This window comes from Odocoileus virginianus, chromosome 24, assembly GCF_023699985.2.
Source record: "Odocoileus virginianus isolate 20LAN1187 ecotype Illinois chromosome 24, Ovbor_1.2, whole genome shotgun sequence".
NCBI classification, from domain to species: Eukaryota; Metazoa; Chordata; class Mammalia; order Artiodactyla; family Cervidae; genus Odocoileus; species Odocoileus virginianus.
In genome coordinates, this window is record NC_069697.1 from 25,189,148 (window position 1) to 25,259,741 (window position 70,594).

A 70,594-nucleotide genomic window follows, 5' to 3' on the forward strand; every position below is an offset into this window, starting at 1 on the left:
ACTCTGTTTCTTTTCCTCAAAGGCAGCCATAGTCCTTGGCTCATGGCCCCCACTCCCTTCTTCAGAGTTGGCAATAGTAGTCAAGTTCTCGCTTGACATCACTCTGACCTCTTCCCTCTTCTGCCTCCTTCCTTCACATTTAAGGGCCTTTGGGATTACCTTGGACCAACCTAGATAATTTAGGATAGTTGTTGTCATTGTTTAGTCCCTAAATCGTGTACGACTCTTTGTGACCCCATGAAATCCAGAATGCCAGGCTTCCCTGTCCTTCTCTGTCTTCTGCAGTTTGCTCAAACTCATGGCCATTGAGTCAGTGATGCCATTCAACCATCTCATCCTCCGTCACCCCCTTCTCCTCCTGCAGTCAATTTTTCCAGCATAAAGTCTTTTCCAATGAGTCAGCTCTTCACATCAAGTGGCCAAATATTGGAGCTTCAGCTTCACCATCAGTCCTCCCAGTGAATATTCAGGGTTGATTTCCTTTAGGATTGACTGGTTTGATCTCCTTGCTCTCCAAGGGACTCTCAAGAGTCTTCTCCGGCACCACAGCTCAAAAGCATCTATTCTTTGGCACCAATTTTAAGGTCAGATGATCAACAACCTTAATTCCTTCTGCACCTTAATTTACCTTTTCCGTGTAGGTCACCATATTCACAGGTTCTGGGGATTAGGGCATGGACAGCTTTGGGCACCTTTGTTCTGCCCGCCATAAATGATGGGAGGGATGATGAAGAAAAGGGACCCAGAGGAATGCGGAGGTGAGTTTAAGGCCAACAAGAAGCTACTTTATATTCCTAAGCAAAAGAAGGCCATGCTCCAGTGAGGGACTGGGGCTAACCTCTGTTTAAAGGGTTATCCTGAGTTCATTTTCCAGACTCAGAACAATGGAGTCACGTTCTGGCTGATGGCTTGCAGACCATAATGTGTTATTGTTCTCTGCTGATGGCAGTATGCCAACCTGAAGGAGGCCATGACTGGCGCCAGAGTGAGGGGGCCCAGCCCTCGGGGATGCCCAGGTCAGCTGGCAGCTGGAGGCTTCCCAAGTGGCTGGATAGGTCATGACATTCCGGCTGTGAGGCATGGAGAGCTGCTGAGTGTCTCTCTGCTCTGAATGGTGAGGTTGCTCCTTCTGGGCAGGGCTGAAGGGTGAGGGGGCCAACAGGTAGGACAAGTCCTTAGGGCGCTCTCAGGAACCGGCTGGGACTCTTGGACTGCTGAGGAGGGAAGCGGAGCATAGTGGAGGCAGGGATAGGTCATCATGAAAGAAGCTTTTGTTCATTCCTTGGCACACACCACGCCTGGGGAGGTGATGGATCAGTGGAGAACACGGAGGCCTATAGGTCCAGACAGTTGAGAAGTTCCATCTTGTTGGGGCATTGTAGTGTTGACGGCTCTAATGGTTCCTCCAGAATTTTCTTATGGGTAGGGCTTGAAGCTTAGAAACTATGATCTAGTTAGAGAGAGGCAATGGTATGGCAGACCCGTCTCAGAGCTGGTTTGCCTGGGAGCACATGGTTTTTTATTTAGGTGGTATGTTTTTTTCTGGGGGGCCCTGTCTGGGAGTCTTGGCTATGGAGCTTCAGGGCTGGGAGAGATGAGAAAGATGAGAAAGGAAAGGAAAAGATGAAGGTTGAATCAAGACACCAGTCCACACATGAGGTTGTCAGACATGTCTGGACCCTCTGGAAGAGACTCCGCTAGAGGCCTGTGAGCCTTTGTCTAGTGTTCGGTGCTAGGGAAGTAGGCAGAGGAGCAGCAGTAGGCGAGAAGTGTGGCAGTAGGCCAAGCTTCATCCCTAGGAGCATTGTATAGTGTGATCCCAACTCACTGGAACCTTGCCGCAGGGTCCCAGCTGCTTTACCCAAGGTTCTGACAACCCAGAGAGGGGAAGGGTCTCCCCAGGGATTCACTCCCCTATCATCCTTATCACCACTCAAGGCTAGAGCTTCTCCCTTGGGGTTGCTGGAAGGTGCTGAGAAAACTGACTGCCAAGTCATCTAGCAACCTTCTAAGGCCCTCTGTGTTTGCTGTCCTCACAGGCTGGCTGGGGACCAGAGTCTCAGCTAAAGCCCTCCTCTTCAGGGTCAAGTCAGGGTCATGGGCCAACAACCTGAGTATCCACAGTGGTGAGGACACACACTTGTTTAGGTTCCTATCTAGGCTCTGTCAGTTACCATTTACTTAACTCCTGTGAGCCTCAGTTTCCTTATCTGAAAAATAGGGACAATGAATAATAGTCCCATCTCCTGGGGTGAATGAGGATTAGGTAAATTGATATCTCCAGAACCATGCTAGGCACACTGTCAGCGCTCTGTAAGTGTGGCTGTTGTTGTCTTTTATCATGCCACAGAGTACATCCCGGGCACTGATCCAACCTATATATCGAGCTGCTTTAGGATCATGGAGTTTCAGAGAGACACCCCCTCCAGCAATCATCAGATATGTCTTTCCCATTTGGAAGAGACTGTCTGAGAAAGCATCTGGGTCTTTGCCTCATGTTTTATGGGAAGTCAGAACATAGAGAGAGAGAGAGACAGAGCCAGCACTCATCATAGCTATCCCTCTTAGCATGAGAGAAGGGGAGTGGGTAGCTCAGAAGTGACGGTATGGATGGATGCCCCTGGCTGGGGAACAGAGTTGAGACTGAACAGCCATGGGTAACTAGGGGTGGGTGATTGGAGTGGGGAGCCCTTGAATATGTTTCAGAGGATACGATTTGTCTAGAGGCAGCGGAGAGCACAGTGGGGCTCTGAACACTGGCACACAGGAGTGACGTGTGAATTCTCACTCAGCAGAAGGAGGGGGCGGGGAGAGGGACAGGAGAGAAAGGACATCCCATCAACCATTCCTCCTCTTCTCATCTGTGGTCAGAACCACAGCCTGTGGGACCTGGCAGCCTGGCACAGGCAAGGGCCCTGGGGAAGGGCTCCCGTGCTGACTTCGGCTGAGGCTGGTCTCGCCCTGGAAAGGCAGGTCAATGTCAGAAGCTGTCAGGGCTCTGGATGAGACTGAGGTGGAAAGCAGTAAAACTGCATCACCCATAAGCAGTCATTGGTTGGCACCCTCTGATACACACACACCTCCTTCTGCACGGGCCAGGGAAAGTGCCTCTGAAGGGGGTCAAGACATGCAGCTTTGAGTGAGGCGTGCGTGGGCTCTTTCTGGGGTGCTGGTGAGGCAGTGCTGGCTTGAGCACATTCTGGCTTGGCCCTGGCTCTGACAGTAGCAGCATGATGGGTTCTAGATTAGGATCCCCCTGCCCGGCACTCAGCTTTCTCGTCTAGGAATGGATCACTGGTAGAAATCTGGGTGTGGCTGGGCAGGGGGGTATTGAGGTAGGAATCAGAGACAGAAGATGCCCACAGGCAAGTCTGGCCAAGGCTTCCCTGAGACAGTTTGCGGGAAGTGAGTTTTCCTGAAGCCAAGTCAGGCAGGTTTCCCTAACCCTGCCTTGGCATGGACACTCCTGTCACCAGGCAAATGGTATGGGTTAACCATCCTGGGCCTGGCAGGACTCAGGCTTGTCCTTAGAGCCTGTGTGTCCTTCATGGGCCTGTCGTGTCCATGGCTGTACCCCTTCTGTAGGCTAGTGCATGGCGTCCCCACGATTGCTCTAAACACATGTGCTGGATGAAGAAACCATCAAATGATTGGTGCACATGTTCCTGCGCTCTTTTCTCAAGTATCTTGACATGGTGTCTCTCTTGGCAAAACTAACCCGTTTTCACGAGACCTGGACAGTGCCTGTTGGTCCGTGGACAGTGAGCAAGGCCAGCAGTTTGTGTGCATAGGGAATGTGAAGGAGCTGAGGATGCGTGCAGAGGGTGCAACTGGGCTGAGAAGGCGTCCATTTGCCCCCGGGACTGTCCAATCTCTAGGTGTGTTTCTGAAACCAGCCCTGGGAGGGATGACATCTCCAGCCTCTGCACTGTTGTCTCTTTTTCTTCCCCCAAATCATATCATCACCATCTGTACTCATGCCCCAGTGATGGGAGCTCAACACCTTGGAGATGGAAACAAAGACTCGGTCCCTGGACCTGGGCCTCCATCCTTAGGATGAGGAAGCTGTCCACCAAGCAGCTCTCATCACCACCATCTTTCCATCCCTGGGTGACAAGTTGATAGTATGCTGGGGGTAGAAAGAAGCAGGGGGGAAAAGCCATGGGAGAGGTTAAGGGTGTGAAAAAGTTTCCCGGCATGCCTCTGACCCCGTAAGGATAGAAGCCTGGTGTGAATGAATCATGTCCCCGTCTCTCCATTGTAGAGAAAGTCTGCAGACTCCCAGAGGATCGGGTATACCCACACCCACGTGTAAAGAAAAAAGCAAAGGCCAAAAAAATGGTAAAAGCCCTTCTTTGCAATTTTAGATTCACTGATGCAGAGTTTGTAGGACAGTGTCCAACGTACAGGAATTTTTATGAGGGTTTATTAAAAGAAAAATAAAACCTCCCTCCATGAGAAAGCAAAACCCAGAGGTTTTTCCTGCTTATCCCTTTTCTAGTCCCTCTGACTAATTAAAGTATTTGTTGATTTCCAGCCCATAGTTTCAACCAATCAAGGGGGATTTTCAAAGACTTTGGTATGCCATTGGCAAAACACCCTTCCAGTGAAGGAAGAACATTCCACAGACCTGCAGGGACCTGTTGGAGGGAGTCTGAGAGCTCTGTTGTGTGGCTCTCACCCCACAAGAGCCAATCTCTCACTCAGTCTGAAAGGTGGGGGCTGAGGCTGCTCCCCACAACCCCCTGCATGTGGGCCCCACCCTTCCTGCCAATCCCGGCCAGCTTCAAATTACAATTCCTCCTCCAGTGAGCGAAGACCCTTTTTCTGCTGCTTCTCCTAACACCAGTGAGGGAAGCCGAGGTGAGATGTTGGGCTTCCTGTCCCGGGTTCCAGCAATTCAAAGGCTGGATTAAGACCAAGGCCCAGCACAGGGTGGGGCCGTGGGCTTTTGTACCCGTGCTGGGACCCACAATTTGTATTCACGTCCAAAGGCCCCCTTGTCACCATGATCCAAATAATGGTAATAGGGTACCCCTCCACAGCTGCTTCAAAACCAAGAGAGACTGGTTCCTTTTCTAGTAGATTTTTGCATTTCTACCCGGGCCTCTTCTCAGATGTGGGCTCTGGAGAGTCCTAGAGAGGTAGGGTGGTACTTGAAGTATCACAAGGCAGCCGCCACCAGCGGTGGTCATGTGGGGAGGGATGGAGGATCCTCCTCATCCCACTGTCCACAGAGGGGCATCTCCTCTCTGCCCCTGCAGTTCTGAAAATCCTGAATCTGAGATCAAAGCTGGGACCCAGAGTTCCCGCCGACTTTGGGTGGAGGCAGGAGAATTCTTCCCTCAGTTCCTCCCCGAGGCTAGGGCTTTGTAGGGAGTTGCGAAGGCTGGCTCTGGGCTCCGTCCGCCCTTCCCCATCTTGCTGGATCTGGCTCCAAGCACTCTCGGATGAGGCTGCCAACCGTCATCCAATGAATAGATGACTCATGCCTCAACCATTGTTCCCCACTCTTTGTGCTGAACATGCATGGGATAGAAGATTCTCAAAAATGGGGACACTGCATCTTTCTTTCTCTCCTGGAGGGGGATGTGGGGGCTGGGGCTGAGGGCAGGAGGCGGGGGGTGAAGGGAAGTCCAAGGAATGAAGAGTCATGAACTCTGTCCTCAGAGGATGCCCAGGCTAAAGGAGATAAGAGATCTACTCTCTGGACAGGAAGCCAGGGACAGAAGTGTGTGGACAGGACCCTGAGACTCAGGATGGGGCTGGGGAGGGCCTTCCACAATGACCTAGGGAAGGGAGATGACCTTACATCTGTCAATTCAATTCAGAACTGTTTGCTGAGCTGTACTGGTGTACGCAGCTGGGCTGAGTGTGTGGCGATGCCAAGGCGAGCCAGATGTGCTCCCTAAACTGGGGGAGTCTATTGTCTGGGGAGACCTGCAGGCCATATGCAAAACCATTTCCCATTAAATTCATCCATCACATAGTCTTCTATGAAAGGCACCCAAAGAGTGGTGGGGGCCCCATGGAGGTAGCCCTGTGCTGGGATCATGGGATTTGCCTAGTCCTTGTTCCATTGTCACCTGGACCAATCCTATTCCCTGCCTGGTGTGTGAGATGTGTCCCTGTGGATGAAATGCTGCACATATTCTGTGTTCTCAGACCTCGTGAGGATGGACAGGGCAGTCACCCCTGTCCCCCTCTGACACGGAGACCAGCAGGGCCAGCCACTGCAGTTCCCTCAGTCTTGCACTCGTCTCTTGCTGGAAAATGATGCCTGGAGAAGCTAATTACTATGTCCTGCCAAGCCTTGATAACTCTCTCTGTAGGTACCTGCAGAGAGGCTCAGGGAGCTCTGTGTAATCTCCCTCTTCCTGCCAGGCTGAAATTCCAGGCTGGGGTGGGACTCTCCCGCACTGCAGTGATGCTGGTCCCTGGTTCCCCAGGGGAGCATCTCCACTCTGGCATTGTGGGGGCGGAGGGGAAGGGGTGGTGTGGGGGCGGCCTTGTCTGCTCGGGGGAGAATTCCCACAGAGAGAGGTGCTTTTTCCCCAGCGAGGCACCCAAACACGCCCGACCACATTGATTTGCCACCCACACCCCTTTGGTCCCTGGCATCTGAATCTGAACTTGGCACACTCCAGCCCTTCTCAGACTGGCCAGAATGCATTCCTGTTCCCCCAAGTCCGTCTCCTTCCTGAACGAGGAGGAATGGAGAGAAAAGAATGTCCCAGTGTCTTGGGAGGTTGGGGCTTCCTCAAGGGCAGCGGAGACTAGACTCAGGTCATGTGTGTGGGGTTGGGGTGGGGGGTGGGGTGAGTAGGAGGGACGATGCCCTGGTGGTGACTTCCCGGGGAGAGAGAGGACTCATGCTAGGAGTTCCCAGATAGCCGCTGCTGTTCTGTCGGGGAATGAGGGTTTACCCCTATGTCTCAGGGACCCCAAGATACTCATGTCTGTTCCCTGAGAGGCAAGTGCGAAATTGGCAAGCTCTGTAAAAGTCACCTTTGAGTGCCTCAGGAATTCTCTAGGGAGGGAGGCAACAAAACCTCATTCATTGCCCAGGACTTATAAGGGCAACTCTGGCCATTGATCTGTCTGTCTGTCTGTCTGGATTTACCTGGCCACTGCTGTTTTCTCATCACAGCCTCAGGTGAACAATCGCCTCTTGGCTGATCCCCAGCAGCTCCGAGTCATTTTCTCACAGCCGTGGCTGCCTTGTGGCTGCCTGCAGGCCCTGACTAGAGGTTCCTAAGCCATGGCGGGGTCCTTATTCCTTTACTCATGAGAACAGAGCCGCTCAGTCCAGCGGCTTCAAACCCATCCCTACCCTACCCCTGCCTCCAGCCCTAGCCTAGGGATCGCCCCTACCCCAACAACTCTTAATGACCCAAGCACTGCCTGAGATTCCTATTTCTGTTCTGACAAGGCAGATACAAGGCCCCACTCAGATCTGCAGCCAAAAAGAGTGGGTGTAATTTATGACAGAAATTTTTAAAACCCAGCCTTTTCCTCCATCTAATACCATAGCCCACCTGGACAAGCTTTGCAGAGAGGACTAACTGGGAGCCGGGCTGAGGGTGCTTCCTAAAACGACTGGCAGATAGTCAGGCCAGCTGCCTGGTTACCCAAACCTGTCCCTTCTAGTCTCTCTGGCAGGATGAACCATAGATTTAGAACTCCTTTTCCATCTCCCTGGCCCTGAAGGAGGGTTCAGGCTGGAGCTGAGAGAAAGCCCAGCAATTCCCGTTGCTTGGAACGGGGCGGTTCGCCGTTATAACAGGCTGGCCGACTCTCGACATGTTCCTGACGAGATTAGGAACTTCTGCAGGTATGTGTTTGTGGCAGCCTTCAGCCTGTATCAACAGATACGATGACTCATTTCTTCCCTAGTGGAATCACCAAGGGCTTGCTGGAACACACCTGGGGGGCCAGGGAGTGGGCAGAGCAGCTCCCCCTGAAGAGAGACGTGACTGCCAGGAGGAGTCACAGGATTCTGGGGGAGGGATTGATGGAAGGGGTCCTGGGTTTGCTAAGCCCCCTTTGGGGCCTGCCTGGGCCAAAGGGCAAGGAAAAAGTTCAATGCTGCAGAAAAGGCTGAATTAGGAGGCATTGTGGTGAGATGGGTCTGTCCCTGCAGAGAGCAAAGTGGGATAGACCGGGGGCTGAGGGTGTCCCACAGTCTCTGTTTCTGGAACTTGGTTCTTGGGGAGGCTTTCTGGCCCAAACCTTGCAGGAGAATCTGCCCAGCGGACTCTGGTGTGACTGTGCCTCCTCTAAGAAACGGAGTTTTGCAGGATGATGGAAGTCTTTTTCCCCTCTGGCACAGAGTTCAGGCCACAGCTGGTTTTCCAAGGGCTGAAGTCCCTGAAGCAAGCTCTCCCAAGAGGAGTAAGCAGAGCAGACCACTGCCAGTTGCATCCTATTCGTGGACAGTGTGCAATGTGCTGCGATGTTTGATGACATCCCTGGTCCTGGAAGGCTCCCTCAGGACCTTGGCCACATGCCCCCTCGCTTCCCAGCATCCTTCTTTGGGCTACTCACAGCCCTAGGCCCCGGCCGTAAAGAAAGATTTGCTGGCAGCATGGCCTATTCGCTGCCAAGACATCAGGGCTGCGAGGCAAGTTTATCCCTAGCTGAGCAGAGCCTGCCAGGAAGACAGCGTTTGCACCCCACACCGCTGCGCAGGTGTGCCGGTGAGCTCACAGCTGCCCCCCAGGCATGCCCAGCCCACTTAATCATTCACAGCTCGACAACTCTCCCGCCCAACCCAGGTCTAGAGGATAAAAGCAGGGCTTGCGGCTCCCAGGTAACAGAGCCGCCTTCTGTGTCCTGTCCTGCTCTGCTCTTTCTCTCCAGCACCTCCCGACCGCTAGTTCCCGCTACTCTTAACTTCACTAGGAACCAGCCATCATGTCTCGCCAGTCAACTGTGTCCTTCCGGAGCGGGGGCAGCCGCAGCTTCAGCACTGCCTCTGCCATCACCCCGTCCGTCTCCCGCACCAGTTTCACCTCCGTGTCCCGGTCTGGGGGTGGCGGCGGTGGCGGCTTTGGCAGGGTCAGCCTCGGGGGTGCTTACGGTGCCGGTGGCTTTGGCAGCCGGAGCCTCTACAACCTGGGGGGCTCCAAGAGGATTTCCATCAGTGCCAGCGGAGGTGGCTTCAGGAACCGATTTGGTGCTGGTGCTGGAGGCGGCTATGGCTTTGGAGGTGGAGCCGGGAGCGGATTTGGTTTTGGCGGTGGAGCTGGCGGTGGTGGCTTTGGGCTCGGTGGTGGAGCTGGCTTTGGAGGTGGCTTCGGTGGTGCTGGCTTCCCTGTGTGCCCCCCTGGAGGCATCCAAGAGGTGACCGTCAACCAGAGTCTCCTGACTCCCCTCAACCTGCAAATCGACCCCACCATCCAGCGGGTGAGGACTGAGGAGCGGGAGCAGATCAAGACCCTCAACAACAAGTTTGCCTCCTTCATCGACAAGGTGAGAACTGATTCTTGGTGGAAAACCACCATAAGTGTGGGATATGTGCTAAAGGAAGTGGAAAGAGGGGAGATTTCCTGACCTTGTACCAATATCTTCCCATGTTTTTCTCTTTGTTTCTGTGTCCTGGATTTGTGGCCCACTTTCTTAATTAGACTGGCAGCTTGGAAGAGAGGGCCTTAGTTCATCCCCTTCAGAGCTGACCCCCTGAAGGCTCTTTGCTGGCTGTTGGGAAGAGAGATGCATTCTGTGCTCCATGTAACGGGGCTGATTGCATAGAAAGGTGGATGAGTTCACTGGACAGTAGCCTGAGTGTCTTTATAGCTACCCCTGCCCTGGGCCACTCTTTGCCCAGCCACGGCCCTGAATTTGTGCCCTGAATAAGTGTCCTGTCTGTCCTAGAAGAGTGAGTTTAGATGCTTCACTCTGGACCTGTCCTCTTTGGCCCAGGTCCAAGTACTGCCCGTGGGAAGATTTAGGGGGACAACATGAGAAGGGAGGAAAACTGGAAAACTGATCATTGAAACATGAAATTCAGATGTCTCCATCTTCAAACTCTGCCCCTTTCCAGGTGCGGTTCCTGGAGCAGCAGAACAAGGTCCTGGACACCAAGTGGACCCTGCTGCAGGAACAGGGTACCAAGACTGTGAGGCAGAACCTGGAGCCTTTGTTCGAGCAGTACATCAACAACCTCAGGAGACAGCTGGATAGTATCCTTGGGGAGAGAGGCCGCCTGGACTCAGAGCTCAGGAACATGCAGGACTTGGTGGAGGACTTCAAGAACAAGTGAGTTGGGGTAGAATGGAGACAGGGCGAGTCTTTGCACCAGATATACTTTATAACCAGACCACTGCTTATGCCTTTCCCAAGGACTGAAAGCAGATACACTTCACGGACATCTAAAGTGCTGGGAAAAAATCAGGTCCATGTTTAGAAAGTTCTAGCTGCAAGCTCAGTCCCTCTGCAAGATACTTAGCCTCCATCCAGAGTAACAAGCTCAGGGCCCTTGGCATGACCTGGTGAAAAAAACAGTCACGTAATCCTTGCTTTGGGGGACCTTCCTCCCCAATACACTCAAAGTACACAACATGGACTTTTTGATGGATTCCCCTCAAAGCAGGAACTGATGATATAACCTAGGTTGGTCTAAGGACTAAACAATTTCTTTAGTCCTTATGAACCAGCAACTGGGCTGCTAGTTTTTTGTTTTTCAAAGGCTGTGAAAGCTGAAAAATAAAGCACTAAAGAAATGGACTAGATGTAGAATTTGAATGAAGTCATATAGTTTTTCTACAGGAATGTTCCTGAAATGACTGAATTACAGCTACAGATAGAATAGCTATCTGCTAGGCAATTACAGAGAAAGCAGCATCCTAATGGGTAGGGAGCTTGCCCAAATGTTCTTGCTCCTGGTGTCCCTCCCTCTCTGTCGATACGATGTGAGAGGCCTCTTCCAGTGGGAAGGTAGGCTCACAGTTGACTATGTGCAATATAGGCCCTAGGCCTCATCCTCTGATAAGCACTTCCCATTCCTTTTTACCACCAGGTATGAAGATGAAATCAACAAGCGTACTACTGCCGAGAATGAGTTTGTGATGCTGAAGAAGGTATGTGGGTAGCAGAGAAACTGTCGCCTGTGGTTATGCTCATTTAAGGTGTTGCTCATTTAAGTCAGGGTGGAAATGGGGTGCAGTGCCAACCATCCATGTTTCTCTAGGATGTGGACGCTGCCTACATGAACAAAGTGGAGCTAGAGGCCAAGGTCGATGCACTGATGGACGAGATCAACTTCATGAAGATGTTCTTTGATGCGGTAAGAAATGTCCCCTGTTCAGGAGCCAGAGAGAGATGGTCACTGGGACATCACCAGGGATTAGGGTCTCTAGGATTAAGTGACTTTCAGTGGTTCCTATGGCATGGGCACATATTTGTTTTTTCTACTCTTTCAGTACTATTCACACTTTATTACTTAATAAAGCTAATTCTCTCTCTCTCTTTTTTTTAAGTCAAATTTAAAGCAAAAGACCTCTACAATAATCAGTCTGCAGAGTGAGATTTAGAGTGAGTTATTAGAAGCCCAGGTATACTTTTCCTGGCCATCTCCCCTTTCTGGAATACCATCCTTTCTCTGTCAACTCCCAGCATGGCAAACCACACCATCAGGTTCTTTTCAGATCAGTTTTGACCTAAGAAGAGTCAAGTCTGAGAGGTTACATGGTAGGAGTTTCTTGATGTTCAGAGTTATTACATTTAAAATATAGATTTAGTAGTGATTTAAATTATTTATTAACTGACCTGAGTTTTTCATTAATAGGTAGGAGGTTATTATTTTTCTTCTCAAGTTGACATAGGACAATGAATAGAAGATTTGAATGGAATGATGTTAAATAAAATGGACTCACAGGATTGACTTCAAATCTCCCTGCAGGAGCTGTCCCAGATGCAGACACATGTCTCAGACACATCCGTGGTCCTGTCCATGGACAACAACCGCAGCCTGGACTTGGACAGCATCATTGCTGAGGTCAAGGCCCAGTATGAGGACATTGCCAACCGCAGCCGCACAGAAGCTGAGTCCTGGTACCAGACCAAGGTGGGTGCTGTGGCCAAGTGTCCTGAATGAGGGAAGGACACATGTCGAGGATTCCAGGCCTTGACCAAAGGCTAAGGATGGGGCTCCTGAGACCTGCTGAGGCCTATTGGGAGGAGTTATGAGACATGCATACATCTGCCACATAAATTCAAGAACCTTAAAGAGACTCTCACTGAGTTTCACACCAGTGTCTACAGAAAAGCAAAGGGGCTAAAGAGAAAACTGTCTAAGACCAGCTCCAGGCTCCCCAAAACTATGCCACTTACCACCTTGTGGTAGCTCCTACCTGTGAACTTGGGGAAGTGTTTCCACACTCGTGTAATGGACTCTTTCTTCTTTTCCGTTGGCATCAGTATGAGGAGCTGCAGCAGACTGCAGGTCGCCATGGTGATGATCTCCGTAACACCAAGCATGAGATCTCTGAGATGAACAGGATGATCCAGAGGCTGAGATCTGAGATCGACAACGTTAAGAAACAGGTAGGGAAAGAAGACAGGGAAGGAGCTTGAGTTCTTAAAGGGGAACTGACTTTGTTTTGCTTTCTAAACATAAACACCCAGAGCTGGAGCAGGTACCAGCACTGCAGTGTTCCACCATCCACAGTGACCAGGGCAAATGTGCTGGCTTCTCCCTGCAATCTCAGAAAGAGACACCTTAGGCCCAGGTGAGCCTCTACAGTGTCCCCACCCTTCCTTCCTTCCCCTCTAGTGTGCCAACCTGCAGAACGCCATCGCTGATGCTGAGCAGCGTGGGGAGCTGGCCCTCAAGGATGCCAGGAGCAAGCTGGCAGAGCTGGAGGACGCCCTACAGAAGGCCAAGCAGGACATGGCACGTCTGCTGAGGGAGTACCAGGAGCTGATGAACACCAAGCTGGCCCTGGATGTGGAGATTGCCACCTACAGGAAGCTGCTGGAGGGCGAGGAGTGCAGGTGGGTGACGTCACGAATCCACAGTGGCCTCACGTTTGATAAAGTAGAGCTTCCACTTCACTACTGGGTGTCAAAACACACACACAGGTGGCCACTACCTTGTACCTGATGATTATCCATCATGAATCCAATGATCCAAACCAGCCCAATCTGACACTTGGACATACAGGTGACCTACACAATGTGACCTCACCTCACTTTTCTGACCCACCACCAGTATTCTTCAATGCTGCCTCTCCTTCAAACAACTAAGCAACCCCACACATGTCTTTCTCATTTTTCAAGTGCTTCCTTCAGGAAGCCTTTCATGATTACTCCAGTTGAGTTAAACTCATCTGCCTTTGGATTCTCAAACGATTGCATTTTCTTCAGTCTTCTGATACTGCCCATTGCCTACTTCCTCCTTGACATATCTCTGTCCAAGCCAAGTCTTCTCACAGGATGTAGCTTCTATAAGGCAACAACTGCTTCATACATATGCACAGTTCACACAGCCTCTTCCTCACGTTTTCCATGTAATGGGTAGAGGAGAGTGTGAATTATAATCTTCCTTTGATAACCTGTGCCTAGTTTGAGACCTATTCCTTTGGGAAGTCTCTCCAGAGAGCTATCTCTTTCTCTAATTTAAGCAGTTTTTCAGGCATGCAGTCTCCTAGCTCAGAGAACAAGCTCTAAACATGACTACAGGAGTTATCCACATAGACTACTGCTGTCTTTTGGGGGGATTTTAATTCTTATTTCAATTTTCCCCTTTCAGACTGAGTGGAGAAGGAGTTGGACCAGTCAACATCTGTAAGTAACTTTGAACAGATATTAACAATGATGATAATACAGGGTATTTGGTGCAACTCAAAGTCCCGCTGTTTCTAGCTACCAGACACACCCATCTCCCAAATGGTTGTTTAATATACTTGGTGAGAAGCAGGTGGTGCAGGGACAAAAACACAGGTTGAGACAGGAAGTGACAGGGCTCATGGCTTATCTCCTAAAGGGTGGCCTGTATCTTACCCATCTTGGACTCTGTCCCCCAGCCTTGCCCTGACCCCCATTCCCTTGGGCGACTTAGCACCATCCCTTGCTTATTGTGTTCACCAGCTTTCTATTAGGGAGCTTCACTAAATGACTTAGTTCTTCTGGGGTTCATCTGCAGCTGTCTAAAAGGGGCCACATACATTGCTCACAGCAGCAGGATCAAAGAAATTAGATGCATATTACCAATCTGCCAGCCTGGTCTCACCAAGTTTTCCCTTCTTTCTCTGCAGCTGTCGTCACAAACACCGTTTCCTCAGGCTACGGTGGTGGCAGTGGCTTTGGCGGCGGCCTTGGCGGTGGCCTCGGCGGAGGCCTGGGCGGAGGTCTGGGCGGTGGTCTTGGCGGAGGCAGCAGTGGCAGTTTCTACTCCAGCAGCAGCGGGGGTGTTGGCCTAGGCGGTGGGCTCAGTGTTGGGGGCTCTGGCTTCAGCGCAAGCAGTGGCCGGAGCTTGGGCTTTGGCAGTGGTGGGGGCAGCAGCTCCAGCGTCAAATTTGTCTCCACCACCTCCTCTTCTCGGAAGAGCTTCAAGAGCTAAGAGCCTGCAGCAAGTCACTGCCTCCCAAGCCCAGCAGCCGGCCATGGCATCCATCTCTTCTAGGTGGTGTCTCGAGCCAAGTTTTCTCCTTTTCTGGGGTCTAGTCAATGAAGCCTATCGCAGACCCACATTCTTTGGTTCCTGGAAGGCCCAACCCCCAGTCTCTAGCCTGCTGTGTCCCGATTCTATGCTCTGCTCCCAAACAGCCTTTGAGTCTCTATAGCCTGGTCCTTGGTGACAGAAGAATCCAATGTTTTCCAGTATCTAAACCATCAAAATGGTGTCCTCACCCCAATCCCATCTGGTCTGACTATCTCCAGAATGTGTTCAATAAAATGCTTTCATAATATAAGCTGTTGGGAAGGACTGTTTTTTCAAGATCTACACCCAACCTAGATATTCACTGAGGGTCCATCTGTCCAGATGTGATTGGTTCCTTTGATTCACAGGGGGACAGAATGGCCTTGAAAGGAAAGTAACCATTATGGGTGGTCCAGAGACCCCAGGAGGCATGAGAAGGGGATGCTTAAGCCTCTAGGATGAAGGACTCTCTGGAGGGCATGAAGGGGAAGCTTCCTTGACTTGTAGCTTGTATAGATTGTAGAGCTGTTTGTTGGAGGGGGGCCCATTCAAGGTGGGCTGATTTTGCACAATGGCTTAAGTCAAATTTGTAAATGAGTAATTTGTTGTCTTGTAGCCTCCAAAAGGTATATAGATACCTTTTATAGATGTTGGTCCTGTTCTAATAATGTGGGTGCTTACAGGGTCAGTAGTTTATAGTTCCTTTTTAGTGTCAGGGATGCAGGGGCCCTCGGATTAGCAAATAATTTCAGGAATTTAATGGAGGTGGGAAGAATTTGCACTATGTGAGGGATCATGGCCCATCCTCCTTTCATGAGCTTGTCTTTGCTGATCCTAAATGAGGGTGTTTAATGAATCTCTTCGAACAGGAATTCATCAGTGCAATGTCATGCCTGTGCTTCTGGTATGCATTTAAGATCTTGCCTGCAAAGACTGTGTGATGGCAGGGTTGCTGAGGTACCCCACCAGCATGTGGAGGGAGATGGATTGTGCCCCTTCAGAGATAAAAGCACTGTGACAAAGAGGCTGTTGCAATGGGCACTGAACAGAACATTTATCAGCCAAATATGCAAGAGTGAAATATTTACCACTTGCTGATTGAACAGAGCCAACAATTTCAGAAATATTGGGTAGGGACCTTAACGGGTGTGACAATGGGATTAGGATTTTGGTAACCCACTGTGAGACATCTTTATTCTTCTCAAGTTTAAAAGTAGGCCAAACTGAGTTGCTGAATGGAGAAACAGTGGGCATAATTACCCCTTCTCTAAATATATTCCCTATAATGGGTTTCACTTTTTGAAGGCCCTGTTTTCATTTACACTGAAGCATATTAACTATACCCAAAAGTTCATGGAGTCCTATTGCGACAAGCCAGTTTTTAAGTGTCAGGACTTAATTTAATTTTAGTGTGTTGCTCATTGGATCAGAGTATCCGTGACTACTGTGAGATATATTGGGGGCGGGGAGCAATGAGTGGTAAGATCATGTGAAATTGAGGCAAGTCAGTAGTTCTGATAATTAAGCTGAGGTGTACTTGTTTGCTCTCTCTTTGGTGTTCAATGACTTCCTCAAGATTACAGGGGAACCTTGTTTAAATTTAGTGAGATTACCAGTATAATTTGAGCTCCAGTATGTATTAAGGCCATGAAGATTGGCCCACTGTTGTATTTCCGCAGACATTAAAGTCAATTTAGAACCTATGTGGTAGTGGTGCAGAGCCAGTACACATTCCTTTTGATCTTTTTGATGCATAAATTCTTTTTGTAAATTTCGATTTCCAATTGGATCAAATTGTGTGTGTGTGTGTGTATTTTTGTTTGTTTCCTCCCCCTGTTTTCAGGTTTATTTCTTTCCTTGCTTCCTCACTCTGATTCTCTTCCTTCCTCCCTCTCTCCTTCCCTCTCCTCCCACTTCCTTCTTCCCTCCCTTGCCATGCCCCCTCTCTTTTCTAGGGTTACTAGATTTACTTATGAGAGGAATTTTTGCTACCCTGCTCATATCTATAAATTTATAAGGCCTCAAATCAGTATCATCAGGCTTTGAGACTTTTCCCACAGTTGGTTTAACCCCTTACTTGTGCCACCAGGGTGCCCAGTGTATTTTCCTTGGGAAAATACAATTTTGTATGTGGGGAAGTACAAATGCAAGAAGAAGATTTTCTTGGCAGCAGAGGCGTAGGCAGCAGCAGCAGCAGCAAAGCATTTTGTAGCGTTCTCGTACACTATTTACCTTTAAGAGTGCGGTCTCCGTACGCTACAGTGTAATTGCTCTTCCACCCAATGAGTGATCACCTGATAGGATCATATATTGCATAGTCTTTCCCCTGAGTGCTTCATAGAATGCGGGCCAACGCCTGCTTAAGACACTCAAAAGTCTTCACAGGACAAGAGTCATTCCCTTGAGCTTGGCGTCAGTCATTGTTTATAAAGGAATTAAGAAACACAATTCAATATGAGACATACAGATAGGTCTGGGCTTAGACACATGACACTTTAAGGAGGGCTCCAGTCGCATAATCATCTCCAAATGACAGTGACTGAAGCTTCTGATATAGGTCAGCTAAGTCTATAACAGAGGCCGTGATAGTATTCAGTAAATGTAGCACAAAGCAGTACACCTGAAGTGCAAGCTTGACAGAAGGTGGCAACACAGCTCAAAGAGCCCACTAGCCAGAATGCTGCAGCTCAAAGTGCATATTGCCATGCTGCAAGCCAAAACAAGAAAGATCCCAGTGATAGCAGTCATCATCTAGACATCTTGCTCACAACACCAATTATTGTGAACACCCTCACTCAAAATGTAGTTCCACTGTTGAGACTGATGACTTCACACACACACACACACACACACACACACACAGATGGTATTCTCAAGTTTAAAAGTAGGCCAAACTGAGTTGTTGAATCGAGAAATAGTGGGCATAATCACCCCTTCTCTAAATATATTCCCTGTAATGGGTTTCACTTTTTGAAGGCCCCGTTTTCATTTACACTGGAGCATATTAACTATACCCAAAAGTTCATGGAGTCCTATTATTCACGTAACAGGGCTTTCTGGAAAGAGCAGGGCAGGCCTCCCAAGCGGGTTCACTATTGTTTAAAAGAGACCAGAGTGGGTTTTTTTTTTTTTTTAAATTAGTTGGCGGCTAATTACTTTACAATATTGTAGTGGGTTTTGTCATACATTGACATGAATTAGCCATGGATTTACATGTATTCCCCATCCTGATCCCCTCTCCCACCTCCCTCTCTACCCGATCCCTCTGAGTCTTCCCAGTGCACCAGGCTGGAGCACTTGTCTCATGAATCCAAACTGGGCTGGTGATCTGTTTCACTATAGATAATATACATGTTTTGATGCTGTTCTCTCGAAACATCCCACCCTCACCTTCTCCCACAGAGTCCCAAAGTCTGTTCTGTACATCTGTGTCTCTTTTTCTGTTTTGCATATAGGGTTATCGTTACCATCTTTCTAAATTCCATATATATGTGTTAGTATGCTGTAATGTTCTTTATCTTTCTGGCTTACCTCACTCTGTATAATAGGCTCCAGTTTCATCCATCTCATTAGAACTGATTCAAATGAATTCTTTTTAATGGCTGAGTAATATTCCATGGTGTATATGTACCACAGCTTCCTTATCCATTCGTTTGCTGATGGGCATCTAGGTTGCTTCCATGTCCTGGCTATTATAAACAGTGCTGCGATGAACATTGGGGTGCACGTGTCTCTTTCAGATCTGGTTTCCTCGGTGTGTATGCCCAGAAGTGGGATTGCTGGGTCATATGGCAGTTCTATTTCCAGTTTTTTTATGGTGATTAGGGATGGGGCCAGGCCAAGGAACCCTGTACATACTTCAAAATTTCCACTAGTTATAAAGGAGGGATCACCCGGGGTTTCTTACCAGTTTTCTCAGGTGTAGGTAGAAGGGGAAGGGAGACGGGTGGGACTTAGAAGCTGTCAACATTCATCAGAGTAGAAAGACTTAAGTTGTACAATTTATGTTCATATCAAAAATATAAATAAATCAGAAATGAATAGCAGATAACTGGCTATACTCCCAATACAAAATAAAAAATTTAAAGGGTGAAAAAAAATTAAAATCTTCTGTTCTGCAAAAGATATTGTCAGGAGAATGAGAATTCAAGCCACAAACTAGGAGAAAATACCTGCAAAATACATATCCTTTAAAAAGATTGTTATCTGAAATATAAAGAGCTCTTGAAACTCAACAATAAGAAAACTAATAACCCAATTAGAAAATAGGCTAAAGATCTTAGCAGATACTTCACCAAAGAAAATATACAGATGGTAAATAAGCATATGAAAAAAATGCTCACATCATATTTCATTAGGGAAATTCAAGTTAAAGTAATGAGACACTAATTCACACCACTAGAATAGTTAAAATCCAAAACCCTGAGAATATCAAATGCTGTCCAGAATGTAGAACGAGAGCTCTCATTCACTGTTGGCCAGAATGCAAAATGGTACAGCCACATTGGAGTCAATTTGGGCATTTCTTAAAAAACATACTCTTACCGTGCACCCCAGCAATTGCACAAATTAGTACTTATCCAAGTACTGAAAATTTGTTCTCACAAAAACCAGTATGTGATGTTTATAGCAGTATAGATTCATCGACTGTAAAAAATGTACCACCCTAATGTGGGATGTTGATAGTGGGGACGGCTATGCATGTGAAGGGGCAGGGACTATATGGGAACTCTGTAGTTTAAGCTCAATTTTGCTGTGAACCTAAAACAGCTCTAAAAACTGAAGTGTATTTTAAAAAATGATTCAATCATTTTAGAAAACACAGACATGTATTTGTGTGTATGTGTGTGTGTGTGAGAGAGAGAGAGAGAGAAATGGAATTTACTATGGTTCTGGTTATATACACATACCATGTGCCTGGCTGGACTGGTTGTACATATACTGTTGATGCAATCATATTCCTAGGCATTTATTTAAGCAAAATGAAAATGTATGTCAAAACAAAGACTCACAAGTATGCTTACAACTGTTTTATGGAAGGTAACTTCAAACTGGAAATATTTTAGGAAGCCATCAGTCAAAAGGGGTAAAGAAACTGTGGTTTGTTCATACAATTGTACTTTACTCAGTAATAAAAAAGGATGAACTACCAATATTCACAGTCATCTGGATGAATCTCAAAAACATTTTGCCGACTGAAAAATCTAGACACACAAATATATATATATATATATTTATAAATATGTAAGTATAGGCTGTATGATTCCATTTATATAAAATTCTAAAACAAACAAATTAATTAAAGGTGTAAACATCAATACAGTGATTGTTTAGGGGCAGTGGGCTTAAAGAGAAAGGACACAAAAGAATTTTCTGGAGAAATGGAGATGTTAATCAAGATATCAATATCTTGATATTGTGTGGATACTGAAGTGTGCAAATTTGTCAAAATTGATTGAATGCTACACTTGAGTTCTGTGCTTTTCACTGTATATAAATTATACCTCAAGAAACAAAAAAAAATTAAGACAAAGAATATTTCATGTTTCAAGTTTCTAAAGGGGAAATGGGAAAGAAAAAAGTAAATTGGAAATGGAATCTAGATTAGCCAAAACAACAGTTTCTGCTACAGAGTCCAACTTTTCTAGCCATCTTAAGCACTGTTCTGGGCCTATCAGGAAAATCCAAGGTATTTTCTGGGAGTGGCTGAGGGAAGATCAGAGGAAAAACAGAAGGAAGTTAAATGTATCAGATCCCCCTGAGGCCTCCTGAGCAATGTTAATTGACAGACTTGTGTATCAATGATCTGTCACTAATTCCAACCCCAGGCTTAAAATGAGATTATAAAGGATTAACAAATGGAAGTAGCCACTGAATGCCAAGAAATCTCAGAAGAGAAGGAGGCATGTTTGCTTTCTAGGACATTCAGATGATTTTGAGATAATTTTTTTCGGAGGGGGGGAAGAATTACTCTAGATCATCCTGAATTGGTAGGAGGAATTATCCAGTACATTCATAATTAATCAATATTTTCCCTTTACTAAGATAAAGGGAGTTTAATCAGAAGACAGAGGTAGTAAGACATCAGGCATAAGGCCGCATGTCATCAGATCATATTATTTGACTCAGATACTTGGTGTGTCTTATTAAAGTGTTAGAGTATTTTCACCCAACTATACTTTTCTTTTAATAACACAGTGTAGTGAGGTGGCTGCTGCAGAAGTGAGGAGGTGAAAACCAGAAGCTCAAAGAGGAGGCAGAAATAAGAAGGGAGACAGGGATGCGAGGGAGGCAGTGGCGAGAGAAAGAAACAAGTCCACTGATGAGTTCTTGGACACTTTCTTGGTCTCGCTTGGAGCCCCGGCTTGACTATCTTTAACCCCTGTTCTTACTAAGACCTGAGGACACATGATGAAGGAGCATCTGGCTCCTTGTCCTCTCTCCATGCTCTTTTTTGCTGCTTATCCTACCCATGCTCCACACTAGCCCTGGAGTTCAGCCTGTTCTCTCCCCATCCTTACAGCTTCTCTAAAACACTTCTCACCTCTAGCATCACTATTGCCTCAGAGCATCAAAATGCCTCACTCACAATATATCCATTGCTTCTCCTCCAACTAGTTTCCCCACATTGATTAGGAAAGCCAGGGGTTGTCTCTTCATCCAAATATGCCCTTCAGTCCCAGCCCAATGATGTACTTATCCCTGACTTACACTTTCAAGTGCAAATACCTGCCCAATACCAGTATAGGGTATTGTATAGGGTGAGTTGAAAGGAAATGGACACTTTCCAAAATGTATAACTCAGTAACCAGGTTTTATAAGAACATCTACTAAAATCAGTTGAAGGGAATAATCAGGTTTCTTTTTCTTTTTTTTTTCTATAACTAAAACCACTCAATTTGTGTCCCTCGGGGCACATGACATGCCCCAATTCTATAAGCTAATATCGCACCCCAATTCATTTCAGACCCTTTGCTGTATATTACTTTTGGTTGTTGAAATGGCAGCCACAATGCTTCCCTTCATCTCCTCCAGGCTATGAGGAAGAGATCGTAAAAATAAAAGGTTCTTGACTTATCCCACTAGAAGGCACGTGGAGTGACATCTCGGGATTTGGGACCGCAGTTCCAGAAGTCAATACTTTGAACTGAGCACCCCACTGAGCATGGTGGAGGTGTTTTTCCATCATCTCTGGACCCCAGGATTAGCCTATGGTTGAGCCCCATCCTGCTGGAAGAAGGAGTTGACAGAAACTATCTGCAGCTGTGGATAAAGCCACACAGATATCATATCCAGATATGTGACCTTTTCACTGTGTTCTCTGCCAAATATGGGTGGTCTGTGGGTGTGAAAATTGAGAAGGGGGACGTTCTACCGTACATGTTCATAAACAGCCTGGTTACTAAGTAATGTAATTTTGAAAGTTTCAGTATTTTCTGAATCACTCTGTGTATCATAGAAGGCCGCACTTTCCACTCCAACTTTGGTGCTGAGACAGGCTGGGACCTGGGACCCTTTGTTTGCACCTGGACAAACAGCTTCCATGGCAACAAAATACAAAGAAACTAAAAGAGATCAAAAATAACTGTGCGCATGGGCAGTTGAGGCAAATTATGAACAACTAGATACAAAAAGACCAAAAACACAGCCCAAGTGCCACTTCTGAAAACCTAGAGCAAAAGCAGAGTGCCTGCTCTCTGCATACAACATCACCAGACGCGGGGGAGAAAAACCACCCAAGCCAACCCTCCAGCCAGACCCCTCACCCCATTTAAGGACCCAGCTGGCCCCTGGGCTAACAAGGAAACCTATTACTTGCTTTCACTCTCCCCTGCTGCAGTAGGAGCCCCAGGAAAGCTTTGCCTAAATTTCTCGTCTGAGCTCTGATCAGTTTCTTCTGGTTAAGGAGGCCAAGAACCTTTATCGGCAACACAGCTCCTGTCCCCATCCTTCACACATGTGACTGCATGTGTTTCTCTTTCGATGGGTGCTTCCCCAGGGACAGAATTATGTCTGGGATTCCCTTGGAAGGACATCATCCAGCATTGGGGTTTGTAGGATTAGGATTAGGAATCCTACTCTGGAGTTTGCAGGATTAGGCACTTAGTCTTGAGCTTTTGGAATGTGACAATGGCCTGTTCCTTCTTCTCATCTGTCAGCTCCACCCAGGGAGGCAGAAAGACAAAGCAAATCCTCTTGATGAAGACTTGCCATGGGCTCAGGCTTCAGGGGATCCCTCTTGCCTTTCTCCTTGCTGGGAAAAAAATACAAAGAGTACACACAGGTTAATCCCTGGGCCCTAAAACAAAAGCCTTCCTCATTCCATGGCCATCAAAGACAGCACCAGTCTGGATGGAGGCTCCCTGCGCACAGAGTAGAGCCTGGACTTGGCAGCCTGCTAGGGAGGAGGCTGGCTATTGTTGAAGTTACTCATGCTGCTTTGCTTTAGTTTCTCTCACATAGTTGCCTGAACCTTTGTTTTAATCTTATTACAGTCTGGCTTCCCCACCCTGCTCCTCTGGGAAAATATAACTCCCCTAGGCTCCATTATGGGACATAATTCGGGATCACCGAGATTTCATCTGGGAAGTCAATTCTCTAACCATCCAGTGGGTACCCAGTGGCTATGAATGCAACCCTCTCCAGGGTACGAAAGAAGGGGCAGAGCGCAGAGGACCAGACTTGGGAGGAGGAAAGAGGTACAGTTTAGTCCAGGAGGCAGTCTGAAAATGGTTAGAGGACACAGGCCACCTCCCGCACCCAGACAAAGACAGAGAAAATCAGGGGCAAATGAAATAGGCTCAAACTTGACCTTATAAGGGTAGTGGGACTGGGAAAAGAGGGACAGGAATGGATCTGTCACAGGGTCTCTCCTCTCTGACTCCCCCCCTCCACTGAATTTCTTTCTGATCAATTTCTATTGAAATCTACTGTCTCAGGAGCCCTCATCATCTCTCATGAGCCCTGTCAGTGGACCTCACTCAGGGTCAGGGTCTCTGGAATTGGTTCCCAGGACATAATATAGTAGTCTAATATAATATATTAGAATATATATATATATATATATGTATATGTATATATATAGCATGCTGCTGCTGCTAAGTCGCTTCAGTCGTGTCCGACTCTGTGCGATCCCATAGATGGCAGTCCACCAGGCTCCCCCATCCCTGGGATTCTCCAGGCAAGAACACTGGAGTGGGTTGCCATTTCCTTCTCCAGTGCGTGAAAGTGAAAAGTGAAAGTGAAGTCGCTCAGTCGTGTCTGACTCTTCCCAACCCCATGGACTGTAGCCCACCAGGCTCCTCCATCCATGGGATTTTCCAGGCAAGAGTACTTGAGTGGGGTGCCATTTCCTTCTCTGATATATAGCATATTAGATATATATGTTCTAATTTGATATATATATATGCATCAAATTAGAACATATATATAAATGACTTTTACATCTACCGGTAGGAGATATATTTGTGTCAGAAAAGGAAAGAAACACTACGCTTTACATTGCTGGTGCTATCTAGCACACAGGCCAAAATTGGCATTGGATAATATGTTGAAGTTAAATCATCCTCTGATAGGCCCCTTACTAATGTGGCACAAACTGGCAATGCTGGTTGCATTTTTTCCCCCTTCATAGACAAATACAGGCTGCTCCTCTGTTCAGTTCTTGAAGTGAATGTGAGGTTCCTTCTGCAATTGAATTATATACTTCATTTGAGGGTGAGTCTGCTCCCACCCTGGAAAAGACACACATGTAGTCCTGAAAGAAGAATAGATCTGATCACCTATGCTGGTTAACAGAAGCCTGTTCCGGTGTGCACAGCCCAGACAAGGACCCAGCAGAGGGTGGCGCAGGGGAACTTGACTCCACAGGAAGGACAGGACAGCCTGCCAGGCTTCTTCCAAGGACTCGGATTCTCCCTCCCTCTGACCACGGGTTTTCTTCCAGCCCCTTGGGCAGGGGGCCTCATCCACTCTGGAGTAGAACTTTCCTCTGACTGCGGCAGTGAGTGCCAGCAAGCTTGCAAGTCATACTTCTGATCTCATGCCTCTGCATGGCCTCTGGCAACACTCAGCAAAATTTTATCTGTGGCTTTTTGTCCTTACTAATATGGTACAAACCCGGCAATGCTGATTGCATTTTCTTCCCCTTCCTAGACACTTACAGGCTGCTTTTGTGTTCAGTTCTTAAAGCTTCTTGTGGATCCCTGAACACACCAAGCTTCTTCATACTTCCATTATAATGATGATTTTAGCTCATCTTCATTGAGAACTTACGTGCATACAGAATGCAAAGACCTTTACATGAATTATTTCACATAATCCTCACAGCACTGTGAGATAGGTACTATTTTCATCCCCAGTTTACATCTCTAAAAATGAGTAATTTGCATAAAGGTGCACAGGAGCCTGTGAGCCTAAGTACCTTGCTTGTCTCAAGAGCTCTTGCTCTTAGCCAGGGGTTGGCAAATTTTTCTTTAAAGAGTCATCTAATAAATCTTTTAAGCTTTGCTGGTCATATACCATTCTGCTGCAACCAGTACTCAACTCTCCTATTACAATGTGAAAGCAGAAACAGACATGGGACATTGACATAGACAACAGGGCATTGGAAAAACAGGATGTTGCTCCAACTTGACTTGCTAGCCCTTCCTACCCCTCCCGACCTCATCCATGCCAAGTCTAAAGACTCTATCCCAAGAAAGTAGCTCAGAACACTATGTCATGGGAAGGAAAACTTCTTTCTTAGAATTGGGTGGAAGAATACTTCCCGGTAAGGCATTGTGCAACCAGGGTGGAGGAAGAGGAGCTGCTTCCATGGCCTTGAGAAGGTATCTCTTTCCTGCCAGACACTGAATAAGCACTTCTTTGGGTAGGGAATGCCCTGCTCCCCTGGAAACTGCCTCCATAACACTGGAGAGATTGAATTGTTTATAAAATAGTCACAAGAGCTTTTCTCAGGCTCATCTCAGTGTGAGAGTCTGTCTTTCCTCCCCTGGCTGCCCATTTAACCAGATAGTCTTATAAAACACCCTGTCTACAATTGCTTTTAATACTCTTCATGGTACTTAATTTATGGACTAAAACAATGAATCTCCTTCCCCCCTAAATCAAACACCATGATCACTTGACAGCCTTCCCTCCCTCTAAGAATGTGTCTGGAGATTTGAGATTTCAAGCACTGAAATTAGGAATATAAACTTGGAAGTTACTTGTGACGTCATCACACCTGTAAAGACACATTTTTATGATTCATTGTTTCTATATGCCCCTCAACTTTCTGTACACACCCCATTAAGGTGTCTGATCTTGACTCCTAAGAAATATCAGAATCTGAGAATATAAATTCAGTCAATTCCCTTAATTATTTTTGTCCTACTCATTTTAGATTCTTAAAATTAAGTTCCAAGTGAACATTCAAAAAAAGTGGAAAAAGAGTGCCTGTGAATTCTATTTGGTAGGGAAAAAAATGTACACAGTCACCAGCTCAATGGGAAAGCAAACACTGGGGAGGAAGGTGCAGGCATGAGTAGAAACCGTAAGTCAGCTCTTTGGGCAGGGTGGACTTGGGTGATCTCTTATCCTATATCATGAAACTGCCAATTCCACACAAGACGAGGTTGTTCTTATGCTGTAAAAATTCATCTCCTTTGTGCCTCTTGCCTTACAAAGGAAGGTCATATCCCCAAAGTAGCCCCCAATTCCCAGGCCAGGCCACCAGGAAGGCAACCAGGAGAACCAGAAGGACATGTTCAAACACGGCCAAAAACTACCGCAAGCCACTTCTTGCTCAGACCACGGGGCAAATACCTATTAGCCCTCAGAGATAGTTCAACCTGATGGGAAGGGTGGTGTGAGTGGAGGAGAAAACCTGTGTGGGAAGGGGGCACAGAGAAGAGTGTCTGAGTAAGCAGAAGGAGGGGACAATTATCACAGATCAGCTCCTTGTCTCCTTTGTTTAAGAATATGACTAACCCATGACTTCAGTGAATTTACATCCAGTGGTATTGTGTTGGGATCAAGTCAAGGCTAGAAGCCAGAAGAATTTCTCCATGACTAAAGGAAGCCAAAGAAGCAATATTCATACTTCATACCTTTCTAGAGGCAGGGGGTGATCTCACTATTTGTAAAGCCCAGCCCTTCCCAATCTGCAGGCTCACCTTCCAGGACTAAGCCCGGCCCATTTTTTCCATATATAAGCTGCTGCTGGGAAGCTCCTCTCATAGATCTGCTCCTCTCAGCTCTGCCCTCCACCTCTCATACCCTTCTCAACCTATTCTTCAGGAACCATGTCTTACAAATCCACCGTGAAAACCCAAAGCAGCAGCCGCAGGGGCTTCAGTGCCGGCTCAGCCAGAGTCCCTGGGGTCTGCCGCTCTGGCTTCAGCAGCGTGTCCCTGTCCCGCTCCAGGGGCAGTGGCGGCCTCGCTGGAGTGTGTGGAGGAGCTGGCTTTGGCAGCCGCAGCCTCTATGGCCTGGGGGGCTCCAAGAGGATCTCCATCGCAGGGGGCAGCTGTGCCATCGGTGGTGGATATGGCGGCAGAATTGGAGTTGGCTATGGCTTTGGAGGTGGAGCCGGGAGTGGATTTGGTTTTGGTGCTGGGGCTGGTAGCGGCTTTGGGCTCGGTGGTGGAGCTGGCTTTGGAGGTGGCTTCGGTGGTGCTGGCTTCCCTGTGTGCCCCCCTGGAGGCATCCAAGAGGTGACCGTCAACCAGAGTCTCCTGACTCCCCTCAACCTGCAAATCGACCCCACCATCCAGCGGGTGAGGACTGAGGAGCGGGAGCAGATCAAGACCCTCAACAACAAGTTTGCCTCCTTCATCGACAAGGTGAGCCGGGAGCACCTGCCCCCAGTGGGGATTGCAGAGTGCCCAAGAGAGACCCAACCAGTGTCCTACCAGAGGGAGCCTTGAGATATTCAAGAGAGAGGGGACTCAGGCTAGTTCTCCACTGGAATGCGGGGCAGGCTTCATGTGGACCGCAGGCTGAAGGTGATGGTAACCATTTACAACTACTGACCCCTTAAATATCTTCCATAATCATGAGGGAAGCATTCACAATTCTTGATAACCCTGAAGCAAAGAAATGAAATGAAAGGATGGAAAGAGTTATCTTGACCTGTTGAACAGTGTAAGAAATTAAAAAAGGAATTACAGTGGAAAATGTACTTCAGCCTTAGTTGAGCTGGTGGGTGTAGGGGCAGAAGGAAAGAAAATGTAAAAAAAAAAAAAAAAAAAAAGGAAATTCCAGGGGGGAAAAGACTCAAAAATATGTGAATACTCGTAGAAATACTCAACCTGTAGAACCAGATCATAACCACTGAGAGAGTTTGTTTTAGAGGGACTCATACTCTAAATAGGAAACAGAATTAACTCCAATTATTAATAGGATTGGAATTTAATCATTAGATTATGGACATTTAAACATCCGTTTAACTGAGATATGCTCTTTAAAAACCTCTGTGCAATATATGAGAGAAATATGATTTTTAAATTACATCTGTGTTTGCACTTATCAAAAAAACCCCAGAAAGGTGAAAAGTCACTGACAGATGTCTCCAGAATTGAAAGGGAGGGAACATCTGACAGCTCACTGGGAAAATGGCCATGAGACCTGTGTGGCGTGAAGCTAAAAAGTCAGGGGACCAGAACTGTCAGCTGGAGCCTCTGTACAGACTCTGGAGCATCCCAGCACCACCAGACCACCAGACTGGCCTGGGGACTTGTCAACTCACAGATAACCATCTTGTCTTCCCACAGGTCCGATTCCTGGAGCAGCAGAACAAGGTCCTGGACACCAAGTGGACCCTGCTGCAGGAGCAGGGCACCAGGACCGTGAGGCAGAACCTGGAGCCTTTGTTCGAGCAGTACATCAACAACCTCAGGAGGCAGCTGGATAGTATCATTGGGGAGAGAGGCCGCCTGGACTCGGAGCTCAGGGGGATGCAGGACACGGTGGAGGACTTCAAGAACAAGTGAGTTACAGGAGACAAAAAGGCTCAGTTTCCTGAAGCCCACATTTCAAGCTAATTATATGATCAGGTTCAAATGAGGGCATGATCTCAGTAAAACATGTCCATGAAAATGAAACCACAATTCTTACCTAAACACAAACTCTGGAAAACATAGGGCCATGCAGGTAGATGGGGAGAGTAGTGGAGTAAATAATATAGTGACCACAAAATTCACCTTTGAAGCTTACTGGCAGGAAAGTCCCATTTGCATACATCCATTCTGGGAAGTTGAAATTCCATGCTGCCTTTTCTGTATCATCTTCACCCCTGACTCAATTAGATTTTATCCTTTCTAATTCCAGATATGAAGATGAAATCAACAAGCGCACAGCAGCAGAGAATGAGTTTGTGAATCTGAAGAAGGTGAGATGAGTCAGATCAGGGGTTCAGGTTTCTTTGATGAAGGGGAGGACTCTGAGAAAAGTGTAATCAGGGAGACTAAAAGAGAAGCAGGCTGGACAGGAGGGCCTATCAGATCCCAGCCTGTTGACTTCTTCCCCAGGATGTGGATGCTGCTTACATGAACAAGGTTGAACTACAGGCCAAGGTAGACGCTCTCACAGATGAGATCAACTTCCTAAGAACCTTCTATGAGGCAGTAAGCATCTTTTCACATTCTGCTTTATTGATTATACTGAGATTTGCAAAGGGTGAAAAAATCTCTGGCTGGGTACACCCCTCTAAATGGCATGACCAAAGATGATCGGATGATCTCTTGTTCTGCAGGAACTGGCTCAGATGCAAACCCACATCTCAGACACTTCTGTGGTCCTCTCCATGGACAACAACCGCAACCTGGACCTGGACAGCATCATCGCTGAAGTCAAAGCCCAGTATGAAGAGATCGCTCAGAGGAGCCGGGCTGAGGCTGAGTCCTGGTACCAGTCCAAGGTGAGCGGTGAGGTGGCAGCTTGATGAAGAATCCCTGTGCCTCCTCTGAGAACATCAATGTGGCTATAGACTTCAGTGGGGAAACTACAACTAAGAAGTGGGGGACCTCTCAAAAGGCATGTACCCTGAACTAACAGGGTAGATCTTTTGGGTAATTATGTCCAAATATAGTAGGTCAAAGACCCAAATGTAGGACAGAAACTACTGTAGATAAAGGCAGAGTGATCTTTGCTTTAGAGTTACCCTGATGCTGGTTCTCAGCAACATTGCTTTTCCTGAAGAGAACCAGTCAGTCAGTGGTCCTACCAAGGATGGTATGTGATGGGTACACAGTGTCAATGACCTAGTAACATCAATTTTCATATAATGTCTTCTGGAGAAACCATTAGTTTTGATTTGAGAAAACCTTGATTAGTGTCCTGTGATGGGCACCACTTTGTCTCCCTCTGATTTATAGTACGAGGAGCTTCAGGTGACGGCGGGCAGACACGGGGATGATCTGCGCAACACCAAGCAGGAGATCTCTGAGATCAACCGCGTGATCCAGAGGCTGAGATCTGAGATCGACCACGTCAAGAAGCAGGTATGGAGGGGTCCATAGAGCATAAAAGCATTGTTTCCTTCCTAGACCAGCAGGTATCATCAACCACCATGTGGGAAATTTCTGGGCCCTGAGGGAAAAGCAAGAAGAGCTCCCTCAGGTTAGAGATACGGAGTCCAACTTACAAGCGGGAAACAGACTCAGGACAGACCAATTCCCACTGGTCAGTGGGACAAAGACACAGTCTAGAGGCATTAAAATGAGATTCTATCAGGGGAATGGTTGATTTGGGAATACAAGACACATGTGGGCAAAGAAAATTTCAGGTCAGAAAGTGTGAGGAAGACTGCTGCAAATATGTTCAGATTCAGTATGAAAAAGAAGCTGAGAAAAGACATAGGACAAATGAGGGTTAGCCAAGACTGTAAAGTGGAAGGAAGGCAAGGTCTCAAGAGTTCGAGATGAAATCACCTTTCAGTGAGAATGTTTGTGGTTTTGTATAAGTTATTATATATCCACACAAACTTACCCAAACTGTCAACATTCAAAACAAGGCAGCAGTTCCATTTCTCTCCACTTCCCCTGGCTTTAGTCTGCTGTGGCATCTCCCAACCCCATCCTCACTTGTGTGGTTAACACAGAGGGGAATAGGTTTTCATTAGGGACACTGAGACTAGTTAAGTTTTGTAGTTTGGAGAAAGATTGGACAAATGAAAATCAAACCTCCATTTCCATGAGATCTGGGCTCTAGAGCTCTTCCTCACTGGGAAAGTAGAACTATGCTTCCTCTCCCCTGGAGCCCAGACTCAGGTTCATCTGCCCCTCCTCCCCTCCAGTGCGCCAGCCTGCAATCCGCCATCGCCGACGCTGAGCAGCGCGGGGAGCTGGCCCTCAAGGACGCCAGGAGCAAGCTGACTGACCTGGAGGACGCCCTGCAGAAGGCCAAGCAGGACATGGCCCGGCTGCTGAAGGAGTATCAGGAGCTCATGAATGTCAAGCTGGCCCTGGACGTGGAGATTGCCACCTATAGGAAGCTGCTGGAGGGCGAGGAGTGCAGGTGAGCAACTCACACAACCTCCTCAATCATCTGGCTCCATCTCCAAGGAGTCCTGCCAATGTGCCCACGTGGAAGGCACTCTAGTGCTGGTCACAGTGCCACTCCCAGAAGAGCCCTGAGAAGGCAGGCTCCTGGGGAGTCTCCTCTCACGGAGGTTTCCCGTGCGGGCCCAGCTGTGGCTCTGGGCCTCATCATGGCTGTGTCTTCTCTCTCCTAGGCTGAGTGGGGAAGGCGTTGGACAAGTCAACATCTGTAAGTACTTCACCTGCCCCCGGCCCTTGCCCTTGCGTCCCCCTGACTGGACTCTGTGTGGCAGAGTGAACTCCCCATCTTGTCCTGACCTCGCCCCCTTGCCTCCACAGCCGTGGTGCAGTCCACCGTCTCTGGTGGCTATGGCGGTGCCAGCGGTCTCGGCGGTGGCTTAGGCGTGGGCGGAGGAAGCGGCTACTCCTACAGCGGCGGCCACAGCCTTGGAGGTGGCTTCAGTGCTGGCAGTGGCAGAGCCATCGGGGGTGGCTTCAGCTCCTCTGGGGGCAGCAGTTCCACCATCAAATACACCACCACCTCCTCCTCCTCCAGCAGGAAGAGCTACAAGCACTGAAGTCCTATCATGGGCTCAAGCTCCCACAGTGTCTCAGGCTCCCTCTCCAGCTTCACCACCATCTCCTCTAATTATTTCCTCTCTTCTGCTCCCTTCTTCTCTTACTCCTTGAGTTAGAACTGAAGTTGCTGAGTGCCCTCATCTTCTCTCTCCCAAAACCTGTGACCCATGAGGTTCCATTGTTCAGCACTGGAAGGTCACCGCTTGGGTCCTACTCCGTAACAGGGCAATCCCACTTGCTTTTCACTGACCCAGGAGGTCCCATCTCAGAGGTGTTGTGTTCCTCCCTTCCAGTGATCATTAAAGTACAAATGACTGGTTCTTCAATGTACAGGGTTTGTATCCCTGTGGTGCTTCCTCTGCTCTTTTCTCTCTTGTATTGCTAAATAAAGCAGATTTATAATATAATGTGTGGTTTCATATAGTCTTTCTTTGTCACCAGTGGTTCTTGAGGTTTTCATCTGATAAATGCCTTCTCAGGAATGAAGCATATGGCCAGCCTCCATGTGCTTCACTCTCCTTATTTGGATAAATTCAAGAAACAGCAGTTTAGCATCCTGATGCTCAGCAGTCCTCCCATAACACTTTGGCATGTGGAGTGGGAAGGATCTGGTTCCATCATCATAGTAAAGTCTGGTTTTACTGCTCAGATCAGGCCTCAGCAGTTTAGTTTCTCTGACTTTCTTTATGATTCTACCTCCTTCTGCACCTGTTGTCATTCATCCTCAGAGAATCATATTACAGTCTAATTAGATCAGAAGAACATTGACTAGAGGGCAAGATGTTTGATATATTCTAAAATGCCTCATGACCAAGAAACTGTGCCTGACAGCATGTATCAGGAGTAACTCAAATTCCCACATTCCTGAATTGAAGGTATGCTTCTAGCAATGTATCCTGAGGAAACAGTACAAATACAAGAACTTGTACTTCCTGGATATGAATCCCAATAAACTTTCTACCAGGAAACATTGGAAACACTGGTCAATTTCAGGATCCACAGACTCAGAAACAAAATGCAGGTGCTAACTTTTTGAAGTGTGGAGACAAAAGAGGAATGGGAAAGCCTTCTTCCTCACCCCAAAAGCCTCTCACAGAGACTCAAAGAAGTCGAGTCTTTGCTGCTCCAAAGACACGGTCTTGAAACCTCTCTCGGCTGTGTCTTAGCTTCCTTTGACTTCTATGAATGGGAAAGGAAATGTCAGGATACAGTGCAAGGTAGATCAGTCATCTTCTTCCTGAGAGCCAGTCACTGTTTTGTCTATGTCCCGAATTCCAGATTTATACCTCTGGAGCATTCCACTTAATACCTTAAGGAATTAAAGTTCCCTTCTGAAGAATCAAGGAGATACAGGAGATTTTAGATATCAAGGAGATTCTAGGAATGTGGTGAAATATATACAAAGATGATCTTGGAGCATCTTTTAGTGCCAAAAAGGGAAGAAATAGTCAAAAAAGACACTGTAAGAACTCTTAGTAGCCAAAGTGGAACAACTTGAGCCATAAATAAATAGATAGAACATGATGTATTGGAATAAAACACAAATTGTGAAATAATTATTCATGGAAACTACTGATGTGAATGTGGTTGACTAAATTAATTAATAAGGGATGATTGTCAAGTCTTAGGCAAAAGAATTTCCTTTAGTTACATATGTGGTTACCATTCAAAGAAGGAGTGAATAAATACTCCCTGCTGTGTGGGCTGGGCATGGTGAACTCCTTCCAAAGAGTACAGTCTAAAAATGGGGGAAAAGAGTGACTTTACTGCAGAGAAATCAATCAAACACTTCCTCGGCCAGGTGATCAAGGCTAATACCAACAGCAGTAAGTTTTTTTCATAGCATGTATCCTGATATGATGTGATGAGAAGTTCAGGACATCTCTGTGGTTTTCCTCCCAAACACCATAACTCCAGTCTATTCATGAGACAACATCAGAAAAAGCTTAATTTTGGACATCTACAAAACACCTGGGCAGAGTTCCTCAAAGCTTTCTAGGTCATGAAGACAAGAAAAATCTAACAAAGTGTGTTACCCAAAGAAGGTCTAAGGAGACACATGACTAAATGAAAAGTAGCAATTATGAAAAATACTTAAGCTATGGGGCTCAAGGTATCATCTGTATTTTTTACTAAACTAATTTTCACACAAAGTCATAAAGCAAGAAAGCTAGAGAAAGAGTCACAAAGAAATAGAAAGACAGTTGGAGGGACAAAGATACAGAGAAATTATTGAATGACTTATGTAAAAATAATATTGATAATCTTGTGTTGATTTTAACTCCATTACTGCATTTTTTAAAGTTGTGTACTTTCTAAATTTTCTGATGTCGAACCTTGTTATTTCAAAAGAGGAACTGTATTCCCCATGATGTCCGCATCCTGTGACATCTGAGATTAAATGTGGTTACACTTTCTGGTATTAAGGAAGAAAAGATTCAATCTCTTGATTAAGGTGCATGAAATTAAAATTTTCAGACTGATTTCTTTTGCCCACTGAGGACTGAATAAGAAGAAACATATTTCTTTTGAAACAGCAAAGACTTGTTTCTGAAGCAAGGAAAGAATCAGTAGTACCAAAGGTGGTTAAATACTGGATTTGACTCCTAAGGAGGCTAGCTAATTGCCTCCTTCAATATCAGGTCTGTACACCTGGAAAATACAGAAAATACATATTTTAAATAACAACCTGAAATAGAATAATTTTTTCCAGTTAGAAGCTATATCCAAAATTCATCTTATCTGAATCCTCTGTGATCCAGGATGATCACTTGCAAGCCATACAAGGTAGATTCTAGCTATGTTGGTTAGAATCCCCAGCACAGATTAATAAATGACATCACAGCTCATGGTGGGGGCAGAGGGTTCAGCACAGCAAGAGGAGGGAACATCTCTAGAGGTCCTGATTTCTCTGCCTAGTGGATGTGATGGAATTCCAGTTGAGCTATTTCAAATCCTGAAAGATGATGCTGTGAAAGTGCTGCACTCAATATGCCAGCAAATTTGGAAAACTCAGCAGTGGCCACAGGACTGGAAAAGGTCAGTTTTCATTCCAATCCCTAAGAAAGGCAATCCCAAAGAATGCTCAAACTACCGCACAATTGCACTCATCTCACACGCTAGTAAAGTAATGCTCAAAATTCTCCAAGCCAGGCTTCAGCAATACGTGAACCAAGAACTTCCAGATGTTCAAGCTGGTTTTAAAAAAGGCAGAGGAACCAGAGATCAAATTGCCAATATCCGCTGGATCATTGAAAAAGCAAGAGAGTTCCAGAAAAACATCTATTTTTGCTTTATTGACTACGCCAAAGACCTTCGACTGTGTGGATCACAATAAACTGGAAAATTCTGAAAGAGATGGGAATACCAGACCACCTGACCTGCTTCTTGAGAAACCTGTATGCAAGTCAGGAAGCAACAGTTAGAACTGGGCATGGAACAACAGACTGGTTCCAAATAGGAAAAGGAGTATGTCAAGGCTGTATATTGTCACCCTTCTTATTTAACTTATATGCAGAGTACATACTGAGAAACGCTGGGCTGGATGAAGCACAAGCTGGAATCAAGATTGCTGGGAGAAATATCAATAACCTCAGATATGCAGATGATACCACCCTTATGGCAGAAAGTGAAGAGGAACTAACAAGGCTCTTGATGAAAGTGAAAGAGGAGAGTGAAAAAGTTGGCTTAAAGCTTAACATTCAGAAAATTAAGATCATGGCATCTGGTCCCATCACCTCATGGGAAATAGATGGGGAGACAGCGGAAACAGTGTTAGACTTTATTTTTGGGGGCTCCAAAATCACTGCAGATGGTGACTGCAGTCATGAAATTAAAAGACGCTTACTCCTTGGAAGGAAAGTTATGACCAACCTAGATAGCATATTAAAAAGCAGAGACAAAATTCTGTTCTGTACATCTGTGTCTCTTTTTCTGTTTTGCATATAGGGTTATCGTTACCATCTTTCTAAATTCCATATATATGTGTTAGTATACTGTATTGGTCTTTATCTTTCTGGCTTACTTCACTCTGTATAATGGGCTCCAGTTTCATCCATCTCATTAGAACTGATTCAAATGAATTCTTTTTAATGGCTGAGTAATATTCCATGGTGTATATGTACCACAGCTTCCTTATCCATTCATCTGCTGATGGGCATCTAGGTTGCTTCCAAGTCCTGGCTATTATAAACAGTGCTACAATGAACATTGGGGTGCACGTGTCTCTTTCAGATCTGGTTTCATAAAGTAATTAGCCTCCAACTAATAAAAATAAATGAAGAAAAAAAATAAAATAAAAAGTAGAGACAAGACATTACTCTGCCAACAAAGGTCCGTTTGGTCAAGGCTATGGTTTTTCCAGTGGTCATGTATGGATGTGAGAGTTCGACTGTGAAGAAAGCTGAGCACTGAAAAATTGATGCTTTTGAACTATGGTGTTGGAGAAGACTCTTGAGAAACCCTTGGACCGCAAGGAGATCCAACCAGTCCATCCTAAAGGAGATCAGTCCTGGGTGTTCATTGGAAGGACTGATGCTGAAGCTGAAACTCCAGTACTTTGGCCACCTCATGCGAAGAGTTGACTCATTGGAAAAGACCCTGATGCTGGGAGGGATTGAGGGCAGGAGGAGAAGGGGCCAACAGAGGATGAGATGACTGGATGGCATCACCGACTCGATAGACATGAGTTTGAGTAAACTCCGGGAGTTGGTGATGGACAGGGAGGCCTGGTGTGCTGCAATTCATGGGGTCGCAAAGAGTCGGACCCGAATTAGTGACTGAACTGAACTGAACTGATTTCTCTGCCTGCTGCATGCACCAGGAGACGTCCCTACGGACTCCCATGATAGCTAACTCTTCATTATACTTGGCCTTGAGAGAACTAACAGTAGACCTCAGGATGAGAGGAAAAAGGGGTTTATGAGAGGGAAAAAGGAGTCCATCTCTGACAGCAGCTGGATCCCTTGGACCATGACTTTCTCTGGGCCATTCTTTCTCTTCAAGGCTGTCACCTACTGGACTCCAAGGGTATTCCTTTAGCACTAGAAAGTAAGTAGGGGAGGAAAACCATCCTCTTTAGGTCTTGGAGGCTGGTCCACTCAAATGTGCTATTTCCCAACACTCTTACTGTCCCCAGACTCCACATGTAACTATAGAGCCTCTTCTTGAGCCCCACTGCCATCTGTATCTGTACTCTCTCACTTAAGAAACTCCTCTCCATCAAATTGAATAAAGGAAGACCTTTCTTTCCTGCTTCTCTTTGCAACTGCAAGGCTAGAGTTTATCTGGACTCTCATGAAAGTTTCCCTTTATCCCCATTTTCTGTCTCTCCATTCCTCTTGCCTAGTCTGATTTTCTTCATAGCGTATGGAGAGTGTAACAAAGAAATTAGAAATTGCATTTAGTAGACCTTTCTTTTGTCTTAATATTAGTACTGTTATTTTGCTACTATCATAGGTTTATTGTAGGATAGAGCAAATAAGTAATATGTCATTCAGAGCTAAACTTTTCAAAGCTAGTAAAATAAATACAGTTATAAAATCATCCTGTTTTCTTCTATTAAAACTTGAAATATAGCTCCAAACTTCTGATTTAAGTATTTTCTAATAAGTTTTTACATATTTCAACCTCTGTCTTTTGAAAAAGACTTCAAATCTAGAAGAACCCAGTAATGAAGAGCATGCATAGCATGAAAATTCTAGCTTATAAATATCACTTCCCAATAAAGACACCAGAACTACTCACAGAAATGGCTAATTCCATGTCTGTTGCGAGATAACCTTGAGACAATTGTCCCTGTCAACAAAGAAGCTTTCAGAGTCCAATGGGGCCCTATCAAATAGACACAGGAGCCAATCTGAGGAACCCAAGTGGCCTAAAATGGGATGGTTAATGCACCAAAAGGATTAATGCCTGCAATGGACTGAAACATATCAAACATGCTTTTTCAACTGTGAGTTTATAATTATATAAAACCAAAATAACAAGCAAAACTTCCTTGATTGTGTTTGGAAATCACTGTGGTCCCAAATCAGTATTATAAAGATTTCAAAAGTACAAGAAAGAAGCACTTATTCTGCCTCTCCTGTCTGAATAATATACATACTAGGTTATCTAAAAAGTAAACAGTAAAGATTCCATCTTTATAGATGACTCCCAGTTGATAAATGCAGAGGAGGGATGTTAAATTCAAAATTCCGAATTTGCAACATCTAAATAAATAGTCAATGTGGGAATTGACCAATGAGTGTTAAAATATTAGACGACAGATTTACTCAGCACTTTTAAATGCAGGGACAAGATGGCACTACAGCTAAACTGCAGATCAGTCTTAACATCACTAAACTGGACAGCTAGTATTATATACCTCACAATTTCATGCAATATAAGGCACACAGGACCAGCTGGGACATAATATTTCCTGAAACAATGGAATAAATTTGATTTGCCCATAGAACTAGTACACAGGAAAAACTTGGCTTAGAAGTTGTGTGACACCAACAGGAAACAATGAACCAAATCCAGAGTGCAGATATACTAGAGAAGAAAAACAATTTGTCCACAGATGAATGGCATTCAAAAGGGATCTATTACAGTATGAAAGAATCTTAAGAGACCCAAGAATCTAGTTAGGATGTTGCTTCAAGTAAACCAGCATAAAAAGACATCTTTGAAACAATCAGAAAAGTGTGAACATAAATGGACATTCAGCTTCATTATGAAGCAACTGTTGCTATTGATATAAAATAGTTATACAGTGAGATTAAAAAGTCATCCTTTCTTAAGCATGTATGCAGATATTAAGTGAAGTGACTTAATGTCTTAATTTTCTTGAAGATACATCAACAAAAAAGTAGAAGATTTCAGTAGAAGTAGGGGAATTAGATGAGACAATACTGAGAAATATGGATCAGTATTTAATCTGGGAGATTGGTGCATGGCTGTTTACATACTATTCTCTCTCATTGTATCCACTGAACTTCCAATGATACAAACTTTGATTAAGTAGTAAAGGAGGTTGTTCCACTGAGAAGAGCACTAATATATTTGGGAATGAAATTTCTGATGATGGTAAATCTGATGTATTGTAGACCACTTTCAGGTGACCCCATCAGGTTCAGGAGGGGGTCATCATCCTGAGCAATGATGTCTTCATTGAACCCAATAGTTTCCATGTAGTGCAAGAAAAGAAAGGCAATATTTCTAGCATCAATTATTTCTTAATATTTTAAATGCTATGTGTTTTAAATATAAATATAAGAATGAAAGACTTCTTAACATAACCAAATGGAGGAAACAAGAATATCTCCTTCTTAGAAATTGCCTTAAACCAAACTGGGAGAACAAGAACCAAAAAAGTAATCTCCACCCTCAACCACCAAAAGGAAAACATCTTAAATTCCTTCAATCAAAAAAAAAAAAAAAAAAAAAGAAAGAAAGAACAGAAAACTCTTCCCACAAAAAGGGAGAAATAAATCACACATGTTGGGAAAACTCAGAAGATGCCCTCAATGTACATCTCAGAAAATCCAGTGAAGAACACTCTCAAAAACAGACGGATCAAAATTAAACAACGTGGGAAACACAGAAGAAGAGCACACAAAGCTAACCCTGAGGTCTTCCTGTTACCAGGCACCTCTGACTCATTCAACTCCTGCTGTGTGAATGTGAAGAACACATCCTCAGGTGCATATCTAAGAATCAAAGAATCGATCTTTGCAACAGTCAGAAGTGGGTGTGTGGGCTATAGGCAGGGCCTATTTGCCCTGAAGTTTCAAGACGCAGGGAAGGCAGGGTTGAGTAAGGAATCAGAGGCAATGCCTATTGGCAGCTTGTTGTTGGAGAAGCAAAGAAAACCGAGGCTGAACTGTGAGCCGCTCTGCAGACAACTTCCTTGGCTTGGATGAATTAAAATTAAAAGAACTATTTACACAACCTGTGTCCTACTGAGAATTCCAGTTATTCTGGTTGTGGCCTGTCCTCCCAGAAGACTGTAAAGGCAGGTCCAAAAGGATCTCAAATCATTCAGAGATGAGCTCTTGTTAGGAAGGAACCATTCCAAGTCCCACGAAGGACACTTTACATTAAAGCAAACAGATAAACAAGCAAACAACAACAACAACAAAAAACACAAGGAAAAGGAAAAGCAACAGCCACTTAGAAAGCATTCAACAGAAAAAAGTCAGAATAAAGTATTTCCTAAAATGTGGTAAAATGAACACCATGATGAAATAAGAAAGCCAAGGGGCAATAGTGTGAGAAATAAATGATTAAATATTAGCAGGTAGAACTCAGACAAGCAGCAGAGAAAAACAGATAAAGTCACAAGAGAAATGAAGGCCAAATTAAAAACAACATAAAACCTTGCTGATGCACAACAATGCACAGGTTTAAGGTGAAGAAAACAACCCGTAGGAAATAGCACTTGAGACTGCTACATGAAAATTGAGAAAAAACAGAGATATGGGAGAAAAAGTACATACACTATAAGCATAATTGCAAAGGAGAATATATATGTGTTTCATATATACGTATATATTCAAAATATATTCTCACATGCATCACACGTGCTGTGCTAAGTCTCTTCAGTCATGTCCGACAGTTTGCGACCCCAGTGACTGTAGCCCCCCAGGCTCTTCTGTCCATGGAGCTCTCCAGGCAAGAATACTGGAGTGGATTGCCAAGCCCTTCTCCAGGGAATCTTCCAGACCCAGAGTTCGTACTAGCCTCTCCTGCAGCTCCTGCATCGTAAGCAGATTCTTTATCCCTGAGCCACTGGGAAGCCATATGCATCACACATGCCCCAGGAGAAGCACAGAAACATTCAAATGAGGTCACTACAAGGATACACAGGGAAGTAGCCAACACTTCATGGTCTTCCTAAACAGGAATGGGCAATGGCCTTCAGCATGTAATTTTTCCCTCAGCCATGTATTACTTATTAAATACTTTAAATAAATAAGTAGATGTGTTAATATCAATATTCTGCATATAAATAGGCATTCTATGACATTTATATCTGTAATGTTTAAAGTAATCACTTATTAAGCTTCTACTTTGAATTGTCACTTCACAGGATACATGAAGGACAGAATACCACCTTAAACAAGATGACATGATTGTGCAGGTTAAACACTCCAAGATTGGACAACTGCAGAAAACAAATAAGCTATATTTTTTCTCACAAATAAACAGCAAGTGGAAAGTGGAGGCAGATTTAATGACCTGCAATATTATAAAGACATAATACGTTAAAGACATATAACCCAAACACAAAATGAATGGAATTTACTAGGATCCTGATTTGGGAAAACAAAAAATAAAATATAAATAATACACAGATTTATTTCAAGGTTGAATAGATACTCCTTGATGTTAATAAACATCTAGCATTTAAGGATATATAAAAGTTATATGGTTAGTAATTTTAGAGAGCAACTCATTTAAATTTAAATATTGAATTATATTCTAAAATATAACAAGATATCTGGAAATTGCTTTCCAATATATTAGGTTTAATGAGGAATTGCATGGTAGCATAGAAGAAATAAGGCTGACCATGAGAAATTAATTTTTATAAAATCCAGCAATAGGTATACAGAGACCCATTTATATTGCAAATCTACATACCTACCTGTGGGAAATTTTTAGGGAAAGCAAAAAAGGTCATGTTTAACTTCTGTAATTAATGACAAACACTAATAATTACAGTTATAGGAAAAGCAATAGGCTATTTTGATCTCCAGGATCTCTGGCTGGTGGGTGAAACAGCAGGGCAGACGAGCCTCAGTACATTTCACACATGAGCATAACGTGGAGAACCTTTGTGTGAGTTGCTGACTAACTCCCAGCTCAGTTGGGTTGAGACTAGTCTTACTGTTCTCAGAGCTGTCAAAGCTGGAAGGCAGGAGAAATTTTCCCTGACTAAAGGAAACCAAAAATGCAATCTTCATATTTCATAACTTTTCTAATAAACCAGATGTGATCTCACTCTTTGTGAAGCCTGGCCCTTCCCAACCTGCAGGCTCACCTTCCAGGACTGAGCCCAGCCCAGTTTCTCCATATATAAGCTGCTGCCGGGAAGCTCCTCTTACAGACCTGCTCCTCTCAGCCCTCCACTCCACCCCTCGCTCCTGCCTCAGTCTTTTCTTCTTCAGGAACCATGTCTTGCAAATCCATCGTGAAGACCCAAAGCAGCAGCCGCAGGGGCTTCAGTGCCGGCTCAGCCAGAGTCCCTGGGGTCTGCCGCTCTGGCTTCAGCAGCGTGTCCCTGTCCCGCTCCAGGGGCAGTGGCGGCCTCGCTGGAGTGTGTGGAGGAGCTGGCTTTGGCAGCCGCAGCCTCTATGGCCTGGGGGGCTCCAAGAGGATCTCCATCGCAGGGGGCAGCTGTGTCATCGGTGGCGGATATGGCGGCAGAATTGGAGTTGGCTATGGCTTTGGAGGTGGAGCCGGGAGCGGATTTGGTTTCGGTGCTGGGGCTGGTAGTGGCTTTGGGCTTGGTGGTGGAGCTGGCTTTGGAGGTGGCTTCGGTGGTGCTGGCTTCCCTGTGTGCCCCCCTGGAGGCATCCAAGAGGTGACCGTCAACCAGAGTCTCCTGACTCCCCTCAACCTGCAAATCGACCCCACCATCCAGCGGGTGAGGACTGAGGAGCGGGAGCAAATCAAGACCCTCAACAACAAGTTTGCCTCCTTCATTGACAAGGTGAGCTGAGAGCATCTGCCCCCAGTGGGGATTGCAGAGTGCCCAAGAGAGCCAACTAATGTCCTACCGGGGAGGGAAGACTCGGGGGAGAGGGAGGTAGGACTCAGGTGAGCTCTCCACTGGGATGCAGGACAGGCTCCATGTGGACCCCAGGCAGAAGGTGATGGAAATCATTTACAATTAGCCATCCCTCACTTGACCCCATTCCTGCCAAGGAAACATTCACAGTTCTTGATAATCCTGAATGAAGGAACATGAAATGAGAGAGTGCAATGAGATGGCTTGATCTTCTGAATGGTCTAAGAAACTTAAAAGGGTATTGTAGTGGAAACTGCATTTGAGTCATAGATGGATGCTGCAGGGAGGAAAAAAAGCAAATAGCAATAGGGAATTTGATGAAACACAACTCAAGTATATATCCATAGAAATACTCACCTATAGAACCAGAAAATGAGCCTTAAGGGCCTTTGTATCAGCTGTATTCATGCACTATATGGGAAACAAGGTTAAATCCAATCATTAATAGAATTGGAAACTAATCATTAGATTATAAATATCTGATATCCCTAAACTGATGAAGTACATTTGTACTTGCCCATGTCAAGAGAAAGACCGGAAGGGTTGAAAGTCTCTGACAATTTCCATAGTGAGAGGGAGGGAATATCTGACAGCTCCTGGAGAAACTTGGCAATGAGACTGTGTGGTATGAAGCTAAAGAATCAGGGGAGCAGAACTGTCAGCTCCTGTACAGGCTCTGGAGCAACTCAATACCACCGGGACCACCATCAGCCTGGGGACTTGTCAACTCACAGATAACCATCTTGTCTCCCTGCAGGTGCGATTCCTGGAGCAACAGAACAAGGTCCTGGACACCAAGTGGACCCTGCTGCAGGAGCAGGGCACCAGGACCGTGAGGCAGAACCTGGAGCCTTTGTTCGAGCAGTACATCAACAATCTCAGGAGGCAGCTGGATAGTATCCTTGGGGAGAGAGGCCGCCTGGACTCGGAGCTCAGGGGGATGCAGGACACGGTGGAGGACTTCAAGAACAAGTGAGTTACAGGAGAGAAAACACCTTAGATTCCTGAAGCCCACACTGCAGTCTATTAGATGACCAGGTCCAATGAGGGCTGATTCTTAGTAAAACATGTCAGTAGACATGACATTACAATTGTTACTAAACACAAACCCTGAAGAACAAAAGGGCCATAGAAGTTGAATGGGAAGAGTAATGGAGTAAAGAAATTAGAAACCACAAATTACAACCTTTAGGCTTATTGACAGGTCTCATTTGCATATATCCATTCTGGGGAGCAGAGATCCCAGGCTGCTTTTTCTGTATCATCTTCACTGCTGACTCAATTAGATTTTATTCCTTTTAATTCCAGATATGAAGATGAAATCAACAAGCGCACAGCAGCAGAGAATGAGTTTGTGAAACTGAAGAAGGTAAGATGGGTCAGATCAGGGGTTCATGCTCCTTTCCTGAAGGAGAGGATTCTGAGAAAAGAATCATCAAGGAGACTAAAACAGGAGCAGGCTGGGCAGGAGGGCTCATCTGATCCCAGTCTGTTGGCTTCTTCCCCAGGATGTGGATATTGCCTACATGAACAAGGTTGAACTACAAGCCAAGGTAGACGCTCTCACAGATGAGATCAACTTCCTAAGAACCTTCTATGAGGCTGTAAGTATCTCTCCGCATTCTGTTTTATTGCCTTTAAAGAGATTTGTGAAGAGTGGAAGATCTTTGGTCTAGGTACCTCTCTAAAAATCAGGACCAAAGATGATCGGATGATCTCTTGCTCTGCAGGAACTGGCTCAGATGCAAACCCACATCTCAGACACTTCTGTGGTCCTCTCCATGGACAACAACCGCAACCTGGACCTGGACAGCATCATCGCTGAAGTCAAAGCCCAGTATGAGGAGATCGCTCAGAGGAGCCGGGCTGAGGCTGAGTCCTGGTACCAGTCCAAGGTGAGTGGTGAGGCGGCAGCTGATGAAGAATCCCTGTGCCTCCTCTGAGAACATCAATGTGGCTATAGACTTCAGTGGGGAAACTACAACTAAGAAGTGGGGGACCTTCAGGGTAGATCTTTTGGGTAATTATGTCCAAGTCTCGTAGGTCATACAACCCAAGTTAGGAGGAAAGCTAATGTAGATCAAGGTGAGTGACCTTTGTTTTAGCTTTATTTCAATGTTGACTCTCAGCAACAGTACAGAACATTGCTTTTCCTGAAGAGAACCAGTCAGTCAGTGGTCCTACCAAGTATGGTGTGTGATGGGTGTAGAGTGTCAATGACTTAGTAACACCAGTTTTCTTTAAATGTCTTGTGGAAAACCAGTAGATTCCTTTTTGAAAGCCTTGATTAGTGTCTCTGAAGCTTATGAGCATCACTTTGTCTCCCTCTGGTTTATAGTATGAGGAGCTTCGGGTGACGGCAGGCAGACACGGGGATGACCTGCGCAATACCAAGCAGGAGATCACTGAGATCAACCGTGTGATCCAGAGGCTGAGATCTGAGATCGACCACGTCAAGAAGCAGGTACAGTGGGGACCATGGAAGAGAAAAGCATCCTTTTCTTCCTAGAACATCAGGTATCATCAACCATCGTGTGGGAAATTTCTGGGAACTGAGGGAAAAGCAGGGAGAGAAGGACATGTATTTCCTCCCTGGGAGAGTTTCCCCAGGTTTGAGAGATGGAGCCCAACTCAAGAGCAGGAAACAAACTGAGGATAGGCCGAATCTTTACTGGTCACTGGGACAAAGATACAGTCTAGAGGCATAGAAATGAGATTCCACAAGGGGAGTGATTGAGTTGAGAATTCAAGATGCAAGTTGACAAAGAAAAGTTTAGGACAGATAGTGTGGAGAAGAATACTGCAAATATGCTCAGATTCATTGCAAAAAGAATCCGAGAAGAGACACAGGAAAAATGAGGGTTGTCCAAAACTGTGAAGAGGAAGGAAGGCAAAGTCTCAACAGTTTAAGATGAAATCGTCTCCTCACTGAGGATGTTTGTGGCTTTGTATAAGTTATTATATATCCACATGAAGTTACCCAAACTGTCAACATTCAACACAAGTCAGTGGGTCCATTTCTTCCCTTGTCCCCTGGTCTTTGGTCTGCTGTGGTATCTTCTAGCCCCATCATCATTTGGGTGGTTAATACAGAAGGGAATAGAATTTCTTAAGGTGCTCCTAGAATAGTTAAGGTTTGCAGCACTGAGGAAAACTGGACAAAACAAATCAAACTTTCATTTCCATGAGATCTGGGCTCTAGAGCTCTTCCTCACTGGGAAAGTAGAACTATGCTTCCTCTCCCCTGGAGCCCAGACTCAGGTTCATCTGCCCCTCCTCCCCTCCAGTGCGCCAGCCTGCAATCCGCCATCGCCGACGCTGAGCAGCGCGGGGAGCTGGCCCTCAAGGACGCCAGGAGCAAGCTGACTGACCTGGAGGACGCCCTGCAGAAGGCCAAGCAGGACATGGCCCGGCTGCTGAAGGAGTATCAGGAGCTCATGAATGTCAAGCTGGCCCTGGACGTGGAGATTGCCACCTATAGGAAGCTGCTGGAGGGCGAGGAGTGCAGGTGAGCAACTCACACAACCTCCTCAATCATCTGGCTCCATCTCCAAGGAGTCCCGCCAATGCGCCCACGTGGAAGGCACTCTAGTGCTGGTCACAGTGCCACTCCCAGAAGAGCCCTGAGAAGGCAGGCTCCTGGGGAGTCTCCTCTCACGGAGGTTTCCCGTGCGGGCCCAGCTGTGGCTCCGGGCCTCCTCATGGCTGTGTCTTCTCTCTCCTAGGCTGAGTGGGGAAGGCGTTGGACAAGTCAACATCTGTAAGTACTTCACCTGCCCCCGGCCCTTGCCCTTGCGTCCCCCTGACTGGACTCTGTGTGGCAGAGTGAGCTCCCCATCTTGTCCTGACCTCGCCCCCTTGCCTCCACAGCCGTGGTGCAGTCCACCGTCTCTGGTGGCTATGGCGGTGCCAGCGGTCTCGGCGGTGGCTTAGGCGTGGGCGGAGGAAGTGGCTACTCCTACAGCGGCGGCCATAGCCTTGGAGGTGGCTTCAGTGCTGGCAGTGGCAGAGCCATCGGGTGTGGCTTCGGCTCCTCTGGGGGCAGCAGTTCCACCATCAAATACACCACCACCTCCTCCTCCTCCAGCAGGAAGAGCTACAAGCACTGAAGTCCTGTCATGGGCTCAAGCTCCCACAGTGTCTCAGGCTCCCTGTCCAGCTTCATCACCCTCTCCTCTAGTTGCTTCCTCACTTCTGCTCCCTTCATCTCTTACTCTGAGTTAGAACTGAAGTTACTGAGTGCCTTTGTCTCCCTCTGCCAATACCTGCTCTAACTGAGCTTCAATTGTTCACCATCAGAAATTCACACTTGGGTCCTAGTCCAGACATGGACTTTGCTTTCCACTGGCCCAGGAAGTCCTGTCTCAGAGGTGTTGTGTTCCTCCATTTCAGTGATTGTGAAAGCAGAAGTGACTGGTTCTTTGCTGTACAGGGTCTGTATCTCTGTGTGCTTCCTCTGCTCTTTGCTCACTTGTATTGCTAAATAAAGCAGATTTATCACATACTGTGTGCTTTCACATAGCTTTTCTTTGTCTCCAATGGATCTTGAGGTTTTCATTTGATAAATGCCTTCTAAGGAATGAAGCATACTCCCAGCCCCTATGTGCTTCACTCTCCTCGTTTAGAGAACTTCAACAGACAGCACTTTAACATCCTGATGCCAGCAGTCCTCCCAGAACAGCTTGGCATGTGGAGTGGGAGGGATCTGGGTCCATCATAGTGAAGTCTGGTTTTACTGCTCAGATTAGTTTCAGCAATTTAGTTTCTCTGACTTGTCTCTATGATTCTACCTCTGTCTGCCGCAGTAGTCATCCATCATTCTCAGTGAATCATATTACAGTCTAATTAGATCAGAAGAATATTGACTAGAGTGTAAGATGTCTGATTTATATTTTAAAATGCCTTATGACCACAAAAGTGTGCCTAACAACATGTATCAGGTGCAATTTAAAAGTACACACTTCTGAACTGAAAGTATGCTTCTAGTAGTGTATCCTGAGGAAACAGTACAAATGTAAGAACTTGTACTTCTGGGATATGAATCCCAATAAGGTTTCACCTGGGAAATAATGGAAACACTGGTTAATTTCAGGATCTACAGACTCAGAAACAAAATGCAGCTGCTGATTTTTTTAAAGTAGGGAGACAACATAGAAATGGGAAGGCATTTTTCCTCACCTCAAAATCCTCTCACAGAGACTCAAAGAGGTTGAATTTTTGCCAGTCCGAAGACATGGCCTTGCGTTCTCTCTCAGCTGTGTCTTGGCTTCCTTTGACTTTCTGAATGGGTAAGAAAATCTCATGATACAATGCCAGGTTGGTCTGAGAGTCAGGCAATGTTCCTGAGATCCAGTAATTGTTTCCAGTCTGTTTTGTCCACGGCCCTAATCTCAGATGATTTCTCTGGAGAATCCACCTAATACGATGCAAGTTCTCTTCTGAAGAATCGAGAAGACATGTCTGATTCTATGAATGGGGAGGAGTATATGTGAAGGTGATTCTGGAGCATCTTTCAGTGGCAAAAAGTGAAGAAATAGTCACAGAAGACACTGAAAGAGCTATTAGTGGACAAACTGAAACTTCCTCAGCCATAAATAAATAGATAAATAATATTTGGATTAAAGCCCAATTATGAAATAATTATTCATGGTATCTACCAATGTGAATGAATGATTGATTAAATTAATTCATGAAGGATAATTGAAGAGTCTCAGGCAAAAGGATTTCTTTTAGTTACATACATGGTCCCCATGTGAACGAGTGAATAAGTACTCCCTGCTAAGGGATGTGGGATGTGGGCTGTGCACAATGACTTCCTTCCAAACAGTACAGTCTAAAATAGGGGGGAAAGAGTGACTTTACTGAAGAGAAATCAATCAAACACTTCCTCAGCCAGATGATCAAGGCTAATATTAAAGTGATAAGTTATTTTCATAGCATGTACCCTAAGATGATGTGTTAAAAAGTGTAGATCACCTTTATGTTCTTCCTCCAAAACACCACAACTCCAGTCTATTCATGAGACAACATCAGAAAAAGCACAATGTTGGACATCAACAAAACAGACAGGCAGAGTTCCTCAAAACTTTCTAAGTCACAAAGACAAGGAAAATCTGACAAACTGTGTTAAACCAAGAAAGGTCTAAGGAGACACAATGACTAAATGAAACATAGTTATTATGGAAAACATTTAAGGCAAGAGGTTCAAAGTATCATCTGTATTTTTTACTAATTTTCATACAAAATTATAAAACAAGCAAGGTAAAGAAAGAGACAGAGTCACAAAGAAATAGAAAGACAGTTGGAGGGACAGAAATACAGAGAAATCATTGAATGGCTAATGATAAAACAATAATATTGACAATCTCATGTTGGTTTTAACTCCAGTAAACTGTATTTTTTTAATCTGTGTACTTCCTAAATCTTTTGATGTTGAACCTTGTTATTTCAAAAGAGAAAGTGTGTTCCCCGTGATATCTTCATTGTATGACATCTGAAATTAAATGTGGTTACAATTTTGGTATTAAGAAAGAAAAATTTCAATCTCTTGATTAATGTACATGAGATTAAAATTTTCAGATTGATTTCTTTTGTTCTGTGAGGGCTGCATAGGAATAAACATTTTTTTTCTATTGAAACAGTAAAGTCTTGCTTTTGAAGCAAGGAAGGACTCAGAAGTACCAAAGGTTGTTAGATACTGGATTTGGCTCCTAAAGTTAATTGCTTCCTCCAGGATGGAGTCTAGTTACTTGGAAAATACAGAAAATATATCTTTTTCATAACAATCTCAAATAGAAGAAGTTTTTCTGCTTAGAAGCCATATCCAAAGTTCACCTTACCTGAATCTTCTGTGATCCAGGATAATCACTTGTGAGCCCTACAAGGTAGATTCTAGCTATGTTGGCTAGAATCCCCAGCACAGACTAATGAATGACATCACAGTTCATGGGGGCACAGGGTATGGCACAAGCAGAAGAGGGAACATTTCCAAAGGTCCTGAGAGCAGATTGCTCTCCTCTGCCTGCTGCATGCCCCAGGAGGCATTCCCTACAGACTCCCTGCCAACTAATTCCTCATCATACTTGTCCTTGAAAGAGATGGGAATACCAGACCACCTGATCTGCCTCTTGAGAAACCTGTATGCAGGTCAGGAAGCAACAGCTGAAACTGGACATGGAACAGCAGACTGGTTCCAAACAGGAAAAGGAGTACGTCAAGGCTGTACATCATCACCCTGCTTATTTAACTTATATGCAGAGTACATCATGAGAAACATTGGGCTGGAGGAAACACAAGCTGGAATCAAGATTGCCAGAAGAAATAGCAATATCCTCAGATATGCAGATGACACCACCCTTATGGCAGAAAGTGAAGAAGAACTAAAGACCCTCTAAATGAAAGTGAAAGAAGAGAGTGAAAAAGTTGGCTTAAAGCTCAGCATTCAGAAAACTAAGATCATGGCATCTGGTCTCATCACTTCATGGCAAATAGATGGGGAAACAGTTGAAACAGTGGCTGACTTTATTTTTCTGGGCTCTAAAATTACTGCAGATGGTGATTTCAGCCATGAAATTAAAAGACGCTTTCTTCTTGGAAGGAAAGTTATGACCAACCTAGATAGCATATTAAAAAGCAGAGACATTACTTTGCCAACAAAGGTCAGTCTAGTCAAGGCTATGGTTTTTCCAGTAGTCATGTATGGATGTGAGAGTTGGACTATAAAGAAAGCTGAGCACCAAAGAATTGATGCTTTTGAACTGTGGTGTTGGAGAAGACTCTTCAGAGTCCCTTGGATTGCAAGGAGATCCAACCAGTCCATCCTAAAGGATATCAGTCCTGGGTGTTCATTGGAAGGACTGATGTGGAAGCTGAAACTCCAATACTTTGGCCACCTGAGGTGGAGAGCTGACTCATTTGAAAAGACCCTGATGCTGGGAAAGATTGAGGGCAGGAGGAGAAGGGGATGACAGAGGATGAGATGGTTGGATGGCATCACCAACACAATGAACATGGGTTTGGGTGGACTCCGGGAGTTGGTGATGGACAAGGAGGCCTGGCGTGCTGCGGTTCATGGGGTCGCAGAGTCGGACATGATTGAGCGACTTAACTGAATTGAGACATCAGGATGGGAGGAAAAAGGTGTTGAGGAGTCCATCTTTGAGAGCAACTGGATATCTTGGACCATGACTTTCTCTAGGCAATCTCTTCTCTTCAAGGCTATCAACTTGAAGACTCCAGGGATGTCCCTTCAACAGTAGAAAGGGAGTAGGGGTGGGAAATCATCCTCTTTAGTCTTAGAGGCAGGTTCACTCAAATGTGCCATTTTCTCCCATGCTCTTATTGTCCCCAGTCTTCTCATTCAACTGTGGCAGCCCCTTCTTGAAGCGTACTGCCATCCATATCTGTACTCCCTCACTTAAGAAACTTTTCTCCAACCAACGTAATAATGGAAGATCTTTTTTTTCCTGCTTCTGTTTGCAACCACGAGGTTAGAGTTAATCTGGATTCTCATATTGTTGTGAAAGTGAAAGTCATTCAGCTGTGTCCAACTCTTTGTGACTCCATGGACTGTATAGTCCAGTCCAGAATACTGGAGTGGGTAGGCTTTCCCTTCTCCGGGGGAATCTTCCCAGGTCTCCTGCATTGCAGGCAGATTCTTTACCAGCTGAGCTACAAGGGAAGCCCAAGAACACTGGAGTGGGTACCCTATCCCTTCTCCAGTGGATCTTCCTGACCCAGGGAACAAACCAGGTCTCCTGCATTACAAGTTGATTCTTTACCAATTGAGCTGTCTGGTAAGCCCAGATGTCAGGTTTGTTGTAGAACAGAGCAAATAAGGACTATGCCATTCAGAGCTAAGCTTTTCAGATATAGTTTAAAAAAAACAGTTATAAAATCATCCTATATCCTCCCATTTGAATTTGAAATATATCTATAAACTTCTGATTTAAATATTTTCTAAATTTGTTTTTACATATTTCTAGATCTGTATTTTGAAAAGACGTCAAACCTAGAAGAACCCAGTAACAATGAACATCCCTAGTATACAAATTCTAGCTTTTAAATACCATTTCCCAATAAAAGACACCTCAGCTACTCACAGAAATGACTGATTCCATGTCTGCTGCAAGATCAGTACAAGGTAACCTGAGACTTCTCATCGTTGTCAACAAAGAAGCTTTCAAAACCCACTGGGACCCTGTGAAAAGGACACAGAAGAAAATCTGAAGAACTCAAGTGTAAAATGGGACAGTTTAAGTACCTAAAAGGTTTAATGCCTGCAGTGCACAGAAATATACTGAGTATATTTTTTGAACTGTGGATTTATAATCATACAAAACCAAAATTACAAACAAACAAAACTTCCTCAATTATATTTGGAAATTATGGTGGTCCCAATTCACTGTTATGAAAATTACAAAATTATAAGAAAGAAGCAATTATTCTGCCTTTCCTGTCTGAATAAAATACATATTACTATACAAAAAGTACACAATAAAGATTTCTTCTTTATAGATGACTCCCAATTGATAAATGAGGAGGAGAGATGTTCAATTCAAAATTACAAATTTGCAATCTCTAATGAATAATCATTGTGGGACTTGACCAGTGAATGGTAAAATATTAGATGACAAATTTATTCAGCACTTTTTAATGGAGGGATAAGGCTGGAACTACAGCTATACTACGGATCAGTCTTCACATCACTAAACTGGACAGCTAGCATTATGTGCCTCACAAGCTGAGGCAATATGGGCACACAGGACCAACTGAGACATAACCTTACCTGAAATAACAGGAAAAGTCTAACTAACTCACGTAACTACTATATAGGAAAACTGGGGTTAAAAGTTATGTGGCACCAATAGGAAACAATGAACCAAATCAAGTGTAGACATACCAGAGAAAAAACCAATTTGTCCACAAATCAGTGGTATTAAAAAGAGATCTATTACAGTATGAAAGAATCTTAAGAGACCCAAGAATCTAGTTAGGATGTTGCTTCTAGTAAGCCAGCATAAAAAGACATCTTTGAAATAATCAGAGAAGTGTGAACATAAATGGACATTCGGTTTCATCAAGAAGCAACTGTTGCTACAGATACAAAACTGTTATACAGTTAGATTAAAAAGTCATCCTTTCTTAGGCATGCTTGCAAATACTGACAATTGAAATGACTTAATGTCTTAATTTTCTTGAAGATAAAAAAGTAGATCAAAAAAGTAGATTTCAATAGGAGAAGTAGGGGAATTAGACGAGACAATACTGAGAAATATGGGTAAGTGTTTAATCTGGGAGATTGGTACATGGCTGTTTACATACTATTGTCTCTCATTGTATCCACTGCACTTCCGATGATACAAACTTTGATTAAGTAGTAAAGGAGGTTGTTCCACTAAGAGCACTAATATATTTGGGAATGAAATTTCTGATGATGGTAAATCTGATGTATTGTAGACCACTTTCAGGTGACCCCATCAGGTTCAGGAGGGGGGGCCTGAGCAATGATGTCTTCATTGAACCCAACAGTTTCCACGTAGTGCAAGAAAAGAAAGGCAATATTTCTAGCATCAATTATTGCTTAATATTTTAAATGCTATGTGTTTTAAATATAAATATATGAACAGGAGACTTCTGAATGTAGCTGAAATGGAAGCATCTCTCCTTCTTAGAAATTGCCTTAAACCAAACAAGGAGAACAAGAACCATAAAAGTAATCTCCACCCTCAACCACCAAAAGGAAAACATCTTAAATTCCTTCAATCAAAAAAAAAAAAAAAAAAAAAGAATAGAAAATCCTTCCTACAGAAAGAGAGAAAGCAATCATAGATGTTGGGAAAACTCAGAAAGAAGATGTCCTCAATGCACATCTCAGAAAATCCAGTGAAGAACACTCTCAAAAACAGACAAATCAAAACTAAACAACGTGGGAAACACAGAACAGCACACAAACCTAACCCTGAGGTCTTCCTGTCACCAGGCACCTATGACTCATGTAACTCCTGCTACGTGAATATGAAGAACACATCCTCAGGTGCATATCCAAGAATCGAAGAATCAATCTTTGCAACAGTCAGAAGTGGGTGTGTGGGCTATAGGCAGGGCCTATTAGCCCTGAAGTTTCAAGACACAGGGAAGGCAGGGTTGAGTAAGGAATCAGAGGCAATGCTTATTGGCAGCTTGTTGTTGGAGAAGCAAAGAAAACCAAGACTGAACTGTGAGCCACTCTGCAGACATCTTCCTTGGCTTGGATGAATTAAAATTAAAAGAACTATTTACACAGCCTGTGTCCTACTGAGAATTCCTGTTATTCTGGTTCTGGCCTGGCCTCTCCTCCCAGAAGACTGTCTGTAAAGGCAGGTCCAAAAGGATCTCAAATCATTCAGAGATGAGCCCTTGTCAGGAAGGAACCATTCCAGGACCCACAAAGGACATTTTACATTAAAGCAAACAAATAAACAAGCAAACAAACAAACAAACAAAAAACACAAGGAAAAGGAAAAGCAAGAGGTACTTAGAAAACATTCAACAGGAAGGCATCACGGTAAGATATTTCTTAAGAGGCAATGAAACAAACTTAATGAAATAATAAAGCCAAAGGGCAATAGAGTGAGAAATAACATATTAAAATATTAGCTGGTAAACTGCAGATAAGCAGTAGAGAAAAATGATAAAACCACCATAGAAATGAAGGCCAGACTGAAAACAGCACAAGACCTTGCTGATGCACAACAATGGATCACAGGTAAAGGTGAAGGAAACAACCCATAGGAAATAGCACTCAGAGAATGCTGCGTGAGAACAGAGAGAACAGAGATGTGGGAGACAAACTGCATATATCGTAAGCATAATTGTAAAAGAGTGTATATATATATATGTATCTCATGTATATATGTATGTATATATTCAACATATATTCTCACATACTTCATACATGCCCTAGGAGAAGCGCAGAAATATTTAGGTGAGATGACTACAAGCATACACAGGGAATGGTAACACCTTTGCCTGTCTTACTATACAGGACTGGGGAATGGCCTTGAGCATGTAATTTTTTCCTTAAACATGTATTACTTATTTAATATTTTAAAATGAATAAGTAGATGTGTAAATATCAATATTATGTATATAAATAGGCATTCTGGCATTTATATCTGTAATGTTTAAGGAGATAGCTTATTAAGCTTCTAGTTTGAACTGTCAGTTCATAGGATACAAGAAGGACTTGAGATCATCTTAAAGAAGATGACATGACTATGCAAATTAACACTCCCAGATTGGACAACTGAAAAACATAAATAAAACTGTTTTTCTTTTTTTTTTCTCACAAATAAACTGCAAGTGGAAAGATGGAGGCAGATTTAATGACCTGAAATATAAAGATATAATATGTTAAATATATCACCCAAACACAAGATTTATGGAAATTATTAGAATTCTCATTTGGAAAAGCAAATGCAAAATATAAATAGCAAAAACAGACTTTTCTAAGACTGAATAAATACTTCTGGATGTTAATGAACATCTAAGTATTAAGGATATATAAAGGGTATGTGTAAAAGAGCAACTCATTTACAGATAAATATTGAATTGTATTCTAAAGGTATAACAAGACATTTGGGACCTGCTTTTCAGTATATTAGAGTTGATAGGGAATTGCATGGTAGCATAGAAGAAATAAGGCTGACCATGAGAAATTAATTTTTATAAAATCCAGCAGTAGGTATACAGAGACCCATTTATATTACAAATCTACATACCTACCTGTGGGAAATTTTTAAGGAAAGCAAAAAAGGTCATGTTTAACTTCTGTAATTAATGACAAACACTAATAATTACAGTTATAGGAAAAGCAATAGGCTATTTTGATCTCCAGGATCTCTGGCTGGTGGGTGAAACAGCAGGGCAGACGAGCCTCAGTACATTTCACACATGAGCATAACGTGGAGAATCTTTGTGTGAGTTGCTGACTAACTCCCAGCTCAGTTGGGTTGAGACTAGTCTTACTGTTCTCAGAGCTGTCAAAGCTGGAAGGCAGGAGAAATTTTCCCTGACTAAAGGAAACCAAAAATGCAATCTTCATATTTCATAACTTTTCTAATAAACCAGATGTGATCTCACTCTTTGTGAAGCCTGGCCCTTCCCAACCTGCAGGCTCACCTTCCAGGACTGAGCCCAGCCCAGTTTCTCCATATATAAGCTGCTGCCGGGAAGCTCCTCTTACAGACCTGCTCCTCTCAGCCCTCCACTCCACCCCTCGCTCCTGCCTCAGTCTTTTCTTCTTCAGGAACCATGTCTTGCAAATCCATCGTGAAGACCCAAAGCAGCAGCCGCAGGGGCTTCAGTGCCGGCTCAGCCAGAGTCCCTGGGGTCTGCCGCTCTGGCTTCAGCAGCGTGTCCCTGTCCCGCTCCAGGGGCAGTGGCGGCCTCGCTGGAGTGTGTGGAGGAGCTGGCTTTGGCAGCCGCAGCCTCTATGGCCTGGGGGGCTCCAAGAGGATCTCCATCGCAGGGGGCAGCTGTGTCATCGGTGGCGGATATGGCGGCAGAATTGGAGTTGGCTATGGCTTTGGAGGTGGAGCCGGGAGCGGATTTGGTTTCGGTGCTGGGGCTGGTAGTGGCTTTGGGCTTGGTGGTGGAGCTGGCTTTGGAGGTGGCTTCGGTGGTGCTGGCTTCCCTGTGTGCCCCCCTGGAGGCATCCAAGAGGTGACCGTCAACCAGAGTCTCCTGACTCCCCTCAACCTGCAAATCGACCCCACCATCCAGCGGGTGAGGACTGAGGAGCGGGAGCAAATCAAGACCCTCAACAACAAGTTTGCCTCCTTCATCGACAAGGTGAGCTGAGAGCATCTGCCCCCAGTGGGGATTGCAGAGTGCCCAAGAGAGCCAACTAATGTCCTACCGGGGAGGGAAGACTCGGGGGAGAGGGAGGTAGGACTCAGGTGAGCTCTCCACTGGGATGCAGGACAGGCTCCATGTGGACCCCAGGCAGAAGGTGATGGAAATCATTTACAATTAGCCATCCCTCACTTGACCCCATTCCTGCCAAGGAAACATTCACAGTTCTTGATAATCCTGAATGAAGGAACATGAAATGAGAGAGTGCAATGAGATGGCTTGATCTTCTGAATGGTCTAAGAAACTTAAAAGGGTATTGTAGTGGAAACTGCATTTGAGTCATAGATGGATGCTGCAGGGAGGAAAAAAAGCAAATAGCAATAGGGAATTTGATGAAACACAACTCAAATATATATCCATAGAAATACTCACCTATAGAACCAGAAAATGAGCCTTAAGGGCCTTTGTATCAGCTGTATTCATGCACTATATGGGAAACAAGGTTAAATCCAATCATTAATAGAATTGGAAACTAATCATTAGATTATAAATATCTGATATCCCTAAACTGAGGCATGTGTTTTGTAAAAGCTCTGTGCAATATGAGCAAATGCTATGATGAAGTACATTTGTACTTGCCCATGTCAAGAGGAAGACCGGAAGGGTTGAAAGTCCCTGACAATTTCCATAGTGAGAGGGAGGGAATATCTGACAGCTCCTGGAGAAACTTGGCAATGAGACCTGTGTGGTATGAAGCTAAAGAATCAGGGGAGCAGAACTGTCAGCTCCTGTACAGGCTCTGGAGCAACTCAATACCACCGGGACCACCATCAGCCTGGGGACTTGTCAACTCACAGATAACCATCTTGTCTCCCTGCAGGTGCGATTCCTGGAGCAACAGAACAAGGTCCTGGACACCAAGTGGACCCTGCTGCAGGAGCAGGGCACCAGGACCGTGAGGCAGAACCTGGAGCCTTTGTTCGAGCAGTACATCAACAATCTCAGGAGGCAGCTGGATAGTATCCTTGGGGAGAGAGGCCGCCTGGACTCGGAGCTCAGGGGGATGCAGGACACGGTGGAGGACTTCAAGAACAAGTGAGTTACAGGAGAGAAAACACCTTAGATTCCTGAAGCCCACACTGCAGTCTATTAGATGACCAGGTCCAATGAGGGCTGATTCTTAGTAAAACATGTCAGTAGACATGACATTACAATTGTTACTAAACACAAACCCTGAAGAACAAAAGGGCCATAGAAGTTGAATGGGAAGAGTAATGGAGTAAAGAAATTAGAAACCACAAATTACAACCTTTAGGCTTATTGACAGGTCTCATTTGCATATATCCATTCTGGGGAGCAGAGATCCCAGGCTGCTTTTTCTGTATCATCTTCACTGCTGACTCAATTAGATTTTACTCCTTTTAATTCCAGATATGAAGATGAAATCAACAAGCGCACAGCAGCAGAGAATGAGTTTGTGAAACTGAAGAAGGTAAGATGGGTCAGATCAGGGGTTCATGCTCCTTTCCTGAAGGAGAGGATTCTGAGAAAAGAATCATCAAGGAGACTAAAACAGGAGCAGGCTGGGCAGGAGGGCTCATCTGATCCCAGTCTGTTGGCTTCTTCCCCAGGATGTGGATATTGCCTACATGAACAAGGTTGAACTACAAGCCAAGGTAGACGCTCTCACAGATGAGATCAACTTCCTAAGAACCTTCTATGAGGCTGTAAGTATCTCTCTGCATTCTGTTTTATTGCCTTTAAAGAGATTTGTGAAGAGTGGAAGATCTTTGGTCTAGGTACCTCTCTAAAAATCAGGACCAAAGATGATCGGATGATCTCTTGCTCTGCAGGAACTGGCTCAGATGCAAACCCACATCTCAGACACTTCTGTGGTCCTCTCCATGGACAACAACCGCAACCTGGACCTGGACAGCATCATCGCTGAAGTCAAAGCCCAATATGAGGAGATCGCTCAGAGGAGCCGGGCTGAGGCTGAGTCCTGGTACCAGTCCAAGGTGAGTGGTGAGGTGGCAGCTGATGAAGAATACCTGTGCCTCCTCTGAGAACATCAATGTGGCTATAGACTTCAGTGGGGAAACTACAACTAAGAAGTGGGGGACCTTCAGGGTAGAACTTTTAGGTAATGATGTCCAAATTTTGTAGATCAAAGAACCCAGGTTAAGATGAAAGGTAGTGTAGATCAAGGTGAGTGACCTTCATTTTAGCTCTATCTTAATGCTGTTTCTCAGTAACAGTACAGAACATTGCTTTTCCTGAAGAGAACCAGTCAGTCAGTGGTCCTACCAAGGATGGTGTGTGATTGGTGAAGAATGTCAATGACCTAGTAACACCAGTTTTCTTTAAATGTCTTAGGGAAAACCATTAGATTCAATTTTTAAAACCTTGATTAGTGTCATATAAAGCCCATGGACACCACTTTGTCTCCCTCCGGTTCACAGTACGAGGAGCTGCGGGTGACAGCAGGCAGACACGGGGATGACCTGCGCAATACCAAGCAGGAGATCACTGAGATCAACCGTGTGATCCAGAGGCTGAGATCTGAGATCGACCACGTCAAGAAGCAGGTACAATGGGGACCATGGAAGAGAAAAGCATCCTTTCTTTCCTAGACTATCAGGTATCATCAAACATCTTATGGGAAATTTTTGGGCACTGAGAGAAAAGCAGAGAGAGGAGGACCTGTTATGGTTGAGTTTCCCTAGGTTAGAGAGATGGATCCCAACTCAAGATCCAGAAACAAACTCAGGATAGGATGAATCTCAACTGGTCAATGGTTCGTACACACAGTCTAGAGGCATTGAAATGAGATTCCTTAAGGAGAATGATTGAGTTGGGTATGCAAGACACAGGTTGGCAAAGAAAAGCTCAGTCTAGAAAGTGTGGGGAAGAATACTGCAAATATGCTCATACTCAATGTGCAAAAGAATCTGAGAAAAGACACAGGACAAATGAGGGTTGTTCAATAAAATCTGTGAAGTGAAAGGAAGGTGAGGTCTCAAGAGTCTGAGATAAAATCGTCTTTCAGTGAGAATGTTTGTGGTTTTGTATAAGTTATTGTACATTCATGTGAACTTATCCAAAGTGTCAACATTGAAAACTAGACAGTAGGTCCATTTCTTCCCGTGTCCCCTGGTCTTCAGTCTGTTGTGGTATCTTTCAGCCCCATCACCATTAGGGTGGTTAACGGAGAAAGGAATAGATTTTCTTAAAGGATTCCAAGACTAGTTAACTTTTGTAGAATGGAGAAAGACTGGACAAAACGAATCAAACGTCCTTTTCCATGAGAGCTCTTCCTAGAGCTCTTTCTAGAGCTCTTCCTCACTGGGAAAGTAGAACTATGCTTCCTCTCCCCTGGAGCCCAGACTCAGGTTCATCTGCCCCTCCTCCCCTCCAGTGCGCCAGCCTGCAATCCGCCATCGCCGACGCTGAGCAGCGCGGGGAGCTGGCCCTCAAGGACGCCAGGAGCAAGCTGACTGGCCTGGAGGATGCCCTGCAGAAGGCCAAGCAGGACATGGCCCGGCTGCTGAAGGAGTATCAGGAACTCATGAATGTCAAGCTGGCCCTGGACGTGGAGATTGCCACCTATAGGAAGCTGCTGGAGGGCGAGGAGTGCAGGTGAGCAACTCACACAACCTCCTCAATCATCTGGCTCCATCTCCAAGGAGTCCTGCCAATGCGCCCACGTGGAAGGCACTCTAGTGCTGGTCACAGTGCCACTCCCAGAAGAGCCCTGAGAAGGCAGGCTCCTGGGGAGTCTCCTCTCATGGAGGTTTCCCGTGCGGGCCCAGCTGTGGCTCTGGGCCTCATCATGGCTGTGTCTTCTCTCTCCTAGGCTGAGTGGGGAAGGCGTTGGACAAGTCAACATCTGTAAGTACTTCACCTGCCCCCGGCCCTTGCCCTTGCGTCCCCCTGACTGGACTCTGTGTTGCAGAGTGAGCTCCCCATCTTGTCCTGACCTCACCCCCTTGCCTTCACAGCCGTGGTGCAGTCCACCGTCTCTGGTGGCTATGGTGGTGCCAGCGGTCTCGGCGGTGGCTTAGGCGTGGGCGGAGGAAGTGGCTACTCTTACAGTGGTGGCCATAGCCTTGGAGGTGGCTTCAGTGCTGGCAGTGGCAGAGCCATCAGGTGTGGCTTCGGCTCCTCTGGGGGCAGCAGTTCCACCATCAAATGCACCACCACCTCCTCCTCCTCCAGCAGGAAGAGCTACAAGCACTGAAGTCCTGTCATGGGCTCAAGCTCCCACAGTGTCTCAGGCTCCCTCTGTTTTGCTCTCTCCTTTGCTCTCTCCTCCAGTTGCTTTCTCTTTCCTGCTTCCTTTTCTTACTTCTTGAATTAGAACTGAAGTTGCTGAGTGTCCTCATCTCTTCTCTCCCAAAACCTATTGCAAGTGAGCTTCCGTTGTTCACCACTGGAAGGTCGCTACTTGGGTCCTAGTCCAGACAGGGCAATCCCAGTTACTTTCCACTGGGCCAGGAGATCCAATCTCAGAGATGTTGTGTTCCTCCCTTGCAATGATTGTGAAAGCACAAGTGACTAGTTCTATGATGTACAGGGTTTGTATCCCTGTGTTGCTTCCTCTGCTCTTTGCTCACTTGTATTGCTAAATAAAGCAGATTTATCATATAATGTGTGGTTTCACATAGCCTTTCTTTGTCACCAATGGTTCTTGAGGTTTTCATGTGACAAATGAAGCATTCTTCTCAGGCATGAAGCACACTCCCCACGCCCATGTGCCTCACTCCCTTCCTGTAGAGAACTTCAACAAACAGCAGCTTGGGATACTGATAATCAGCTTTCTCTCACAGATACAATTGAATCCAAATGTTTGGCAAGTGTCATGGGAGGACTCTGGTCCAGCATCATGTATACTCTGCTTTTTATTGTTGGGGCCAAGTGTAATCAATTAGTTTCTCTTCCTAAGGCCATTCAACCCACACTCAAGGGGTCAAGTCTTAATGTTCATTAGAGCAATCATCTTTCTGGCCCATCAGAGCAGAACAACATTTAGCAATTAAATAGGATATTTGATTTTTACTTAGAGTTAACTTCCTGACCAACAAACTTGCCTGAGAAAGTATATCAAGGATAATAAAAGTATATATACTTCTGAACTGAAACTCTATTTCTGTATATGTATCCTGAAGAAATAGTACAAACACAATACATGGATGTGAATTCCAACCATCTTACCAGCATGGAAAAACTGAAAGTGGGAGAGTTGATCAAATTCAGCAGAAAACTCGGATGCTGGTTTCTTAAAGTGTGACGGCAAAATAAGAATGGTAATTTCCACCTTCTCACACCCTAACTCTCTAGGAGATGGGTGAACCTGAGTCTTTCATCTCTCTGGTGTGCCCTGGCTGCTATGACTTCTCTGAATGGGGATAATTTAAACTCAGTATATGGTGCAAGGCTCCTCATTCACTGGTGCTGCCTTTTGGCCATACCAGTCCCTATTTCCTCATGGGTGACCATTATCTCCTTTGCCCCCAGGCTCTTACATCACGAGAGAAAGTTTCCTGGTTTCAATAGCATGGACAGGGTACCTCTGGATCCTCTTATCAGTATACTGCTGTGTTCTCCTATAACCATTCCCCCAGAGAAGTGGGCAGCCTCTCATATTGGTACCTCCTCACTCTCCCCAAAACTTCCCCAACAGCAGGTATGTGATGACTGGGCTCCAAAATCTATGCCCACTTAGTGTCAGTATTATTATGTACCTATGAGGAGTAATGGAAAGAAATTACTGATTAGGAAAAATACATAGAATACAACAATGAATAATAAACAGATTGCAAAATAATATGTAGACAGGGATTTATCTAATTAAAATCTTAAGGTGCGGATGTTGATAGCAAAAGAGCAGACTGGAAAGCGCCAAACTCTCCTTTTGCTAAAGAAACATTGAGAAAACAACCAGAAGCTGTCTGAACATTGTAGGAGATCTGGAAAACACTGAAAATTTGCAATAGTCAAGCAAATGCGCTGTCAAGAAAATCCATCTTCCATATTACAGCAAAATTTCATGATAATGTTCCTAGCACTTTCCCTCCCCTATATGTGGTGCAGTTGTGGTCTTGAGCAGACAGCAACCTTGTTCGTGAACTTTTTTCCCAATCCCCCTCCCACACTCCAGTCTCCCCTCAAACCCATTTGTTCCTCTTGGTCACCCTCCACCCCCAGCACATGCATCTTGAATCAAAGATGCAGATGCAGACTATTTGCAAATTATCATGTAAGCCTCTTCAAACACATCTGGGGGGCATTCCTGAAGAAATGTTGCAAGGTTCTCACCTTTGTTTCACATAAATTCAGATACAGGCAAGAGAAGTAGCAGGGACACTCAGTAAAAACTACAGGGCAGACTACAAACACACAGAGACCTGGGGCAAAAGACTATGGGAGAAGATACACAATAGACCCTCTGATCATCCAAGGTCCAGAGGCTAAGCTACAGAGAGACCCTTTGGGAAATGAGGACATTCAAAGGCAGCTGTGTATAGGAGAACATTTAGAAAACTGTGCCTAGGTCCAAGCAAAACACATGTTCAGAAATGTCTTGAGAAGTCTTTAACATTCACCTGGGACAGCTCTCTAGGTTCAGAGCAAGCCCTGTTGTGTGGTGAAGGAGTGTCCCATCATAGGGAGAGGTGGTTGTTCTCAGTTTGCTGTTTTGGCTTTTTTATTTTTTGTTGTTTTTCAGCTCCTGGTATACAAAAAAAATCTTCATCAAAAACAGTAGCTGAATGCACGCTATAGGAACAGCCTGATGTTTAGGTGTTCAGCATGCCAGGCTTGGCTGACTCATTTAACACTACTAGTCAGCGTGAAGCATAGGTCCTCAGGCGCAAACCCAAGAATCTCTTGTTTGCAAAAGTCACAGGGTGCATGACCTGAGGCAGGACCCTGTTAGTCATGAACTTTCTAGAAACTGAGAAGTATAATTGGATAACAAATCAGAGACATTTGATTGCTCCTATTGGCAGCATTTTGTTAAACAAGAGGGAAAAAAGCAGAGACTGTGAATTGTAAGTTATTCTGCAGTGATTCATTGGGCAAGGTTTTTAAGGAATAATAGAATTATTCACATAGCCTGTTAGCCTGAATATGCCCCCAGCTCACTCCCCAGAATACTTTCTGCCAACAGCTCATCTAGAAGGAGTTCACCTCTTTCAAACATGAGCACTAGTCAGACGGAAACCATTCCAGGACCAACAAAAGAGATGCACATTAAAAAATGAAATGAATAGGAAAATCAAAAGGCAGACGATGAGCACTCATCAGAACAAAGTCATCATAAAATACTGCCAAAACAAAATAAATCCTCTATAAAATTCAAGAAAAAAAAGCATATAATGGGAGAGTAAGATATAAAACATTATTTAGAGAAGTCAGATATGAGGCAGAGAGAAAAATAAAACTAGCAGGCAGATGAAGGCCAAGCTGATGTCAGTACAAAGGGCAAGACACATGCTGAATGAACAGCAAAGAGCATATGGGAGAATATTGAGAAAAGAGAATCAGGGGTCTTAATGGGAGTTAACAAGAGGTTAAAGAAAGGTCAAGAGGATATAGGATAGACAAAGAATACAAAGGAGATTCAACGCAAGCATAATTTGAACACCTAACGGAAAAGAGTGTACACACACATACGCAACCTCATACACACAAACGGTCCCTCCCAAAGCACAGAAACATCTTCAATTAGGTGGTTGGGGATTTGCACTGAGATTCATTTTGACAAATAAATATAGGCAAATGTGTGTAATTTAGTCATTTTAAATTATGCAAAACCTAGACAGCATATTAAAAAGCAAAGACATCATTTTGCCAACAAAGATCCATCTAGTCAAATGGTTTTTCCAGTAGTCATGTACAGATGTGAGAGTTGGACCATAAGGAAAGTTGAGCACCAAAGAACTGATGTTTTCGAATTGTGGTGTTGGAGAAGACTCCTTAGAGTCCCTTGGACTGCAAGGAGATCAAACCAGTAAATCCTAAAGGAAATCAATCCTGAATATTCATTGAAAGGACTGATGCTGAAGTTGAAACTCCAATATTTTGACTAGCTGATGCAAAAAGACAGCTCATTGGAAAAGACCCTGATGCTAGGGAAGATTGAAGGCAGGAGAAGGGGAAGACAGAGGACGAGATGTTTGGATGGTGTCACTGACTCAATGGACATGAGTTTGAGCAAACTTTGGGTGAGAGTGAAGGACAGGGAAGCCTGGCGTGCTGCAGTCCATGGAGTTGCAAAGAGTTGCACACGATTAGTAACTAAACAACAACAACAAATATCATATATGGGTATAAAGAATGAAGTCTTGCAGCTTGTGACAACATGGATGGATCTCTAGGGTTTTACATTAAGTGACATAAGTCAGACGGAGAAAGACAAGTACTGCAAATCTCTCATATGTGAAATCCAAAAAGCAAATGCATTTTCAAAAATTTAAAAACTATACTCATAGATGCAGAGACCAGATTGGTGGTTACCAGAGGTGGGGAGAGGCGGGAGAAGTGAGAGAAAAGGGTTAAATGTTTTTGCAGGTTTTAAGTTTAAATAAATTAAATTTTAAAAACCTCCACAGAGATACAATCATATATTCTTAGAATGTGATAGCTAACATCACAATAATTGAGGATACCAAGGCAACAATATGGAGCAACTGAAACACTCATACACTGCTGTGGAAACACAAAATGATGTAAGCATTCTGTAAATATATATACATATATATTTATACATTTGCCTATACTTATATATCTATATAGGGCTTTCTTGGTGGCTCAGGTGGTAAAGAATCTGCCTGCAATGCAGGAGACCTGGGTTCATATGGAATGATATCAGAGAAGGCAATCACAAAAGCCAAAGAGTGGAAAACTCTATAGGATAAGTTGTTGTTGTTGCTTGGTCACTAAGTTATTTCTGACTCTTTGCAACCCCATGGACTAAAGCACGCCAGGCTTCCCTGTCCTTCACTCTCTTCTAGAGTTTTCTCAATCATGTCCATTGACTTGGTGATGCTATCTAACCACTTCATCATCTGTTGTGCTCTTCTCCTTTTGCCTTCAATCTTTCCCAGCATCAGGGTCTTTTCTAATGAGTTGGCTCCTCACATCAGGTGGCCAAAATATTGGAGTTTCAGCTTCAGCATCAGTCCTTCCAATGAATATTCAGGATTGATTTCCTTTAGGATTGACTGATTTGATCTCCTTGTTGTCCAAGGTACTCTCAAGAGTCTTCTCCAGCACCACAATTTGAAGGCATCAGTTCTTTGGCGCTCAGCTTTCTTTATGGTCCAACTCTCACATCCATATGTGACTACTGGAAAAACCATAGGTTTGACTATACAGACCTTTGTAAACAGGCAACCTAGTTTATTTAACAAATAAATGGCCAAAAAATTAAGAGCTAAATGATATAAAGGATGTATTATTATTATTTTTTTTTAGTGGCAGTAAGTACATTCACTTTATTTTTTATTTTTTTTCCATTTATTTTTATTAGTTGGAGGCTAATTACTTTACAACATTTCAGTGGTTTTTGTCATACTTTGAAATGAATTAGCGATGGATTTACATGTATTCCCCATCCTGGTCCCCCCTCCCACCTCCCTCTCCACCCGATCCCTCTGGGTCTTCCCAGTGCACCAGTCCCGAGCACTTGTCTCATGCATCCAACCTGGGCTGGTGATCTGTTTCACCCTAGATAATATACATGTTTTGATGCTGTTCTCTCGAAACATCCCACCCTCGCCTTCTCCCACAGAGTCCACAAGTCTGTTCTATACATCTGAGTCTCTTTTTCTGTTTTACATATAGGGTTATCGTTACCATCTTTCTAAATTCCATATATATGTGTTAGTATACTGTAATGGTCTTTATCTTTCTGGCTTACTTCACTCTGTATAATGGGCTCCAGTTTCATCCATCTCATTAGAACTGATTCAAATGAATTCTTTTTAATGGCTGAGTAATATTCCATGGTGTATATGTACCACAGCTTCCTTATCCATTTGTCTGATGATGGGCATCTGGGTTGCTTCCATGTCCTGGCTATTATAAACAGTGTTGCAATGAACATTGGGGTGCACGTGTCTCTTTCAGATCTGGTTTCCTCAGTGTGTATGACCAGAAGTGGGATTGCTGGGTCATATGGCAGTTCTATTTCCAGCTTTTTAAGAAATCTCCACACTGTTTTCCATAGTGGCTGTACGAATTTGCATTCCCATCAACAGTGTAAGAGGGTTCCCTTTTCTCCACACCCTCTCCAGCATTTATTGCTTGTAGACTTTTGGATAGCAGCCATCCTGACTGGTGTGTAATGGTACCTCATTGTGGTTTTGATTTGCATTTCTCTGATAATGAGTGATGTTGAGCATCTTTTCATGTGTTTTTTTGCCGTCTGTATGTCTTCCTTGGAGAAATGTCTGTTTAGTTCTTTGGCCCATTTTTTGATTGGGTCATTTATTTTTCTGGAGTTGAGCTGGAGGAGTTGCTTGTATATTTTTGAGATTAATCCTTTGTCTGTTGCTTCGTTTGCTATTATTTTCTCCCAATCTGAGGGCTGTCTTTTCACCTTGCTTATAGTTTCCTTTGTTGTGCAAAAGCTTTTAAGTTTCATTAGGTCCCATTTGTTTATTTTTGCTTTTGTTTCTAAAATTCTGGGATGTGGGTCATAGAGGATCCTGCTGTGATTTATGTCGGAGAGTGTTTTGCCTATGTTCTCCTCTAGGAGTTTGATAGTTTCTGGTCTTACATTTAGATCTTTAATCCATTTTGAGTTTATTTTTGTGTATGGTGTTAGAAAGTGTTCTAGTTTCATTCTTTTACAGGTGGTTGACCAGTTTTCCCAGCACCACTTGTTAAAGAAGTTGTCTTTTTTCCATTGTATATCCCTGCCTCCTTTGTCGAAGATAAGGATATAAAGGATGTATTATTTAAAGGATATATCACCCAAATAAACATGCATGGACCTTATTTAGACCCTGAGTTGAACAAATTATAAAAATAAATAAGAATAAAGGGAAATTTGAATGTTCACTAAACTTCTTGATGTTAAAGAATTATTGTTAAATTTTTAAGGTATAAAAATAGCATTTTGGTCATTTTCTAAAGAGCCTATCATTTTGACATAAACACTGAATTGAATATGAAACTCTATGACATTCCTTCTGGAATTTCCTTTCAAATAATTTAAGATGGATGAAGAAAGTGGGTGGAGTTATGGATGAAATAAAGTTGACCTTGAGATAATAATTGCAAAATCTGGGTAATGGGCACCCATCCATAATAGATCAATAAGGACCTCTTATGTTGTTCTCATACTTTTCTATCTGTTAATTTTTACATAATGGGAAGAGCAAGTCAAATTAACATATTTGTAATCACTGGGAAAATGGTAATCTCTCTGTTAGGGCATAAACAACAGACTGTTCTTAGATTTCCAAGTTCTCAGCTATTATAAAAGATCAGATTGGACTTGTGGATGAAGCAAAGCTGGCTTTGACATAATAATTGCAAAATCAAGGTAATGGGCATATACATTCTGATACACAAGCATATTGAATGCATAAATTCATAAAATTTCTAAAATCCATAATTCAATGCATATTGAACCTTTGTTTGAGACAAAATCTAACTCCTAGCCTCAGTTAATTGAGGAATAGTCTCGTACTGATATCAAAGATCAAAGGCAGGAAAATTTTTCCCTTTGTTAAAGGAAACCAAAAAGCAGCCTTCTTAGTTCTTATCTTTTATAATAACCCAAGTATCATCTCATTGTTTATAAAGCCCAGCCCTTCCCAATCTCAGGCTCACCTTCCAGGACTGAGCCCAGCCCATTCTTCCTTGTACACTAGCTACTGGAAGCCCATCTCATACTTTTCCTCTCATACCCTTCTTAACCTCTTCCTCTTCAGGAACCATGTCTTGCAAATCCATCGTGAAGACCCAAAGCAGCAGCCGCAGGGGCTTCAGTGCCGGCTCAGCCAGAGTCCCTGGGGTCTGCCGCTCTGGCTTCAGCAGCGTGTCCCTGTCCCGCTCCAGGGGCAGTGGCGGCCTCGCTGGAGTGTGTGGAGGAGCTGGCTTTGGCAGCCACAGCCTCTATGGCCTGGGGGGCTCCAAGAGGATCTCCATCGCAGGGGGCAGCTGTGCCATCGGTGGTGGATATGGCGGCAGAATTGGAGTTGGCTATGGCTTTGGAGGTGGAGCCGGGAGTGGATTTGGTTTTGGTGCTGGGGCTGGTAACGGCTTTGGGCTTTGAGATGTGTAAATATTTATAATTTGCTTTTATCTAGAGACAGAGCATGGACACCTACAATAATGCTTTAGAAGAGATACAAGCACTAAATGGGAGTTTAGATTAGTATTTAATTATTAGATAACATTTAACATCCCTTTTACTGAAATCCACTAGAAAATAAAAGCTTTGTATATTATATCAGATAATAACCACTTTAAACTGAAATTTTGATTCTGCTTGCCAAAATAAAGAGAGGAAGTGATGAAAATTCACTGATAAAGGCACACTTACTTATAGGGCAGGAACAGCTCAAAAATCCATGGGGGAATTTCATCAGCGAGATCTGTCAGTTTAGAAGGAAGAAGATTAGGGGAGCATGCCTCCCAATCTGAGTCTCTGTACTCTCTTAGTAGCTCAGCACCATGGCCACCACTCCAGCCTTCTTGGAAACCTAGTAATACGACACTTGTTGCTGTCTATGGCCAGCAAATGACTCTCTTGCCTTCCTCCAGGTGTAGTTCCTGGAGAAACAAGGGCCTGGACACTAAGAGGACCCTCCCTCAGGAGCAGGGATCCAAGCCTGCGAGGCTGACCCTCGTGACTATGTTTGAGCAGTACATCAACAACCTCAGGGAGTGGAAGGATTATCTTCTGTGTTTTTAGTGACTGCCCAAATTCAGCGCTCATGCAGGATCTGGTGGGGAACTGACACATGCAGGGTCTGGTGGAGAATTTCAAGAACAAGTAGATTACAGGAGAGAAATAGTTCAGCTTTCTGAAACCCACGCTTAGTCTGCTGAGTGACTAGGTTCAGTTGTGGGCATGATTGCTTAAGAAAAAATATCCAGTGGGAATGGAAATTGTAAATTGTTGTCTAAATAGGAACAGACTCACAGACTTAGAAAAGGAAATTGTGGTTCCCGGGGTTGGGGGGGAAGATGGGGGAAGGGACAGTAAGAGAGTTTGGGAAGGTCATATACACACTGCTGTATTTAAAATGGATAACTGACAAGGACCTACTGCATAGCACATGTAACTCTGCTCAGTGTTATGTGGCGACCTGGATGGGAGGGGAGTTTGGGGGAGAATGGATATATGTATATGTATGGCTAAGTCCCCTCACTGCTCACCTGAAATAATCACAACATTGTCAATCAGCTATACTCCAATACAAAATAAAAAGTTTTTTTAAAAATAGGTAACTAATGAGAACCTACAGTGCAACAAAGGGAACTCTACCCAATGCTCTGTGGTGACCTAAATGGGAAAGAAATCCAGAAAAGAGGGGATATATGTACACATATAACTGATTTACTTTGCAGTATAGTAGAAACTAACACAACATTGTAAATCAACTTTATTCCAATAAAAATTAATTAAAAATAAATACATTGCCTAAGAAAAATATGAATGAACAAAATGGACAATAGACTTCATTATCAAGTACATATCCCCAATACTAGGGGAAAAGATGAGAGAATAGTCACTTCTTAGGCTCCTTGGACTGACAGTTCCATTCAATAATTATCCATTGGGTAATTGACCCAAAAATGTTGGGTCAGGACAGGTTCTTTTGAAATCCTTTATGAATTGGCTCAAGCATCTCTCCTCATTCTCTAAGCACCAAATCAATTTGTAACACTGAAGAAAGTGAGCTTAGCAATGGTAGGTGTCCCTATCCTTTTGTTGAAGGCTAGAAGAGCCCACATCTGAGAAGAGAAGATGTTGGGTGGGCTGGGAGTGGGAGTCAGCTGAGTCTGAGTTGTTCCTCCTCTCCCAGGAGGTAGATGCAGCATGAATAAGGCTGAACTGCACACCAAGACAAGTACCTGTAGCCATCAAGTTGTTCTCTTACATTCCTACTTGGAGATGGTGAGCTCCTCACCCTGTTTATTTTTCTGCTTAAGGGTCTGAGTGGATGGAATGCTGGGGGGTGGATCTCACAGATGTATCACTGGAAG

At 44.6% G+C, this 70,594-nt stretch overlaps 4 protein-coding genes across 4 annotated transcripts; all 4 read left to right on the top strand.

Annotated features, from left to right (window-relative positions):
• Positions 1-8,801: 8,801 nt before the first annotated feature.
• Positions 8,802-14,915, top strand: KRT5 (keratin 5). The gene is made up of 9 exons (XM_020895009.2): positions 8,802-9,474; positions 10,046-10,260; positions 11,021-11,081; positions 11,192-11,287; positions 11,903-12,067; positions 12,421-12,546; positions 12,776-12,996; positions 13,754-13,788; positions 14,259-14,915. The coding sequence occupies exons 1-9, from the start codon at positions 8,917-8,919 to the stop codon at positions 14,561-14,563; spliced, it is 1,782 nt and encodes a 593-aa protein (XP_020750668.2). The 5' UTR covers positions 8,802-8,916; the 3' UTR covers positions 14,564-14,915.
• An 11,955-nt stretch (positions 14,916-26,870) lies between these two features.
• KRT6A (keratin 6A) lies at positions 26,871-32,153 on the top strand. Its single transcript, XM_070454374.1, has 9 exons — positions 26,871-27,471; positions 28,402-28,616; positions 28,958-29,018; positions 29,158-29,253; positions 29,382-29,546; positions 30,004-30,129; positions 30,924-31,144; positions 31,362-31,396; positions 31,507-32,153. Exons 1-9 carry the CDS (start codon positions 26,932-26,934, stop codon positions 31,743-31,745), a joined length of 1,698 nt encoding a protein of 565 aa, XP_070310475.1. The 5' UTR covers positions 26,871-26,931; the 3' UTR covers positions 31,746-32,153.
• A 9,703-nt stretch (positions 32,154-41,856) lies between these two features.
• LOC139030824 (keratin, type II cytoskeletal 6A-like) lies at positions 41,857-47,028 on the top strand. The gene is made up of 9 exons (XM_070454375.1): positions 41,857-42,448; positions 43,284-43,498; positions 43,835-43,895; positions 44,035-44,130; positions 44,257-44,421; positions 44,865-44,990; positions 45,814-46,034; positions 46,252-46,286; positions 46,397-47,028. Exons 1-9 carry the CDS (start codon positions 41,909-41,911, stop codon positions 46,633-46,635), a joined length of 1,698 nt encoding a protein of 565 aa, XP_070310476.1. The 5' UTR covers positions 41,857-41,908; the 3' UTR covers positions 46,636-47,028.
• Positions 47,029-55,767: 8,739 nt separating this feature from the next.
• Positions 55,768-61,012, top strand: LOC110151488 (keratin, type II cytoskeletal 6A). The gene is made up of 9 exons (XM_020914871.2): positions 55,768-56,359; positions 57,243-57,457; positions 57,794-57,854; positions 57,994-58,089; positions 58,216-58,380; positions 58,825-58,950; positions 59,781-60,001; positions 60,219-60,253; positions 60,364-61,012. Exons 1-9 carry the CDS (start codon positions 55,820-55,822, stop codon positions 60,600-60,602), a joined length of 1,698 nt encoding a protein of 565 aa, XP_020770530.2. The 5' UTR covers positions 55,768-55,819; the 3' UTR covers positions 60,603-61,012.
• Positions 61,013-70,594: the final 9,582 nt, after the last annotated feature.

Coding starts and splice junctions, on each gene's coding strand:
- KRT5 (XM_020895009.2), top strand. CDS start 8,917: ATGTCTCGCCAGTCAACTGTGTCCTTCCGGAGCGGGGGCAGCCGCAGC. Junction 10,261..11,020: donor GTGGAGGACTTCAAGAACAA/GTGAGTTGGGGT, acceptor TTTTACCACCAG/GTATGAAGATGAAATCAACA. Junction 12,997..13,753: donor CTGGAGGGCGAGGAGTGCAG/GTGGGTGACGTC, acceptor TTCCCCTTTCAG/ACTGAGTGGAGAAGGAGTTG.
- KRT6A (XM_070454374.1), top strand. CDS start 26,932: ATGTCTTACAAATCCACCGTGAAAACCCAAAGCAGCAGCCGCAGGGGC. Junction 27,472..28,401: donor TTGCCTCCTTCATCGACAAG/GTGAGCCGGGAG, acceptor GTCTTCCCACAG/GTCCGATTCCTGGAGCAGCA. Junction 31,397..31,506: donor CGTTGGACAAGTCAACATCT/GTAAGTACTTCA, acceptor TTGCCTCCACAG/CCGTGGTGCAGTCCACCGTC.
- LOC110151488 (XM_020914871.2), top strand. CDS start 55,820: ATGTCTTGCAAATCCATCGTGAAGACCCAAAGCAGCAGCCGCAGGGGC. Junction 57,458..57,793: donor GTGGAGGACTTCAAGAACAA/GTGAGTTACAGG, acceptor TTTTAATTCCAG/ATATGAAGATGAAATCAACA. Junction 60,254..60,363: donor CGTTGGACAAGTCAACATCT/GTAAGTACTTCA, acceptor TTGCCTTCACAG/CCGTGGTGCAGTCCACCGTC.
- LOC139030824 (XM_070454375.1), top strand. CDS start 41,909: ATGTCTTGCAAATCCATCGTGAAGACCCAAAGCAGCAGCCGCAGGGGC. Junction 42,449..43,283: donor TTGCCTCCTTCATTGACAAG/GTGAGCTGAGAG, acceptor GTCTCCCTGCAG/GTGCGATTCCTGGAGCAACA. Junction 46,035..46,251: donor CTGGAGGGCGAGGAGTGCAG/GTGAGCAACTCA, acceptor TCTCTCTCCTAG/GCTGAGTGGGGAAGGCGTTG.